General features: G+C 38.7%; 1 protein-coding gene across 1 annotated transcript; it reads right to left on the reverse strand.

The window, feature by feature from the left end:
- Positions 1-10,375: 10,375 nt before the first annotated feature.
- Positions 10,376-38,005, reverse strand: LOC110908137 (GDSL esterase/lipase At5g42170). The gene is made up of 5 exons (XM_022153043.2): positions 37,696-38,005; positions 12,375-12,505; positions 12,018-12,242; positions 11,063-11,318; positions 10,376-10,931 (listed from the first exon to the last, which is right to left on the reverse strand). Exons 1-5 carry the CDS (start codon positions 37,958-37,960, stop codon positions 10,741-10,743), a joined length of 1,068 nt encoding a protein of 355 aa, XP_022008735.1. The 5' UTR covers positions 37,961-38,005; the 3' UTR covers positions 10,376-10,740.
- Between the last annotated feature and the right edge of the window lie 34,084 nt (positions 38,006-72,089).

A 72,089-nucleotide genomic window follows, 5' to 3' on the forward strand; every position in this document is an offset into this window, starting at 1 on the left:
TAACTTACTCTTTACTAACTTAAGTAGATTCATAAATTCATGAGATGCGAGACAATGGTCGGCACCGTTATCAAATAACGTGAATGCAAGACTTTGGGTTGATAGAGAACGTACTGGCGACCATCTCTGGATCCTGGCATGCTTCACTAGCTTCGGTGTTGGATGCTCCTTCATGGTCTTGGTTAATCTCCCTTGGGCAATCCTTTCCAAGGTGCCCCATACCACCGCAGTTACAACCTTCCTTTCCTCTTTTCGTCTCCTGCCAACACGTTTCCCTGTCGTGTCCACTTTTACCACAGTTGTCACACTTCCTATTACCGCACTTCCCGTTATGATGGCGCTGGCATACTTCACACTTAGGTAGATTATCCAGGTACATCTTTCCCTTTTTGGCCCTTTTCTTTTCATTTGCCTGATCACCTCCCTGAAATTTACCAAGCTTTCTTTTGTTCTTTCCAGATGTCTCCACTGGTGTTTCCTTCTTCTCGTCCGGGATCGAAAGTTTCACCACCCTAAGTGCTTCCTTAGTGAGCTCCAGTCCTATCACATGGGCAATCACGGGGGATGGTGGCGTTGATACCATCATCAAGCTCAAGGCTTGAGGTGTCAGTTCCCAAATGGATTGCTCCATCCTCTTCAACTCGGGTTCCGCTAGGTACGGAACGACTCGCGGCAAATCGTAAAGCCTTTTCACGTGCTTCACCACATCTGGACCTTCCTTCTGTAGCTCCCAAAACTCTAGCTCCAACCCTTGGATATCCTTCTGAGAACAGTACTCCTTCCGCATTATTTCTTTCAGCTCGCTCCACGACATCGCATATGCTACAGCCTCGCCTAATTCTTGAACCTTACGGTCCCACCATAATAGAGCTCCATCTTGTAGCAATCCGGAAACGTACGGGACTTGCTGCTCTGGCGTGCAACCACTCATTCGCACAACGGCATCCACATTCTCAGCCCATTTTACAAATGCTATGGCACCTCCTGTGCCACCGAAATTCAGAGGGTTGCATTCTAGGAAATGCTGGTAGGTACAACCTGTATCCAAGAATTCACCATCACAAAAAGGTATTAGCAAGGCACGTTGGGGACTTTCCAAACATGTCGTAATGTGTCTTAGGTGACTTAAACATTACCGTTAGGTAGGTTTCTCCCTGAGGCACCTTCGCCATGTTTGTAGCGAAGAACCTCGTGCCGAGCTCTGACTCGAGAGGCGTGCGCTAACCATTCTGCCTCAGTCAGTCGGGTGATTTCTTGATGCGACATCTTCTAGGAAGAAGTTCGTGTTAGTTAGGTCTCTTCTATTCAGGGAACGTAAATAGTCGTTTGGAACACATGTATCACACATGTTTAAGTCACCATATTTCACATCACGCAATTTACCAAGCAAGTAATTGGGATCATGTTTACCGAAAGTATATCAAACAAACACGTGTTTCTTAGTCATAGCACATTCCCGTTATATTGGGATCTCATCTTATGATTAGGTTTTCATTATACAGGTAAGCACATTGCATCAAAATCATAACGTTCGTACGTAATTTGAGGGTTTCGTTTAATGAAAGTATAGCAAGTGAACATGTAGTATTAAAGTTTTTGGTACGCACATGGGCGTTACTGATCGCGTTTAGCAATGACATGGCGACTGAGCTTTCGTTGATTATTGGCCATAATGTTTTAGCACATACTTTATGACAATTGGTTTCCATCGTTTTTCGTCTACAACTTCATCGTCTTACAAAAGGTATCACATTCACAGGGTCAGCGGGTCTCCCTACCCTTGCCCAACAAGTATATCAGCATATCTAAGTTGCGTAGTCAGACGTGGTCCTCACAAATCTCCACAATCTTGGGGTCTCTACCCAATCGTAACGCAATCTGCGTTATCCAGATATCAACATTTCTGGTGACTAAGTTGGGGAAGGAAAGAAGAGTAAACTGTCGACATGCTTGAATTCCTCTGCGAGCTCGTATGTTCCTCGAAGTGGTCAACTGATTTGCTGCTTAATGGTAAAGGAACGAGTATCGAAATCCTGAGGATGGTGGAATACCAGAAGTCAAGGGCATAAAAGGGATCCTGATGCATGTGGCGGATTAAGGCATGCTGATGTAGGACGTGGTGTTTTTCTTAACGTTTTCAAACAATATGCTGTCTTGTGATGTAGACCCTTATCTCATGTTTTTAGTTATGTAATGTTTTGCATTTGAAGTTGCCCTTCGAGGTGTCAGCTCAAGCTTCAACGTTCCGCGACTCATATCCTTAAGTTGCAGTTGATGTTACAGGAGCAACTTATCCTGTGTGTGTTTTTCATAATGTGAGAAATGGTAAGGGTTCATAGTTAGCATAGGGCGTTTGTAGGCACCATCCAATTGGCTTATCGAGCGTTGTAGTGGTGAATGTAGCAAGTGGTGCGGCCTGGAGCATCTCTGCTAGGCGCGGGTACATCCTGACGGAGAGTGTTAGGCACGATGGCGCAACGGGCGTCGTTCTTCACAAGGGAAAAACGAACCTCTCCACAAATGAGGGGGGGGTTGCCTGATGCAGATAGATATAAGGGGTGCAACGTCTGGCAGACTGAAAAGAAACAGGATCGTGATCAAGTATAGGTGTAGGTTCAGCAGGCGCAATATCAAGCCGTCTCAATGGTGTAGTAGCTGGCTCAAGTACAGGCTCCGGTCATGTAGCGCTGTGGTGAGTATCAGTGGTGAGTGTGGGAAACAAAGGTGCATCCATAGGAACTGGAACAGGGGCTGAAACAGGAGTCACAAGGGAGTGTCACAGGAAACTCCAAAGGTGGGTAACTATTGTCATCGTCTATCCACCCACTTCGGGTGTGCGCGTATCGATAATCAACTTGGGCCGCAAGAAGCACATGATTGAACTGTACAGGCACAGGGTCAGGAAAAGGGGCAATAACAGGATCAGCAGGAATATCAGCAATGTGAGGGGCATCAACATGGGCATCAACAGGATGCTCATCCTCCAATAGTGGAGCAACAATAGGATGGTCATCGATAGGTACATCATCAATCAAAGGATCAACATCGGGTACATCAGCATGAATAGAGTCATGCTCGAATACGGGGTCTGGAGCATCTACTGGCTCGGGGGCTACGGCATCTAAAATAGAATGCATGGTGAATGGGGTCAACTGGGCCAACTGGGTCAACCGGGTCCTCCACAGGCTGATCCAGTGGTATAAACTCAATCTCCGAATCTGGGTCGAATCCTGGGGGAAAGACAGGATCGGAATTCTCCTCAACATCGTGATCGAGAGCAAAGCTAGGAGCAAGGGCAACAGAGGATGCTCTATCAGGATCTGATTCGTGAGAAAAGTGCTGCACACTCTGAGTGTGTGAAGGTGCGGCGACCACAGACTCGAAGGAGTCCAGGACCGGTGAGTGAGTAGATAACTCCTCTGCGGGAGCATCTGCGAGCAACAAAAGATCTCCAGTGGCTAGAAGGGCCTCGCCCTGAACATCATCCTCTAGGGGCTCGTCATCAAACGGATCGACATCGCCATCAGCGTCAGCGTCGAGAAGCATATCGTAGGCAGGATAAACGGCCAAAGGTATGGGAGCAGGGGTCTCTACAAGCGGTAGGTCCCCAATAAGAGGGCCATCAGCGAGGAGTAGAAGATCACCGGCAGCAATGAGGGCCTCGCCCTCCATGTCATCCTTGAGTGGGTCCTCGTCAACAAGTCGACGTCATCGTCAGCGCCTATGTCCAGGGGCATATCAACAATAGGGTAAGTGACAAGAGGTATAGGGGCAGGGATCACCGTGAACGGCGATTCCCTAGCGATAGGGCTATCAGCGGGCTCATCCGCGACATCGGGCAGTGCAAATGGCTGGAAGTCGTCATTGTCCGTGTTGGTAGTATCCGAAGTGTGTACCTCACTTTCTGTCATAATCTCATCGTCCGACATGATTGCTAAAGGATCCGAGGTGTCCGTCACTTCAGTATCTGAAGAGGATGCCATGCCGTCTTGTAACACAAACACACACATGCACAAATAAAAAATCACATAATCAAATAAACACATTAGTCACCAGTTAAGCAATCAAATAGTTCTCCTAGTCCCACTAGCCAAATTCCTCCCAGTCTCTAGGACTGCTCTATCATCTACCTCGACCTCTTAGATCGAGCCTCTGCCTCCAAGACCGAGCCTCAGCCTCCAAGACTGAGCCTACTCTTCCTAGTCTCACTAGCCATCTACCTCGATCTCTTAGATCGAGCCTCGGTCTCCAAGACCGAGCCCCAGCCTCCAAGACTGAGCCTACTCTTCCTAGTCTTACTAGCCATCTACCTCGATCTCTTAGATCGAGCCTCGGTCTCCAAGACCGAGCCTCAGCCTCCAAGACTTAGCCTAAAAATAATATATAAAATGTGCTCAACATTTGTTTGTAAAAACGTTTTGGATCTAGACTTAAATGGTATGCAGTAAAAATGTTTTCGTGAGAGCCCTAGTGATCATAGTCTAGACTCGAGAAGGAATCCTAGTTCGCTATGATCAGAGCTCTGATACCAAGCTGTCACACCCTGGCTTTGCGGAAGCGTGGTTAACTTGGTGTGACTTCTTAATACCATAGCTTAATCATAATAAAGCTATATGAAAATAAAATCATGCAAGATCATCCATTGATTTAAGTTTCAAAATAAAAGTACCAACACACGCAACGGGAGTTACAACCTAATAACATAATAACATTGTTCAGAACTCAAAACCACAGCCATAAAGCAGACGTGGTTTAAAAGCGGTGGCTCGTCCAGGCAAGAGCCACGACCCCTAAACTTGGATGACCTCATTTCTTTTACGCAGCGAGAAAACGTATCATACCATGCCAGATCCTTAAGAAAACCTTTGTAAGTATAAAATCCTGGTATGTAGCACATAAGGAAAAAGAGATCACCAATGGTTTGCAAGGCCATTGATATGTGTGAAGTGCAAGTAGGAAGGCTCAAACCTAGTAGACTTATGCGATGGGTACAAAGTCACCCCGAGGTCCGTTATGCTGGGCCTGGGGCTGGGCTCGCTACACCCAGATAGATCTACTGCTCCTGCCCCTCGGTCCTACCCTGAGGATTAATGACATCAAGTTTCCGCCTACCCAATTCACATGATCTAAATAATAACCCTCCTTACACTAACCATACCATATAAGAAATATTCGTAAACATAGTAACATGTATTTCACCCCCGCAGTTTAGAAAACTGAAAACAGTTAAGAGAAAAAGGGGACATGAACTCACAGTGGTGCGTCTCTACCAAGTATGTCTCCAAGTCAAGCAGCTGTGCAACGACCTACATGTACTAACTCTATTAGACGGACGGCCGTGCCTTAGCTTTATGGTTTACGTTTTAGGAAATAGTTAGACAACTATTTCGTGTTTACATTCTGTGCATACTTGGTAATTATTTTCCTTCCCAAGGATGGGGGATTTAATACATGTGCGTTCGAAATATATTATTAAGTCCCACTTAAAATATATTTTATTTCTAATTCCAAAATATAAATATTTTTCTCAAAAATATTATATTTTTATTTCACATAATTTTCCCAAAATAATACTTGACGAAAATACGCGTTCATAATTATTTCCTTAAAATGCGTAAGTTACGTTTTAACGATCAAGTGGTAATAATTATTACCGGTGTAACTTATATATTTATCGTGAAAGCGTTCGTATTATTTCGGATTCGTTAACGTTCGATAATATTATTTTCACCCTAAAAATAATATTTATACCCTTCACAAAATAATTAACAAGTAACGTTGTGAAAAATATACTTACTAAATATATTTATTACGTTTAAATTTTGTGAAAATCCCACCTCCGATAGTTTGTAAATAAAGTCGTAGCGAAACTTATATTTTTGAAAACATGTCGAAAAGTATTTCTAACACTTATAGTGAAAATAATTCTAAGTGTTAGGTTTTTGGAAAAATTTCGCCAGAGTTTCCTCTGTAACTGGAGGTGGCCACGCTTCCAAGCGTATCATTTTCTTTTATAAATCAAATCAACCATTTTCTCATTTAACCAAAACAATATTCAACACATCAAACTAGTTAGTAAACATGTAAATTGCAAAGAATCTCATGAACTTGTAGTTTTCCCAAAACTATGGTGTAAATCCCATCACTTTTAGCGGATCTTTATATAAAGCAATCCGATCTCCTAAAAACCTTGCTTTTAAAGAAATCCTGTCTTTACATCTTCTTGTAAACTTTACAAAAATAGTTATTTGTCGAAACTTTGTGCTACACAAGTGTTCACACACTTGTGTTTTCTAAAAATCATTCTTGTTAGTGTAAGATCCGTCTTTAGAACACATGATTTCTTTGACACTTGGTTCTTTGAAAATACCACTTGTAGATCCGTAGATCTACTAGTTTTAAACACTATTTCATAAGCAAAATCGTTTTTACACAAGTTCATGATTTGTGTGTGATAGAGTTTCATCCTTTAACCCTTGTTACTTCTAAAACAACCTTATGTCATGATCCATGATCATGACCAACCCGGGTTAAATGATGATTCGAGCTACTACAACATAGATCGGGTCCAAATAATCACACAAATCAAATACTACAAAATTTACACAACAAACAAGCTTTTAACCATCAATATTAGTGTTTTTAGTAGACTTTTGTGTGTCATCTTGTAATATTACGAGTTTTAACCGTTACAAGTCATGTTAACCATCTTAAAGTAGTTCGAGAAGGTGATTTAAGCAACTTACTACTAGCTCGAGGCTAGGGAAGAATCTAGGCGCGAAATGAGAGGATAAAAGCAATAGAGTGAGGTCCTTTGAGCTCCGAATGCACCAAGCCTCCTTATACGGGATCCTTGACGTTTGTATGAACTTGGAATGTGATGAAGGAAATCGAAAGATGGATGAATGATATAGGGGGTGTTCGGCCGAAGCCTTCTAGAGAGAGAGGGAGAGTGTTTTGGTGGAGAGTTGTGAATGTTATGTTGTGAATGATCAAGTGTGCCATTTCATGTTCTTATAGACAATTAGGATTATTAATATCCAAGGGTTCTTATGCCTTCTTGATACTAGGCAAGAAGATTAAAATAATACATTGAAGGACAAGGTATGTCCCCCTTTTGGGGACGGTTTGTTAAGGGGGGGGGGGGGGTAGTTTGGTTAGTTTTCAACTAATCATTAGTTAATAGTTAGGATAATCTAGTTAAGTTAGGGGTTAACCCGGTTAGTAGTGCGTTGTGTTTATGGCGGGTGTTAGGGTATTCAGGGACCCTAGCTGGCTCAGAAAAAGATAAATAATGTTATTAACAATATTTTCATGTTCCGGGTAAAGTCCGGTTGTTCGGTTGGATAGTAATTCGTTAAAGCGCTTAACAAAGCTTTAGGATGTCGTTAATACCATTTTTAGTGACACAACTTATTCCCGACACTTTGGAAAGTGTCTAGTAATATTTTTCTCATGTTTTGGCACTTTATTAGTTAGCTAAAAGCTGGATTGTTTATTAAAGTGCTGAGTTTTGTGCTTAGTGTATGTCCTAGGCACATCCTGTCATTGTATCTTATTCCTAGAGACGCAGTTCTACAACCCTTGTATCCCTACACTCACTATTGGTGTAGTACACTATCTCGGGCTCATACAGGCCTTAGAGGCAGTACCTGCCTGGTGCTAACTATGACAGCACGTTCAATAGGTTATCCGTTCATTGTGCTACTGTGCTTTTGGTGCATCAAGGTTGTCACTAAGGTGCTGTAAGCAGAACATAGAGTGACAGCAAGTAAAGTATGATATAAGTAAGTACATGTATCAGCATTCAAGTAGCAGTTTATTCATAATTTCAAGTAAGCACAGTGATTAGGCAGAAATCAAATATTAATTAAGTCGTACGGAAACCTGATTTAGCGAGGGTTGTCACACAATATGGCTGAAAGGGATTCTGGATGAACCGCAAGAAAAAACCAAATATTCAATACCTATATACTGTGATAACAAGTCTACCATCTGTTTGGCTAGAGATCCAGTATACCATTGCAAGAGCAAGCACATTCGAGTTAAATATCACTTCATCAGGGACTTAATAAAGAAGGAAGATGTAACTGTAATGTTCTGTGCAACTAAGGACCAGTTGGCTGATGTCATGACCAAAGCGCTGCAGCCAAAAGATTTTCTTCGTTTAAATATTTTACTGAATATGATGCTGCATTGATCTAGCTTACTGGAGGGTGTTAGACATATATTTATTAATTTTATAAGCTAGATATATTACTCGTTATTAGTATTATTCTTATTATTATTTAACCCTAAGTTATGGCAGTTACTGCCGATCCAAGTGTCTGTATATATACAATATGCACTGCATATCTTTCATTTATCAATTCATATACTTTATGAACAAGAAGATTCTGTCAAAACCCTAATCAAATATAGCGGATATCCAACATTTACCTCAACCTTTTTCTTCTCATCTAGGTTTTCAAACAACTTCTTATGACCCGTCATATGGTTTGAACACCCACTATCTACAAACCAAACACTTGCATGTTCATCATCTTCATTTGTTGCCATAAGTACAGTAGGTTCAATGACTTCTTGTTCTAATTTATCATCAGCAATGTGTGAGCCTCCTAGTGCCAAAAACAGTTTGCAATCATCATCATCATCATCATCATCATCATCATCACCACCATCATCACCATCATCACCATCATCACCATCATCACCATCACCACCATCATCATCATCATCACCATCATCATCATCATCATCATCATCACCATCACCATCACCATCACCATCACCATCACCATCACCATCACCACCACCACCACCACCACCACCACCACCACCACCACCACCACCACCACCATCACCATCACCATCACCATCACCATCACCATCACCATCATCATCACCACCATCATCACCATCATCACCATCATCACCATCATCACCATCAACACCATCACCACCATCATCACCATCATCACCATCATCATCACCATCATCATCATCATCACCATCACCATCACCATCACCATCACCATCACCATCACCATCACCATCACCATCACCATCACCATCACCATCACCATCACCATCACCATCACCATCACCATCACCACCACCACCACCATCACCACCACCACCACCACCACCACCACCACCACCACCATCACCATCACCATCACCATCATCATCATCATCATCATCACCAGCATCATCACCATCATCACCATCATCACCATCATCACCATCATCACCATCATCACCATCACCACCATCATCATCATCATCATCACCATCACCATCACCATCACCATCACCATCACCATCACCATCACCATCACCATCACCATCACCATCACCATCACCATCACCATCACCATCACCATCACCATCACCATCACCATCACCATCACCATCACCATCACCATCACCATCACCATCACCATCACCATCACCATCACCATCACCATAACCATCACCATCATCATCATCATCATCATCTTGCTCCACGGCTGCACTTGCTTGAGGCTCGTACCAACATTCAGATCTGAAGTGTCCCATACGGTTGCAATTGAAACATTGCACTCCACTTCTTCCTCGTCCTCCTGATCTTCCTCTACCTCTACCACGACCACCTCGTGGTCCAAAACGGCCTACCTCTTCTAGATGTATTGTCTGTCTCCCTTGCTTGAAAGACTTTATCCTCTTCACCAAGATCAACAATTCGAGAGACCCCATCAACTGATCAAATTAAAGTAAGTACTGAAAGATCCTTGGACTCTTCTATTGCTGTGACAACATGGTCCCACTTTGTGGGTTAACTTCTTAACACTTTTTCAACAACTTGCTGATCTGATACATCTTCGCCATAGGCTCGTTTTTGGTTCACTATCCGCATAACTTTCGAGAGACAATTAGCTATCGCTTCACCATCTTTCATTTGAAGAGTTTCAAACTCTCGCTGTAGCCCCTGTAACTTCACTGTTTTGACCTTTGAATCGCCTTGGTATTCTGTCTGCAATACGGTCCATGCACTCTTAGCGGTCGTTGCTGCGGCTATCCTTGGAAAAATACTATCATGGACAGCTTGCTGGATAAGAGCCAAAGCCCTCGCATCTTTCTTCTGGTTTTCTCTGAGTCTGGTTGTATCATCATCTTCTTCAGAATAGCCCTTTGACACCATATCCCATAGTTCTTGTGACCATAGCACCGTCTTCACACGAATAATCCAAAACTCATATCCTTCCCCTTTGAAAACAGGAAGAATTGGTCGTGAAGCTTAAGGATTTGCAAATGCCATATGATCTTGAAATTCTCGCACACACACTCTACTAAACAAGCTCTGATACCACTTTGTTAAAAAGTGATACCAGTATACAGCAGAATTCAGATGCTTTATTCAATGGAAAAGAGCGACTATATATAGCAGCAAGTACAATGACTCCAGACAAATTCAAAAACAAATAACAAACTACTCCTACGACTCGGTACTAGCCAACAAACTCGGAACTGACTAGACTTATTCTCACACCTAGGAACAGAAACATAAATAACCACATGACCAGACTTTGAATTATTATTTTAACAATGTTCCCCCCCTGTTGTATAGATTTTCCTTGAATCTTGTGTAAATGATAATTCAATAAAATGACTCGATGACGTTAAAATCACTAACAAAGATCGAAGGCCATTACACTTCTTTTGTTCCTTCACATAAGATGTCTGTCACGCTTCCAGATACTAGAACAAGGAATTCAACAAATCTTGAAGAATATGGTATAAAATGATGCTATTTCCTTTCTCGGTCAGGTGAAAACCATCCCAGAAGAAATATTTAGAGTCATTCGGACACGTAGGGGTTAGCTTGTTACACAAAAATAACACCTCTATCTCTCCAGTTCCACAACATCCTCTATCTGCAACATCAAAGCCTAGCAAAACAAGATAACAAAATCTTTTTAATATTTGATTATGCAAACTGTAGGCATATATTTCATAATATCATATGATTTTGGGAAAATTATAAATTAGAAGCCTTGCCAACAATATATAACTTTTATACCGTATTTATGAGGGTTTTCAATGATGCTTATCAGAGGATTGTAGTAATCAATAACCCCAACCCTGGATTGAGGATAACTTGTTGCCCATAACTGAACTTGTTGTGTTAGAAAGCTGTTGAACAACTGGGCTGCATTATTCTCCTTGTCTGCACACTTTCTGTGTGGACCTCCGTCTAATGTTCTAACAACAGGCAAACAGCCGATTGGTGGAGCGCTAAAGACAGCTATTCTTCTTACTCCCAACTTGTATATTTCCTTTAAAGAAATACATGGAACACCTATTAGTAACATGATTTTTGAAAACTCTTTATGACTTTATCTTACTTATATTTGTTCCTTTTAGTAGGGGTGCAAATTTCGGATACGACATCAACCTAACAAGGAATTTGTGAGTTTGGATTTATTCTAAACACGTTTAGTTAGCGAGATGGGTCGGTTCGTGTCAACCGGGCAGGTTCGTGGGTTCACCCATTTAACCCATTTATATTTTATGTTATTTTTACTCAAAATGTATTTATGTCAAAAATTAGATTGGTGGGGTATTTTATGGCATGATTATAACTTAGAAATTGACATACGATTTTGTAATTAAAATGTGATTGCTTCATATACATTTGTATTTATTGTTGTAAAATTTTAATTTCAAAATACTAATATGCAAAAAAAATAAAGTTTTGGTTTGGGTCGTAATATGGTCAACCCGTGAATATCTATGTCATGTTTGGGTACATATGACTAACATGATTTTTAGGTTCGCGTTAGTGTAAAATTTCTGGGTTCTGGAGTGGACCTACACTTAGTCACCTCTTTAAAAAAAATTACTGTAACTTTTAGGTAAAAATTCAGGTCGCCCCTTTGAAAGTTTGGTTAAGTCCCCTAATCGCCTCAGGATATAAATCCTGAATCCGTCACTGAATGACATGTTAGTTAATTTTTGTCACTTGTTAGTAGTACCTGGATGAAATTCAAGACTAGGTTGACAATCATGTTAGCATAAGATGGAACATCATATTGTAGTCTTCTATTGGGGAGAGAAAGAAACAGATCGTTGTTACCGGCAACTATCACAGCTACGCTGTTGTCGATTATATTATCGGCAGCCTCTTCTTTAATGTTCCTCTTAAGCTTCAGAATATGTTGTTTAAACATGTCCAATTGAACCGACATTGGTATAGCAGACTACATGGTGAATGGCATAATATGTGAAACAAATAAGCACAAATAAAATGTATATATGTGCACAAAATTGTTCACTTATAAATGTGCTGAGAGGAGTAAATTAAAATAAAGATGTACAAGCTGCAAGCATACCGTTTCTGCCGTTGTAAGTGGATCAAACCCACTGCCACCAGAAGCAAAACTTACACCCGTTTGAAGATCTTTGTCTTTTATCAAAGGGTCTAGAGATGCTGGAAGATAATCCTTCACTCCAAATGCCTCGACTTCAAATTTCATATCAGGTAAGTGCAGTTGTATGAGATAAAATAATAAAAAGACATAAATCCATTGAAATCATTTTCATTTACTCTTTGCATGCTACATTATTTACGTTAAAATGTGCCCATATACTTTAACGAAAATTGTTTTTTTATTTTTATTTTTTAAAATCATATTAGTATTGGGTTAGGCCAAATAAATTCCTAATGTTAACATAGGTAAATTATAAAGCATAAAAAGGTAGTTGATAATGGTCATCTATATTTGATTTGTATATGCTTAAAATTTTCTTTTAAAGCAACATATATATATATATATATATATATATAGAGAGATATATATATATCGAAGTTTTTTTAAATCTCCTGCCCTCGAAATCACGGTGCGGAAGTCCTCCTAGCAAACCATAAGAGCCGCCCCTGGATATATATGATTTTCAAACATCGACAATGGCATTTTAAAAAAAAGTTAGATTTTCATTTAAAAGTCGGTGAAATACTACCTGAATAAGACATACATTTGCCTTAGACGTGTGTATATATATAGGATAGCTTCGGTTCAATTAAAAACCACCATGAGTTATGAGAACCATGAGAACTCTTACTTCTAAAGCGAGTTGGGCCACAAAATTTGCCTGACGTAAGTTCTGTTTACGCGATGATGTAAATTTTGTTACTGACGATAAATTTTTTTTACACCTCATGTAAATTTGTGCATGTGTCATTTTATTATTATTATTTTATTTTTTTATTTTTTTTTTTTGCAGAAACAAGTGATTTTCAGCCAACTGGGGTAACTCAGTTGGCCACCAACACCCACCTCTTCCCAGAGGTACCGGGTTCAAGTCATGGGAGTGGCATATGTCGCCTAGGGTAAGAACTCGGCAAGGGGAATTCACCGCGGAGCTAGCTTGGTCGTAGCGTTATCTGAATCATTCAATTTGGACTATTACAATTTACACAAATAACATATTTTTCACAAGACTTTGTTTTTACAAAACAAATTGTTTTATACAACTTATTTTTACCTGGTTATTCATTTAACCATACATTATTCTTTTATATATACATATCAACTGATTTATTATCGCTTTTCAAACGTTTTATAAAAGCAAACACTCAAACTGGACTCATGACAAGTCTTCATTAAACATTTTCTTAAACCTAAGTCATGAATCCTATTTTCACAAAACCTATGTACTCGCCGACATTTTTATGCTGATGTATTTTCACATGTGTTTCAAGTACAATAGTTGATGATATTTGATGATGATGATGGTATATGCTCACATAGGAATGGACAAGGCCTTAGTGACATTAAAAGATGCAAGACTAGTTAATCATGTTATGTTTCTTTGTTGTTAAGACATTGTACTCATTTAATTCAATAAAACGAAATTTGTTTAATCCATGGTTGTGAAACAATGATTCTGTTACAACACTCCCCGACGTTTCCGCCACGTTTTGTTGTTTTACGTGGTCGGGGTGTGACAGAAAAGTTGGTATCAGAGCCAAGCCAATGGTTATAGGGAATTAGGTTATTAGTAATGCTTTGACCTAGACTATAACCTTCCTAGGACCCTAATGCGAGTTTACTTGCGTTTAGTCATAAAACAATACCGTCACTTATCCTTAAGTGACAACCACAACGAGAACATAAATTTGATCTGCCTTGAAAACTAATCATCTGTTCTAGGATGATTTATTATAAGGTTTTGAACCCTTCCAGTTTGACTCATATTTGGCTTAGTGCCTTTTGAGTTTTCAAACTCGTCAAGGTTTGGGTCTAAATAATGTGAACACGTGCAAACTGGAAGAGTGGGTGCCTGTACCCTGGGTTTTCTGTCTAAGGCTAGAGTGTTCGTACAAATCCGCAGTATCGGACCAGTCACTCTTACCTGGGAACTCTTGGAGTGAGTGTCCACTTATAGGCGAGCATGTCTTCGTGATACATCCTGAGGACCTATTTACTATGATTCAGCCTTTGTGTGTCATTTGTTTGCTTCGTGGTTCAAACAAATGACCACCACCCATGCTTTTGGTCGGTATTTGTAACATCCTATTCTTACCCAATGCCACTTCACTTGTTTCCTCTCATGTTTCCCCTTTTTTTAGAATGCCTTCGCGACGCGAGAATCAAATACCTATTGAAGATCTGGCAGTTGTCATTACGCAGCAAATGACTGCTGCAATCTCGAACATCATTGCTCAATGTAACCAAGCTCTCAACAACAACAATGCTCCCTGCAACTTCAAAACGTTCAACTCAGCTAAGCCATCAAAGTTTTCTGGGACTCAAGGAGCGACTGCACTTCTGCAATGGTTCGAGAGTCTAGAGAGCACCTTCAGACATGTTCAATGCCCAAACGAGCGAAAGGTAGATTTCGCATCTAGTATCTTTAAGAAACGGGCTTTGACGTGGTGGAACGGTGTGATGAGAGATAGGGGTGCCGAGGTGTCACTAGCTCAAACGTGGGAAGAGCTTCGAGCTCTGATGATGAAGGAATTTTGTCCTCGTCATGAGATCAGGGTCTTGGAAAGGGAATTCGATGATCTTAAGCAAGATAGCGGTGAGCATCGAGCCTACACGGATCGTTATGAAGAGTTAAGTCTGTTATGCCCAAACATGGTCACGCCTTTGGATAAGGCAATCGAAAAGTATATTGATGGTCTCCCTGACTCAGTACAAGACATTGTAATTGGTAGTAATCCCACTACAGTTAGATAGGCCATTGAGCTATCCGCTACCTTGACTGAATCTCAGATCAGGAAAGGTAAACTTTCTCGAAAAAGTGATAAGAAACCAATCGAGGAATCGAAACCCAAGGAGGAACAGACTGGATCCCCTAAGAAGTCAAAGAAGCGAAAGGCTTCTCAGAACTTCGCCGGGATCGCTCACAATGATCAAGCCGTCCCCAACCAACCAGCTCAACCCCCTGCTAGGAAGCCCTACAATGGAACTGCACCCTTGTGCAACCAATGTAGCCTCCATCATCATGCCAATATAAAGTGCCGCAAATGCCAAACTTGTGGACTCGTAGGCCATACAGCAAGAGTTTGCCCAGCTGCAGGTGCACCAAATCAAACTGGCAACAATCCTGCTCAAGGTCGTTTTCCACCAGGTTCTTGCTTCAACTGTGGCGAGATGGGCCATTTCCGGAGAAACTGCCCAAAGCTTGCTAATGCGAATCCAGCGCAAGGATGAGCATCTGACCGATTGGAAGACAACAATGTTTAGAAATAATCAAGCTTTATGTATTATTTTCTTTTGTTGTCAAAGATCTATGAAACAGTTGTTATTGTTGTTTATAAATAAATCTTTTATTTTACATCGCAACATATATATTGATGTGATTGCAAGTGTAAACAACATATCCCCTACCCTACCGACAATCAAGGAACCGTATTCCTTAAAGAACAGACTACCCCCAAAATTTTTCCACTTTATGATCTCTTGTGTTTCCCACGAAAATCCTAAGTACCCGTTTCCTCCAAGGAAAACGAAGTACGAGGCATAAGTTACAACTTTGGACGAATACCCAATCCTTGATAGGATACCTAAGGGTATTTCCGTAAGTCCATAATTGTTGTATACCTTAATTCAAATGTGATGACTCCTTGTAATCAAAAATCGATTTTTTTTGGAAGATCATCCTATCTTTCAGATAGATGCTTGGGGACATTGAAGTCCATCGATTGGGTTCCTGGTATGCCTTGAATACCCATGTTCAAACCAACGTCAAATTTATAGCAATCTATAGCAAGATAATAACAATTAATAACAAAGAAAACAATTATGTGATTATGTGCTTATGTGTTCCCTTTTATGTTTTTGGTATGATCCAAATGTTGTTATCCAAATCCTCGTAGAAATCTTCCATATCTTCGTATAAGGAAATGCATAGTAGGATACCCAAAGATACTACCTTAAATCCTTAATGGGCTTCTACGTAATAGTTAAGACCCTTGGATTATACAGTACTATTCCATAATTAGACCCCTTGAGTGGCCTAGTTAAACAGATTGATCCAAAAATCTGGTTAGGAATATCACGTGATGATATAGCTAAAAAGACTCCTTGGCAGTCTAATTAAAGAGATCACTTATCGATCTAATTAAAAGGACCCTATGGTAGTCTAGCCACACTCATCACAGGTTTGATTTCCTTCCCCTGCACATTATGAAATGAACTGTGCGGACTATGCAAGAAATTACGTAATTATGGAGGCCTACATAATTATGGAATTTAGTGCACAGAAACCACAGGAAGTTTTGTCATGTGTCTAGAGTTGACCCTTTTCATTTCCGTTTCTGAGGAAGCAACCGTTGAAGATGACTCCGTTTGTTAATTTTCGTTTCTGAAGATTGTCTGTTGAGGAAATGAATATCCGTTTGTTTACCCTTTTCATTTCCATTTCTGATGAAGCATCCGTTGAAAATGACTCCGTCTGTTCATTTTCGTTTCTGAAGATTATCCGTTGAGGAAATGAATACCCGTTTGTTTATCCTTTTCATTTCCGTTTCTGATGAAGCATCCGTTGAAAATGACTCCGTCTGTTCATTTTCGTTTCTGAAGATTGTCCGTTGAGGAAATGAATACCCGTTTGTTTATCCTTTTCATTTCCGTTTCTGATGAAGCATCCGTTGAAAATGACTTCGTCTGTTCACTTTCGTTTCTGAAGATTGTCCGTTGAGGAAATGAATCTCCCTTTGTTTATTCCTTCATTTCCGCTTCTGAAGGATACTCGTTGAGGAAAATGACCCCGTCCGTTTATTTTCATTTCTGAAGAATGTCTGTTAAGGAAATGACAGGATTATGCCTTGCATATCTCTGGTGGTTATTTGACACAAAGTCACAGACAGACTCCTTCGAATAAATTTCGGGACGAAATTTCCTAAAGTAGGGGAGACTGTGACACCTGTGTCACTTCAGCCATCAAACAAATACCAAACCATTGAATTATTGTATTTCATAGTTGGGATTTGTATAAACATGTGTATCTTTTGCACATATCAATTCTTGTTCGATTTCGGGCTCTTTCTAGAAGGTTATATGCGCACTGATGCGTAAATATAAACAGTTTAATGCAACAAACATTCCAGAATAGTGACATAGGCTTAACATACCTTAAATAACCTTTACATAACTTAGAAATAAGTTTTGGATGGTTTGGTATGCCGAAATCAAGTCTATTCGCTTACAGGGACTAAATTCGACAAACTGCGAAAGTATGTCAATTTGTACTGTAACGGACATTCCGGAACTTGACCATAAGTTAAACATACCCTAAATATCCTTTACATAGCTTAGAAATAGGCTTTGAGGTGTTCGGAGTGCTGAAATAAACTTTTTGGTCATTCAGGGACTAAAAGCGTCAAAAAGTGCATAAGTTTGCATTTTCGCGCATAACTTATGTTCTGAATACTTCCGGATATCCAAAAATTTATGTAATCATTAAAATATTATGTTTTAGTGATTGGCATGATAAAAACCCATTCGTTGCTTAATTTCGGATAAACTCTTTATGACTTTATCTTAATTTCGATTTTTTTTTTTTTTGAATTTTTTTTATTTTTTTAATTAACAAAATATAGCGATTTTTCAAAAAAAAATAGTAAAAAAATTTAAAAAAAAAATTGGGTGTTTTTTAGATTTTTTTAGGAATTACTGTTTGAGTTCACACTGGTTCTCGCGATTCTCGCAATAAAGGGTGGTTCCTAACGGATCTTTGTCCTATATATATATATATATATATATATATATATATATATATATATATATATATATATATATATATATATATATATATATAAACGGGATCAGGAGAAAACGCTCAAAAGTGTGAAAACGGTGAGAACGCATCCTGGCCTAACACGTGTCACGCGGCATAGAGAAGGACAGAAGGGCTTTTTTGTCCTTTTATCTTCTGCTTTTCCAGTTCCGCTTTCTCCAATATTGTTTTATTTTTCGGGTTTAAAATTTTTGGCATTAACCAAATTCAATAATTAATGGCGTTTAATGGTTTCATTGTATTAACATTTTGGCGTTTATGGCGTTTTTCAAATCGTATGCCATTAGAACCCAGGGGGTCAGGAAATCTATCTGAATGACGTTTTTTCAACGCGTTTAAAACAAGATGACCCATTGTTCTGTTATTCTTTATATAGATTTTGGCGTTTGTGGTATCTTGGTGTTTTACAGTTATAAATTTATATTACAACCACAGGGAAAAAAATAAAAACGAAGAATATAAATTAAAAATCTTAATCGGATCTCTCTTCACAATTTTCACTGTTATCAATCTCTCGCTTCTTTAATAGTACAAGAACTGTCACCAAATATATGACGTTTTATGTAAAACTTAACAAACCTATCGGTTTGATTATTTTGCCTGCTCGTATGTTGAAGTGGCTTTTTGTGGATGTTTGGCTACATAGATCTATGACTTGTGGGTTGGTATTTCGCTTTTTCTTCATCTTGATCTTCATGCAGCAAAATGTTATTGAGTTTAGACCCTTCAGCCAACAATCTTGAATTTTTCCATTGAACGATGTTTGATTTTTTTTACTTTTTGGCGTTTTACAGATAAAAAGAACGCCACCAAATAAAAGCACCTTAAACCTCAAAAATTGATCATGCTAAAATCAATAATGTTTTGCTGTATGAGATGGACAACATTGTTAATACTCGGTTAAGAAAGATAACTGACAATGTTGTCCACCCCATACAGCTAAACTTTATTGACAACAAACCTCAATAATGTTTTTGTATGTTTCGGCGTTATAAATTGGATGGAAGTTGACGATAAGTCAATAAGATTTAATCAATGAAATGGACAATATCCTCACTTAAGGATTTTGTCCATTTTATTGTGCAAAATCTTACAGACAACCAAACTGAATTTCAAAAAAACGTTTTGGGTTAGAAGATATTTGATGTTTGGGTTTTTTGGCGTTTCTAAAGCGAATGGGATATATTAAATATGGCTTTTGGGTTTTTGTGTGTATTTTTAATTGAAGATCTGACATGTTGTATATATAGGATTTTTTGGCGGTTTTTGTGTGTCGTTTGTTTATGTTAATTATATTCCAAGCGGTTGTTCTCATTACGCATTTAGCTTTCTTGTATGTGCAAATGCGACATCCAAACCAGCTAAAGGCGAAGAGAACGTACTATATGACTAGCTTCGGAATGAAGACACGTCATGGATGCCATCAAAGGATCATTATAATCGAGTTGCAGCTTACCACTCATCAACACCGCAAGGATCTAAAATTTGAAGATCAACGTTTCACGAGCAACGTTCAAGGGGGAGCTTGCTGATACACTCCCTGTCCGTGACAAGTGAAGACATCTCAAGATCCGGCAACTATTTGAATAATGAACCTCACGAGCAGCATCCAAGGGGGAGTTTGTTGATGCACTTTGTGGATACGGCTTGTTCGGTTCTCTCGCACTACGAAGTGAAGACCGAAGCAAGGTATCCTCCGTCATGACTCGGAACGCATTCAACTTCGTACTTATCGTAAAATACTTGCGATGTGCAAACTGTTTGTTTCCTATCTGCATGTTGCTGATCTGTCTGCTTGCGGCTGGTTGTTTCAATCTGCATGTTTCTGCATGACTCTTGCAAGCCCACGAAGAACCAGCATGTCTAAATATCATGAAGAATAGCTGTTTGGCCGAAGAACAACTCACGAAGGACTAGTTGTTACGAAGAATATCATTCGTCCTTTTGTTTGTTGGCTGGTATTGGGTGTACATGAAGAACACATGTTCTTCGTGGGATTCACTTCTTCGTGGGCCTTATTTTGGGCCCAGTAGGTTATTCGCTGTTAATGGATAAGGTTTGTGTATAAAAGCAACTCAAGCAGAATAGATAAAGACACAAAGAACACAGTGTGAGCATTTGAGAGTTTGTGTGGTTTTTCTAGTTTCATCATCTTGTAACAAACTCTTTTTGGAATCAATACATTGAGCTTTAACTTTGAATCTTGTGTGTATTGTGTGTTCTTGTCTCGGTTGCATACTCATTTGGATTCCGCAACCGGGTGTGTTCGGTAATAAGGATAAGGTGTTCTAGATCCTCCTCTAGTGGACCTACAATTACAATATTTTTCTTTTACTTTATAACTCATATTTATTTATAATATATTGATTTAGGTTGGGTTGGGTTGGGTTGGGTTGTGGATGTGAGTGAAAAGTTAGATTGGGTTGGGTTGTGGAGATGGAAGAAAGAGAAATTAGTTTTTTAATAAAAATTGGGTTAGATTGGGTTTTTTTTTTTTTTTTTTGAAAAGTAAACTTGATTAACGAAACAGCCAATCCAAGCCGGGCTGACAAAAGCGACAAAACACAATTACATATTTACAAAAGAACACCACTCCCCCAATCTATCCCCTTGTGCTTCGATCTATTGGAGAACCAAAGGAAACTCAAGGCCTTAACCTCACTAGTAATGCTTTTTATCTTAAACGGAATATTTGAAAATTTAGCATTATTCCTAGCGGCCCACAAACTCCAGGAAACTATCATGATGATACCTTGAACCGCATCTCTCTTTTTCTCCGAGACTCTTAGCTCTTTAAAAATACCTAAAAGGTCTTTAAGCGAGAAAGCAAAGATGTTGGGGATCTTACACCAAACAGTAATTCCATTCCAAACTGTCAAAGCGACTTGACAAGCGATAAAAACGTGATCCGAAGTTTCTTCAGCCGAATTACAAAAGGGACACAAAGAATCTTCTATCTGAACATTCCTTTTCTTTAAAGCCTCGGCGATTGGGATTTTGTCCATTTCCATCCTCCATGCGAGAATGTTGCATTTTACGGGGACCCATTTGCACCATTCCATGATAAAATCACTATCCTGCACTCTATCCGCATTGAGCAAACGCTTAACAGCTTTGCCCGAACAAACTCCACCGAATCAGAAATCCACCTCCACTGATCTATTTTAGCCGAGGGCTGGACTTCAGCTAACGAAGAACAGAGCTGACCGAAGCTGGACTGCATCTCTGAACTAGACAGCACCGATTTCCGGTTCTAGTTGAATACCAACTCATTACCTTGTATCTTGAATATATCCGCCACCGTACATTTTTTATCCTCCTCCATTCTAAAAAGCTCGGGGAATTTTTGTTTGAGGGGCTCGTTTGTTAACCACGGGTCTAACCAAAACACAATATCTTCGCCTACCCATAACCCCTTTTATAAAATTCCTTAGAGGAAGCCCTTCAACCTTGGTGTTAATGAAAATTCTCGCAATATTATTCCAAACTCCATTAAGAGATTTCTTGAATGGAATACACTCCCAACCCATCATACTTGAATGAAATAGTTGCAATAATGGATAGTCTTATAAGTTGTAATTATTGATATGATTAATAGTTGAAGTAGGTGCTTAAATTTTAAACTTATTAAGTTTTGTAAGTACAACAGGTCACGTGCCATCTTTGGTGTTCTTCAAAGAAAACCTATTGGCATTAATGCAAACCCATGGTTTTCTTGCCTATTATTTGAAAAGGAGCCATACCAACCTAGTAAGTCTTTCTAATCTCTACAACCACCATCAATAATGCCACCACTACAAAACACCACCACCACCACAAAACACCATAACCACAAAAGACTACAATCACAAAACACCACCCTCAGCATCTTCATCTTTCCGTAAATCACATCGCACGAGGATGATAGTGGTTGGAGTTTTGAACAAAATCAGTTGTTGGTGAGCGGTGGCGCCGCCGCTGGACACAATCACGCATGGCTGGCTAGGATACAGAGGGCATATGGTGTCGGAGGTTTCAGGTGGCGTTTACACCACTAGAAAAGAGGGGTCCTGGTTAGTTAGGTTTCCAGTGACGAAGGTCAAAGACGGAGGGATGGTACTGAAGTCATACCTGTTGTAAATTTGTGAAAATACCATTTTTCACAAATATAGGAAAATGATTTTTTCCTATTTTGCACTAGAAATAAATAGAATAAAATGAGTGTGTTTTATATATTTATTTGTGGGTTTGTGTTCTATGTTCGAAGAGCTTCGGAACAAAATTAACCACGTCCAAAACGGAGCTAATTTAAATGAGATATCGATGCTCAAAGTTTCGTGTTTGAAACTTGAATGTTGAAAATGTGGGAAAGTGGCACCTTGTCCCACATCGGATGAGAGATGAAACTCAAATATTTAAGTGGGAACTCTCCATCCTTATTGTTTCATGGAAGCACTCACTAGTGCACTCATGAAGGGTGCGGAGCACCCTAACTCGCACTCGCACTCGCACACGCGCGCGCGTGGCGTGGGTGTTGAGGCGCAATGTGGCGCTTCGATGGCGCACTTTGCACTTCGCACGTTCGCATCGTCGCGAGCCGCTTGAGAGCCGCCTTTGTATTTTTGACCGCCTGCGCGTGGTGGAGCACAAGGGTTGCAAGGACCAAGCGGTTGGTGACGTGGCATGCACGTGCATGACCCTGGTGGGTCCGCGCGCAGTGGCGCATGACGTGGCAGTCATGCGCATAGGCGCGCAAGTACACATGGCATGGAGGCGCACGGTTGCGCATGGTGCATGGGGCCTGATGTGACGCGCGCGGCGCACCATAGTGAGCCAATACGGTGCGACTGTGTGGCGTGCTCGTATAGGTTCACAGGTGACGTGGCACACGCGTGCAGGCGCGCATGGACCTGAATCAGTGTGGCGCACACGCGCATGGCAGAGAGCCAAAAGGACGCACCGCGCATGAGCGTGCAGACCTGCGCTTGCGCAGAAGCTTCCAGCAGCAGTTAATGCCAGTGCAGTTACGTTTCAGCATTTGAAACTGACGAAGTTAATGCGTTTGACTGAGAATTTAATGACGAATTAAAGTGTATTGAAGACGTTTAATGTAGTTTAATTCTCCCTTTAAATTCGTTTTTCAGTTTCTTCAAGACCTGCAGTATAAATAGGAGGTTCCTGCTGCAGATTCGACACACCAAAATACACCAGCTCTAACAATCTACTCTCACTGAGTTTTCTTCTTCTTCTTCAGGAGTTCAAGGTACACCTTCGGGTTGGAGTCAAGACCGGCAATGCAACTGCTTGCGGCGGTTGTATCCTGGAAACAAACGAGTTCTCCTGGGAGACTCGAAATTTGTTTTAAGGGACCCGTGTCTAACACGATCCTCAGCCAAGAACAGTTTTTCTATTCGGAATTTTTCTGTTCTTGTTGTTTTGTTTCAGTTGTAATTCTGTTCTGTATTTGTAATTCAAGTTAATAAAATTTTTATTTAAATTTTACATGAACGGATTCCTACAATCTTAAAACAAATTTTTAAAACAACGTTCGTGTAAGACACAAACAATTCTACTGTGATTCTATTTTTTTTCTCACAGCAGGTTGTCTTTTAAAAACTTTTTTCTCTGTTTTGATTCAAAGTAGCGACTTTGTCAAAACAGAACTCTGCTTCTACTCCTTCTTCGTCTTTGGGTTCTAAGATCTTCTCTTGTTGTCTTCAAAGTTGGACTTAGAAGCTACGAGACTGATTTTGTTACTCATCGATTTTGTTAGTAAAATAATAAATCAGCACATTTATTATTCTAATAGATTTATTAACTGGGTTTTGTGGAATTTTTCAGAATGTCGACTGAAAATACCAATGTCAACGTTTTGTCGGTACCCTTGCCAACACTGTGGGAGAGTCCACAGTGGCGAATCATGCTGAACAACCTGAGAAGTTCTCGGGTCTCCACTTCAAAAGGTGGCAACAGAAGATGTTCTTCTACTTGACCACCATGAACCTTGAGAGGTTCTTGACTGAAACTGCTCCCCAACCTGCGGAAGGGGAGACCGACGCCCAGGCTCTGAGCGCGGTAGAGGCTTGGAAGCACTCGGATTTCATTTGTCGAGGCTATGTACTCAACGGTCTCTCAGATGCTTTGTATAATGTGTACTACAATAGACTTCCAAAGAATTATGGGAGTCTTTGGATAAAAAGTACAAAATGGAGGATGCGGGAACAAAGAAATTTGTTGTCGCCTTTCTTGGACTTCAAAATGGTTGATAACAAGACTGTTATGAACCAAGTCCAAGAGTTGCAAATTATACTACATGACATTCACGCTGAGGGAATGGTACTTAGCGAGACATTTCAAGTGGCAGCCATGATCGAGAAATTACCTCCTGCTTGGTTGGATTTTAAGAATTATCTTAAATACAAGCGAAAGGAAATGACTATTGAGGAACTTGTCGTCCGTCTTCGTATAGAAGAGGACAACAGGGTAGCCCAAAAAGGCACCATTTTGCAAGCTTCGGCTAAGGCAAACATGGTGGAAGTTGGGGAGTCCTCAAAGGGCAAGAAAGGCAAGGGTAAAAAGGACAACAAAGGGAAAGCAAAGGTTAACAACCTTGGACTGAAAAAGGGGGCTGTGAAAAAGAAGCTTGCGCCTTTCCAAGGTACTTGTTACAATTGTAACGAGACGGGGCACCGTGCTAACCAATGCAAGAAACCTAAGCATGAGCATGCGCACATGGTTGATGAGGATGGTATGCCTCTGATTGCAATGATAACCGAGGAAGCAGCTATGATTGAAGAAGTCAACGCGATGGGTGAAAACCCAAAAGGATGGTTCGTTGACACGGATGCAACCCGCCATGTTTGTGGAAACAAGGCTCTTTTCTCTACATTCAAGGAAGCGTCGGGTGAAGAAAAGCTTTATATGGGGAATAAAGCTACCACAAGCATCAAGGGGGAAGGCACGATCGTCTTGAAGATGACTTCGGGCAAGGAGCTGACCTTGACAAATGTGCTTTATGTCCCAGAGATACGGAAGAATCTCGTGTCGGGATGGATGCTCAACAAGTTTGGATTTCGTCTAGTGTTTGAATCGGACAATTTTGTTCTTTCTAGATGTGGAATGTTTGTAGGAAAGGGCTATGCCCTTAATGGAATGTTTAAAATGAATGTAATGGTTGTGAACCAAAACAAGAAAATGAATGAAATTTCTACTTCTACTTACATGATTGAGTCTTCTAATGTTTGGCATGGTAGACTAGGACATGTAAATTTTAATTCATTACGACGTTTAATTAAATTAAACTTAACACCAACATTCTATATCGATTCCGATCACAAATCCGAGACATGTGTCGAATCCAAACTTACGAGATCATCGTTTAAATCGGTTGAACGAATAACCGAACCCCTTGATTTAATTCATACCGATGTGTGTGATTTAAAAGCGGTACCCACGCATGGAGGAAATAAGCACTTCATCACGTTTATTAATGATTGTACTAAATATTGCTATGTGTATTTACTAAAGAGTAAAGACGAAGCAATAGAAAAGTTTATCTTGTACAAAAATGAAGTTGAGAATCAACTTAAAAAGAAGATAAAAGCTATGAGAAGCGACCGAGGAGGTGAATATGTTGCACCTTTTGCGGATTTATGTGAAAAAGTGGCATTATACACGAGTGTACACCTCCTTATTCTCCACAATCAAATGGCGTGGCGTAACGAAAGAACCGCACATTGAAAAAGATGATGAACGCCATGTGGATCAGTTCGGGAGTGAACCGAGAAATGTGGGGGGACGCCATTCTCTCAGTAAACTATCTTTTGAACAAGATACCCTTGAAAAATAGGGACGAAACTCCATATGAGTTATGGAGAAAAAGGAAGCCTTCATATACTTGAAAGTGTGGGGGTGCCTAGCAAAGGTGATTGTACCACCTCCTAAAGCTCTTAGGATAGGACCCAAAACTGTTGAATGCATATTCATTGGGTATGCGCATCAAAGTAGTGCACATCGTTTTCTTGTACATGAGTCCAAGAATCCCGATGTACACAAACACACTATCATGGAGGCAAATCCTAACATCGTCTCGTATTTTGAAAATGTGTTTCCTATGTTAGGACAAACAAATGCGACTTCATCAACAGCGGCTGATGAAGCAGTTCCAAGTTCATCTACATGGTTAGATGAACCAGGTCCAAGTTCATCCACATGGGTAGATGAAGCATGTCCGAGTTCGTCTACGAGGTTAGATGAAACTCATGAACGACCTGAGGTCGAGGAGGGTGAGCTTAGACGAAGTAAACGACAAAGGGTTGAAAAATCCTTTGGTCCAGACTTCATGAGCTATATGGTTGATGGTGAGCCCAATACCTACCGCGAGGCGGTTACCTACGCAGAAGGACCTCAATGGCCAGAAGCAATTAAGAATGAAATTGATTCTATATTGCAAAATCATAATTGGGAGTTAGTAGATCTTCCACCTGGTTGTAAACCACTTGGATATCGTTGGATATTCTTAAGGATAATGAAAGCCGACAGAAGTATTGATAAATACAAGGCAAGGTTAGTGATCAAAGGATTTAGACAAAAGGAGGGTCTAGACTACTTTGATACTTACTCGCCTGTAACGCGAATAACCTCTATACGATTGGTTCTTGCCATTGCGGCTCTAAGAAATTTGGAAGTTCACCAAATGGATGTAAAGACCGCATTTCTAAATGGCAATTTAGAAGAAGAAATTTACATGGAACAACCTGAGGGTTTTTTCCGCCCTAGGAAACGAGGGCAAAGTATGTAAATTGGTCAAGTCTTTGTATGGCTTGAAGCAAGCTCCAAAACAATGGCACCAAAAGTTTGATCATGTCATGATTGACAATGGTTTCAAAATAAATGAGTGCGACAAGTGTGTTTATTTTAAAGACACACCAAGAGGTTATTTAATTTTATGTCTTTATGTAGATGATATGCTTATCATTGGGAGTGATGATAACATGATCAACTCAACAAAAGACATGTTGAAAGCGAGGTTTGACATGAAAGACATGGGTCTCGCGGATGTGATTCTTGGGGAAAAAATCACTTGAACCCAAAATGGTCTTGTGTTGAGTCAATCTCACTACATGGACAAGATCCTTGGGAAATTCAATTCGGACGATACGAGTATAGCTCGAACTCCAATTGATAATACCCAATGCCTAAGGAAGAATAGAGGCGAGAGTGTTGCTCAGTTAGAGTACTCAAGGATCTTTGGTAGTCTAATGTATCTAATGACATGTACAAGACCCGACTTAGCATATGCTGTGAGCAGGCTGAGTAGATACACCAGTAATCCGTGCGCAGAACATTGGAAAGTTATCACGATGGGGCTTAGATACATAAGATACATAAGAGACTATGGATTGCATTATACCCGTGATCCAGCAGTGATCGAAGAATACACTGACGCGAACTGGATATCGGATATAAAAGATCATAGATCGACAAGTGGATGTGTGTTTACACTTGCGGGAGCAGCTATAGCTTGGAAGGCTTCCAAGCAAACTGTTATAGCTAGATCTACGATGGAATCCGAATTCGTCGCTTTAGATAAAAGCGGGGAAGAGGCAGAGTGGCTACGTCAATTTGTGGAAGATATTCCAAGATGGCCAAAGCGCGATGTACAATGGTAGATCAAGGCACATTCGACGTAGACACAACACGGTACGACAACTTATCTCAACGGGTGTTATCTCAGTTGACTATGTTAGGTTAAAAGAGAACATTGCGGACCCGTTAACAAAAGGCTTAAGCAAAGATAAGGTGTATAAGTCATTAAGAGGAATGGGACTAAAGCCCATAGAAGAAGGGAATATGAGGGAAACCTAACCTAGTTGATTGGAGATCCCAAGATCTAGGTTCAATAGGCAAACTTAATCATAAACCCAAAAGGGAGTCACTGTGGGGGGTGCCCCAAAATCAATAAAGATAGTTGTATACTTCCTAGTCCATTCCAATCAGTGACATAAAGGAAAGGTTAAGCATGTTGAGGTTAAGGATTTTGAGGAAATCCAAAATTAACCATGATGCTTTTAATAATTCAGAGGAATCACCTATGTTAGAGAGAAGTGGGGTCGCTTCGAATGGATTTGTGGGGAGGCGCAAATCCTAGAGCTCTCGCAGAACCAGGAACGTGTTCCATGACCATAAACGGACACAACCATGTGGACTTGACTCGACTAGGGAAAGTATTGTGTGAATGTATATTGTCGCCTACATAAATGGGGGATTGTTCAAAGACCCCGCGTCTACAAGACCCTAGGAGGAAAAGTATGCTTCACAAAAGAAGGTTCAAAGGTTACACCTACCTATCTTGCAATACTCAACTATTGAACGTGTATCGTTGAAACTTGATAGGTCAATTTCTATTCATGTGGGGGATTGTTGGAAATTTGTGAAAATAGCATTTTTCACAAATATAGGAAAATATTTTTTTCCTATTTTGGACTAGAAATAAATATAATAAAATGAGCGGGTTTTACATATTTATTTGTGGGTTTGTGTTCTATGTTGGAAGAGCTTTGCAACGAACTAAACCACGTCCAAAACGGTGCTAAGATGAATGAGATATCGATGCTCAAAATTTGGTGTTTGAAACTTGAATGCTGAAAATTGTTAGGCCCTAAAGTGTGAGACTGACGCATCAAATTAATACAACGGACTATGGTTACGAACTGGGCTTTACCGGGTTAGTTTATATTAGGTTTTGGACCTTTATAGGTCACTTGGGCCAAGCTTTAGGCCATGTGGGCCAAGCAGGCCCAAGGGTAGCCCATGTAGGGAATTGGGCTTGTCTATGTATATAAACAAGTTTTAGACTTGTTTTAGGGTTGGAACTTCATAGTTACAGATTTCCTAGAGAGAGAGCTAGAGGTTTCGAGTTGGTGGTGATCATTTGTACCAGACGGTTTTGCTTATTCAAGTAATAGAATCGTGTGCAAGTGGTTAAAAGTGATTCGGTTTGTTCTTCGTTTCATATTTTCGGTTCGTTCTTCATATTTCTCGATTTGTTCTTGAATCACATCAAGTTTGGATTCCGCACAAACTTGGTGTTGTTTGATATCATTGAAAGATCCGGTTAAACGGGACTTACAAGTGGTATCAGAGCCTTTAGAACCTGTTCTAGGCTCGGTGTGATATCAAAGATTCAGGATTTTCGTTAATTTTGGTCCGGTGTTCTTCGCGTTCTTCGTAGTATTCATCGAAACTTGATAAAAATCACTATTTTTGGATGTTTTGATTTTGAAAAGGAATGTTAAAAGGATTAAACGTAATTTTTAAAATTTTGAAAATATCTTGTTTTTAAAATCTTTGCAGATTTTCGGTGATTTGTTTATTTTACAAAATCTTTTGAAAATTTGTTTTCTTTAGAATTCAAATTTCAAACACGTTTCATCCTCACATCTTCAAAACATCCAAGTCGCAACCATCTGATCATCCGGTCACGGTTACGAGCCGCATCAACAGCTCCTCATTTGGAAAAACTCACAACCACCGACTCATTTATTTCACGAGTCGCATCAACCGCAACCACCGACTCGCAACCGTGAGAGTTCAACCACCGACTCATTTGGAAAAACTCACAACCACCGACTCGCAACCAGATTTCGGTTCATCACGTTTCACTCGCAACCTACATTTGACTCGCAACCGTCATTCTGCAGCCACACTTTCAGTGATTATCACTCGCAACCATCCTTCAAAAGGCTGATCGTCTTCTCAAAGTCGCAACACGGTTTCGGCTCTTCACGTTTTCGTTCCGACTCGTAATCTCCGACTCGCAACCACGGTTCCGAGTCGCAACCGGGTTTCGAGTTCACAGCAAATCTTCAACAGTCGATCATCATCATCCTCCGGTCATCATCAACATCGATCATCATCATAAGGAGAGTCTGTCAACCGGCCTGCAACTATACATCATCATCTTCTCCGTTTCAAGTTCGACATCAAATTCGGGTTTTCGACACCGTAACACTCATCTTCGTCATCTCCGACACACCATCAACTTCCTCCGACCACCGTTAATCACCATCCTCTGTCGCTAATTTTTCTCCGGTCACCTGTTCACCCTACGTCAACCACCACATCAGATCCACCACATCAGAACTAGTCGCAACCTGCCACCACATTTTCCGGTCATCGTCTTCATCTCATCATCATCGTCATTCAACCTCCGATCACACCGACGATCACCACCTTCGTACGGACCTCCATAACCACCACCTCCGATCTCCTTTGTCCTCGTCTTCATCTCCTGTCACCGTCTCTCGAACCTCCTGTCATCAACATCATCGTTCACCACCCTTTCTCCACTCCGATCATCACTCACACACCACCGCCGTCCTCTGTTATTCTCCGTTCAATATTGTCTTATCATCTTCATCACTTAGTCATTTTGTGGTAGTGGCGGCAGTTTTTAAAATTAGGGTTTGGTGTTGTTTCTACGTAGAAGAAGACAGAAACGACAATCATTTGAATTCGTTGTTTACTGTTTTTATTTATTTAATTATAATAATAAATAATCATAATCATTAAGTCATAATTGCTTAATCATTGGTTTTATAATAATAATAATAATAATAATAATAATAATAATAATTAGGTTTTTCTAATTAATAAAAAAAAAAGGGTGGAGTTTTGTTTGGTGGTAAACTTGGTTTGACAGGTTTTGAGGTACGGTTCAGAAAGCGGGTTCGATTGCGTGCAAAGTGTTTGATTTAGCGAGTACACGGGTTCTCGTTGGTTTGTGTTTTGAGGAGAAGATCAAAAGTGTCAACTACCCTCTGAAATTATGACATTCATCACTAAAGAAGACATACTTTCTGTCTTTTGCACTCCTGAGTGCCGAGGAAGGGTTGAGGCTTATAGGATACAAAACGCTGAGTTAATCGAAGACTACAATGAAATTAAAAGGAAAAATTTCACTTTAACGAAAAACGAAAAACTTTTCAAAGAGAAAATCGAAGCTCAGCGTAAGGACATTGTTCAACTCAAGGACGATGTCAGTGTAGCTACAGCCCAACTCATGATAGTCAAAGAAAAATTGTGTGAGGTGACTAAAGAACTGGAGAATGTAAGAGATAAATACCAAATAAATCAATTAAACATTAAGAAATTCGATTCCTCCAGTAAATTAGTCAAAAATCTGTGTGATCAGCAATTGGCATATTCTAAAAGGAAAGGGTCAGGATTGGGTTATAATCAAACTCCTCCTCCGTACAATGATAATTACACGTATTTACCAATGACTGAGGAGGAGATGTTGAACGAGAGTAAAATGACTTATGGTTCGAAAAATAACAAATCGTCTGTTCATGACAGACATGTTGAGCCACAAAAGTCTACTCCATTGAATTTTGTTCCCAAAGGCACAATTGATCCTAATGTTTCATCGTCATGTGCAGATGATAGCTCTGAAGTAAAGTGTGGTGATGTTCATGGGAGTGAACCGGTCATTAGTTCAAATGTTTCTGAACCATATTTTGAACATTATTCTGAACCAACTGAGTCTGACATTGCTTTTACTAGTTCTTTGTTTGCGTCGTTTTCTGCTTATGTTTCATCTTGTGTATCTGATGTTTCTAACCCTTTGGTTGATGAAAGTGTCACAGGTGAGGTCCCTCAGGATACATTCAGTGAAACCACTGAAACCTCTTCCCAAGAAAATCAAGAATGTCCTGACTCTTCTTCTGAATCGGCCTCAGTGGATGTCCCTAATGTTGAATCTAGTGGGACCACATTGGAAACCGTGACTGAAAGTAAACCACAAGTAGATTCACATGAAACACGTGTTGATGAAACACGTGTTGATGAAACTTCTACATCTTCTGAAATTAAAACTGAACCAGATTTTGAAAAGGAAGAAGTGGTCACATTAAATGAAAAGTCACAAGAAAATGTTTCTGGAAAGAGAATTAAAACAGAAACTAAATCGTCTTCTCAAAATGATTCTGAGAAAATTATAAAAGACGAAAAACATCATATGTCTGAATCTCATGCTTCTACTAGTTCTGATCAACAGGTACAGAAAGAATCAGAAAAGGCATATGGAACACAAGCAAAGCAACCTAAGCAAGCTCAGTCACCTAGACCTATCAGATCAGCAACTGTTGCTAGCACTCCGAATCTCCATACATTGAAGCGACAGACTTGTTTCAACTGTGGAATTCCTGGACACATTGCTAGAAATTGTGTTCATTGTCCAAAAGTGCAACGAAATACCAACACTCACTCGTGTGCTGATGTTTGTGAGCCGGTTTACAACAAGCGGAATGAGTCAAAGCAAGCAGATCAAAGTCAGGGGTATGCGAAGTCTGCTTATCAAGGACAATCACGATCTCATAAGGCTCGTGACAAAGTGATTGAAAGCTCCAATATGGGAGAAAAGACGAAAAATGGTGCTCAGAGCAACAAGACTTCTGCAAACAACAAATACAAGCACCCCAATTCGTCTTCATCTAAGAGAAATGTGCAGTCACATCCAACGCAAAAAGGACCGGTTTGTCCTTCAGGACCTGCTAGAGCGAATCAAGCGGCTCAAAACGTCTTTCCGGTGAAAAGACAAACTTGCTACAATTGTGGCATTGCGGGTCACATTGCTAGAAACTGCACAAGGCGTCCCTACGTACCCTACTATATGCAAAATCAGAGGGTTACACCAAAGGACAACTACCATTCTAAGCCAATGAAGGTATCTTCACCTAAGGCAATGAAGAATGTGAATCCCACGGTTAAACCTTCTGATGGGGATTGGAATGCTGCTAAAGCAAAAAGAAAACAAGCTTTGAAACCTACAAAAATTTTGAAAAATAATAAGGTTGATAAGCCAAATGTTTTGCCAAAGGCATCTAAGAAACTAGAAAAGCCTAAACAAATTTGGAGAGCAAAACAAAAAGCAGCTACGTCTCCAATCCTTGAAATTAAAGGGGACTTGTGTTTAAAAGAAGTGTCTTATTTTGATGCTTCAGGAAATCCCAGGACCACGATGGCCTGGGTACCCATGTCTTACTAATCTCCTTACCTTTCAGGAACAACTAAGGAGGAGCTGTTGACAATCTCTGGAATGTTGATAGCAGTTGTTCCAGAGATAAAAACGGGTAACATTTCACTGTTGCAAAAAGTTCAAAATTTTTTTTTACAGATGATATGTTTCCTTTGGAGGAGATAAAAGAAGTAAGAAATGATCAGCAAAAGGTACCGTTTAAATTCAGTATTTTGATTTGAATTTGATTAGTCTTCAATCTGATGACAGAACGGTTAAACAAAAATATTTTCTCTTTTTCTTAGTTTATAACTTTGTATATAAAGTGTCCTTCCTCTAGTAAATGGTAAATTTGCGCAAAAATCCAAGATTTCTGCACAAATTTAGGGGGAGAGAGAGACATATATAGTGTTTAGGGGAAGAAAATGAGAAAAACACAAAAACATTAGAAAAATGAAAAAGCCAAAAAGAAAGATTGCATGATATGGGAAGTGAAATAAATGTTCGTGTTAAAGGGTTTGACTAACACATGTAAGGTGCTATAGCTGAAAAGACTAGGATCTACTGTGATATGTCGATAGGCTTGACGCTCAACATGATAAAAGATACTAAGTGATATAAACATAACGAACTATGTATCATGTGGGTAACATACCAACGGCGTATGATTTTATGGTCTTAAATCTTGCGTTGATAGATAGCCAACATCTGAGGTTTCGGGTCTTTATATTGTTGAATCATCCGAGGATATTTTGGTTGTTCTTCTGCTTAGAACTAAAAGTGTACATGACCCCAGGAAAGAAAGTCACTTGGAATTAGCTCATATCTATTTGAATGTCTGTATGTTTCCCGATACACACAATTTTGGTCTGATTCTGAAATCTTTTCTGAAAAAGTCGTGTACCTCCTCTGCTGCATCCAGATACATGCTGACCTGGAGGTGCTAGGCAACGTCAGCTTCTGCTGCATCCAGATACATGCTGACCTAGCTGTACGTTGTCGCGCTATAGATCTAATACACCCGAAAGAGGCCCTCTAGTGCCCAAAAGAAACCCCAATAAACCTATATCAAATTGAGAAAAACTCATTTGATCTGTATATTATACCATCTCTGCAAAAGATCTATTCTGTTCTTTTCTCAACCTACTCCCAGTTAAGATTTCAGAAATTTGGATTGGACTTGTGAAATATGTGGTAGGGAAGATACATGCATGATAGAGTGTGCTGTATATATTTCCGGGATTTGATTAGTATTTATTTGGGTGTTCATTGTTAAGAAATCAAAACATGATAAAACATATTATATGCAGACCTAGACATAGTCAGGATATCTTAAAGGATGACATCAGTATACTCACCTGTTACGATGAATTGTTGTGCTTACCTTGATCGCGGGGGTATGCCTTGGAATGGGACACACAATATTACCTTAAGAATATCACGAAGTTGAAAAATTGAAAGTTGAGCGTTAAAGTTTAAGTGGACAAACATATTGGCAATCGCATAGACCAGTCTGATTAGGCTCGTACTGAAAAGTGTTCCTTAGTCTGCCTGAGAACGAATTTTGATCCCATTGCAATTGTAATTGTATATTTTGGTAGTTGTTTATACTTTGAGTTTTTATTTGTTTTAGTTCTTAAAAATTAAAAAATTAAAAAAAAAATAGAAAAAGTCAAAATCCAAAAATAGTGTCTTGTTTTTCTAAAATTAAAAAAATATATAACCGTTCTTGAAGGTTTGACTGATCATCAAAAATTGAAAGAATTTAAATTGTGAAATTTGATGTACCTAGTGTTCATGTGGTACTCTCCCTGTTGCATAAGAAATGTTTGCTTATGAGTTTGTGAGCATGTGCAGAACTTGATTTCAATCAAGAACAGGGGTTGATGAAGACTGAGATGCTGTTAGTTGCTGAAGAAGCCCAAAGCATCACAACAACAAGATGTACCTGAGTCAGAAGAACCGGATACAAGACGTCGTCTGACAATGAAAGTACATTTGAAGAAGTACCGTGAACCTGCTTGAAAGACAAAGACTGAAGAAGAAAAGAGTTGTTGAGAATCCTCCTCTCACATTCTTTTTGACAAAGATTTTCAAGCAAAGCTGATCGAGATCCTGATATGAAACTAACCACAAAAGCTTAATAAAGAGACCCAGTGCTGAGAGTTCAGAAGTCAAGAACTTCCACAACATCTGCAGCATAGCGACAACCATAGATTTCGTTGAAGACGTTGCTGAATTCAAGTTATGAAGACAATTTGATGGCATCAGTCTAGGGGGAGATTGTTAGGCCCTAAAGTGTGAGACTGACGCATCAAATTAATACAACGGACTATGGTTACGAACTGGGCTTTACCGGGTTAGTTTATATTAGGTTTTGGACCTTTATAGGTCACTTGGGCCAAGCTTTAGGCCATGTGGGCCAAGCAGGCCCAAGGGTAGCCCATGTAGGGAATTGGGCTTGTCTATGTATATAAACAAGTTTTAGACTTGTTTTAGGGTTGGAACTTCATAGTTACAGATTTCCTAGAGAGAGAGCTAGAGGTTTCGAGTTGGTGGTGATCATTTGTACCAGACGGTTTTGCTTATTCAAGTAATAGAATCGTGTGCAAGTGGTTAAAAGTGATTCGGTTTGTTCTTCGTTTCATATTTTCGGTTCGTTCTTCATATTTCTCGATTTGTTCTTGAATCACATCAAGTTTGGATTCCGCACAAACTTGGTGTTGTTTGATATCATTGAAAGATCCGGTTAAACGGGACTTACAAAAATGTGGGAAAGTGGCACCTTGTCTCACATCGGATGAGAGATGAAACTTAAATATTTAAGTGGGGACTCTCCATCCTTATTGTTTCATGGAAGCACTCACTAGTGTACTCGCGAAGGGTGTGGAGCACCCTACCCGCACTCGCACTCGCACTCGCACACGCATTCGCACACGCGCGCGCGTGTGGCATGGGCGATGAGGCGCAATGTGGCGCTTCGATGGCGCACTTTGCACTTCACACGCTCGCATCGCCGCGAGCAACTTGAGATCCGCCTTTGTATTTTTGACCGCGTGCGCGTGGTGGAGCACAAGAGTTGCAAGGACCAAGTGGCTGGTGACATGGCATGCAGGTGCATCATCCTGGTGGGTCCGCGCGCAGTGGTGCATGACGTGGCAGTCATGGCATACGCGCGCGAGTACACATGGCATGGAGGCGCGCGGTTGCGCATGGTGCATGGGGCCTGATGTGATGTGCGCGGCGCACCAGAGTGAGCCAATACGGCGCGACTGTGTGGCATGCTCGTATAGGTTCACAGGTGACGTGGCACACGCGCGCAGGCGCGCATGGACCTGAATCAGTGTGGCGCACGCGCGCATGGCAGTGAGCCAAAAGGACGCACCGCGCATGAGCGTGCAGAAGCTTCCAGCAGCGGTTAATGCCAGTGCAGTTACGTTTCAGCATTCGAAACTGACGAAGTTAATGCGTTTGACTGAGAATTTAATGACGAATTAAAGTGCATTGAAGATGTTTAATGCAGTTTAATTCTCCCTTTAAATTTGTTTTTCAGTTTCTTCAAGACCTGCAGTATAAATAGGAGGTTCCTGCTGCAGATTGGACACACCAAAATACACCAGCTCTAACAATCTTCCCTCACTGAATTTTCTTCTTCTTCTTCAAGAGTTCAAGGTACACCTTCGGGTTGGAGTCAAGGTCGGCAGTGCAACTGCTTGCGGCTGTTGTATCCTGGAAAAAAACGAGTTCTCCTGGGAGACTCGAAATTTGTTTTAAGGGACCCGTGTCTAACACGATCCTCAGCCAAGAACAGTTTTTCTGTTCAGAATTTTTATGTTCTTGTTGTTTTATTTCAGTTGTAATTCTGTTCTGTATTTGTAATTCATGTTAATAAAATTTTTATTTAAATTTTACATGAACGGATTCCTACAATACCTCGGATCAACCATTCACCACCCCCGTAGCGGTGCTTCTCCAATGTCTCCCCTTCTCTCTCTAAATTCTTACAAGTTACAAATGAAGCCAAAAAGCCAGTAAATGGAAATGTGTCTAAAAGCTAACTTTAAAATTAGTTGAGGACCAAACATGTAAAGGTTGAGAAAGAGTTGTGGCAATCTCCAACACATTGATGTTTTACTGTTTCACCGACATTTGTAAATTAATATATATAAAAATATTTAAAAATAATAATAATATTAATAATAATAATAATAAAAATAATAATAATAATAATAATAATAATAATAATAATAATAATAATAATAATAATAATAATAATAATAATAATAATAATAATAATAATAATAATAATAATAATAATAATAATAATAATAATAATAATAATAATAATAATAATAATAATAATAATAATAATAATAATAATAATAATAATAATAAAAGAAATGTACCTAAAAGGTCAGGTAGTGTTTTGCCATTGGAGAACCTTCCCGTTGGTTTTCCACCCTGAAAATCCTTCCCGTAAGGGAGGAAATTTCCTTTGCCCAAAGTATTTATATAATTATTATTCCCTTGATCAACAAAGGAGTCTCCAAATACAAAAACAGCTGATACGGACACATTTTTCTGCAGAATAAATGTTCTTCCCTTGCTGCTACTGCTGCTGCATAAATAAAAAGAAGAACATACAAAAAGCAAAAAAACCTTAAGAAGCATTTTGAAAACTATAACTTTTTTCCTACGTAGTAGCAAAACCAAGACCAAGATTTATACAACAAAATATTTATTGCACTTTAAGAGATGATGGGTGTAGTAGTTAGTTTATTAAATATTGCCATGTTCACATTAATTTTGGTTCCTCTCAATCAACGGTTTTTTATAATAAGGGTGTGCGGAGTGGGCTCGGCAAAGGGTTCGGCAAACCCCATTGCCGCGCGCAAACACCGCCGCCAACCCTTTGCCGAAGCGGTTTGTTTGGTCACGCGGGGAGGGCTCGCCGATTCGGGGAAGAGTGTATGTGAGAGAGAGGGTAGTGTGGTGTGGGGTCATTCCAATATCATCCAATCACATATTTTTCCTTTTTTTAAATAGTTTACCACTTCACCAAGTGTCTAAACCATTGCCAAAACTTTTGTGCATAGTTTACCACTTTGACATGACACACTCTTGTTGGTTGATTTTTTAGTTTGCTACTCTGAGGTGTTTAACCACTCCTTACACCCTAAGTGGTCGTTGCTAGTTACTAGACGGAATTGCACCTTTATCATACTTTTTAGTTGCCAAATTGTAATGTCACGTCAAAGCTTATGACTTCTAAGCATAGAGAAATTAGATGTGAGCAATTCGGGTCAGGTTATCGGGTTGGTGGCTTCAACTTTATGATGTCCCAAAGCATAAAGAATTTAGAGGTGGCCTCCAAAATCGTGTTGGGTTATAGGGGGTTTTGGGTTGGTGGGTTAAAATCTTTTAACCCAAACTCAATTCATATATTTATTTGTGTGGTGTGCAACCCATTTAAAATCGTGTTCGATTGTTCCATTCAATGTTAATTTGTGAATAAGTAACAACTATTGAATTGGTAACAGTTACACACTTAAGTATTTTGCTGTAAAAGACTTTTTTTTTATGTGGTTTTATTGTTTTCATCAAAAGATTTTTATTCAGACTACATCGTATGAGCATGGAAGTCTAGTGTGAAAGTTGGTCCATGTCAAGCTAACCACTCCGTGTCCGACATAGAGCACGACGTTGTGTGAAGGGCAAGAAGAATTCCACGGCGTTGAGGGCATGCTTGTAGACGACGTGGCCGTGTGTGGATGGTTGGTTCAAATTAACTGTTTAACAGCTAGTTTGACTGATTATTTAAAAAAACCCTATAGATATTCACCTATTTCAACCACTTTATTATTATATATATTAAACAACATGACGAAAACTAGGGGACACTTTTTTACTTCTATAATTTTACCACAAATGTTTTTGTCACTTTTAGTATTAACTCTTAGGCCTTAAGTGCTTTGTTGTTATCACCTATATTACTGTATAAAGCATTTACCATGTATAAAATGGTAAATTTCAATCATATTTCTATAAAAATGGCTAACTTTTTGCTATTTTCTTTCATGATACCCATTTTCCCATGATTAATGGTATTTATATTTAATAAATTTATACTATATATTGGATTATTTATAAATAATAAAAAATAAGTTTATAAATCATAAACTCATCACATTTATCAAGAACATATATTCAAAAATACATTATGTTTTATTTGTGTATTTATACGGATGTAGCTCATCCGCACGGATGAGCAGGTTCGTGCGAATGTAAACCACGTCCGTACAAAGGTAGAATTCTTGGTACATACGAATGTAAATGTGTATATATAGTTGAGCGGACTGAGTGTTAGAGTACGGGTGACGTGTGTGTATGTCGGACTGTGAGGTGAAGCACTGTCAAAATTGTACAACGACTGTGAAGTAAATAGAAAACAGAGAAAATTGTGAAATCTTGTGTTTCTACCTATTTCTGATGGATTCCGCACATCTGACTTAGGATTAGATATCTCCATAGACGTTAATGACGATCCGCCAAAACCAGACAACCATCCTACAAGACACTTTATTCTTTCTTTTTTATATGTTTTGACTTCAAACGTTTTTGGTTGTTACACTTTGACCCCTTTAAATTTTATTAAGTTTTTTAAACAAATTTACATTCTTACCCCCTGAATTTTAATGAATTTATCAAACATCCATGAACATTAATAAAGTATTTTTTAATCTTTAAAAACTGTATCACACTACAACCCCCCAAATTTAAAAAAAGTTTCCGCTTTAAATTTTTAACGAATTTTCGTTGTAACGTTATGATTTTTTTACATGTTTCAGCTTTTTATATAGGAATAATGGATTTTAATAATCCTAACTATTAATCGTTCGCCGTCAATGGTCCCAACTTAAAAAATAACCAGTGGTGGTCCCACCTTTTCATATACTGTAAACCAGTGAACCTTTACTAAAACGAAAAGGATAAGGGGATAAAAAGAAATTAAGGTTCTCTTAGTAAAGCCCTATTAGTTTACAATATGTGAAAAAAATGGGACCACCACTGGCTATTTTTGAAGTTGGGACCGTTGTCGGCCAACGGTTAACAGTTTGGATTATTAAAATCCATTATTCCTTTTATATATACTTACATGAGCGAAATAATTATGAGCAAACACCACTGGTGTCAGTGTATTTATCAGTACCATAACTAATATTTGTTTCTATGGTTTTCAGCCAATATAATATGTGTTGATATCATTTTGAAACAACTTTATTTTTTTCTCTTACAATTGTTATACCATGTGCCTCATATTGTTACCGACCGAATTCCTACCACAAAGCGCGGTGGAACTCCAGTAGTTTTTTTTAACACCCAAAAAATCCATTCGTTTCTCTCTACTCAATTACATATTCACTACATTTTTAATTTTTAACATAATTTAAAAAAATGGAAGGATAAGTTCGTCATCTTTATCTTCTTCGCGGTCGTCTGAGCTTGAGAAGTATCTTTTAATCTCGTCAGATGACGAGGGACCGGCTCTAATAATTTTGTAGTTCAGAAAGTGGTTGAAACTATACATGAAGACGAAGAGGAGGAAATACATAGTACGCGACCGAATCACCGCACATAATTTATTGGTAAGTGATTATTTTTTACCCGACCCGATGTATGATGATAGGACTATTAGGCGTCAAATGACGAGGGACCGGCTTGAGAAGTATTTTTTTAATCTCGTCATATAACGAGGGACCGGCACTAATAATTTTTGTAGTTCAAAAAGTGGTTTAAACCATATATGAAGATGAAGCGTGCTCCCTAGAACCCAAGAGGAGGAAATACATAGTACGCAACCAAATCACCGCACATGAATTATTGGTAAGTGATTATTGTTTACCCAACCCGACGTATGATGATAGGACTTTTAGGCGTCTTTTTCGTATTAGCCGTCATTTATTTATTAGAATATCACATGATTTATAAAGTAAATATGAATTTTTTCGACAAAGAAAGATGCACGTGATTGTCTAGGATTAAGCACATTGCAAAAAGTCACGGCCGCGCTTTGACAATTGGCTTATGGGACGGCTTCCGACATTATTGGTCATATCACTCATTGGCTAACTTTCGTAGAATAGTGAAGTTTATCAAGTAATATATATATATTATATCTTACTATTATTCAAAGGTATTTGTCACTAAAAGATTCCCGTGACGGTGGTCATATCACTATTGATCATTCTTTCAACTAGTGATTGTGGTTGTAACACTGTTGATCATTCTTTCAACTAGTTACTAGTTACTGTGGTCGTGTCACTGTGGATCATTCTTTGAACTAGTGACTGTGGTCATAACACTGTTGATCATTCTTTCAACTAGTCACTGTGATCGTATCACTATTGATCATTCTTTCAACTAGTGACTGTGGTCATATCACTATTGATCATTCTTTCAACTAGTGACTGGGGTCATATCACTGTTAACCATTCTTTCAACTAGTGACGCTTATCAAATAATGTATACCAAACCCCACATATCGGGTTTTTAAATAAGGTATTCCCGATGTATATCATAGTATATTAAAAGTTAAATATATAATTGATATATATCGTTTAAGATATACATTAAGGTTTATATATTATATATATTAAGGTTTATAATATACTATTTTAAATATTAAATAACTCACGAAGTATATCATATATATATTTATTAAATATACTATAATGTCATTTAATTTTATTATGAAGATAGTATATAAATATACAATTGTATTAGTGACAATTACCTATAATGTATATCAAATAATGAATCGCAAATAGGGTTTTGAAAACATTCCCACATACTGACAGTAATTTCGGAATATACAGACTTAATTACTGTAACTATAACTGAAAACATTTAGGGTTTTACAAAGCATTTTAAATAAAATGGCTCACAATAATGTGAGAAAAAGAAGAATGACTCACTTTGTAACTTTAGGGTTTAACTACAGGCCTCCTGGAACCCCAACGTAGTTTACATAGCATAGCCTTAATCAGGCAGCGCCTTGATATCCGTTGCTGGGTTCAAGATCGATCGGACAGGGTATCGAATCAGTGATCAGGGGTTAAAACACTTAAAATGGGGCAGAGCTTTATAGGATTTAGGGGTGAATTACTAAAGAAAAAATGGATTATTGAAAGAGACAGAGAGGGAGGGCGAGAGAGAAAGGGAAATGAGCAGTTTGAAAGCTCAGAAGTTCCTTCTATGTATAGTTGAATTTTCAACTTGATGGGGTGAATTACTAAAGAAAAAATGGATTACTGAAAGAGACAGAGAGGGAGGGGGAGAGAGAAAGGGAAATGAGCAGTTTGAAAGCTCAGAAGTTCCTTCTATGTATAGTTGAATTTTCAACTTGAAGGGCACACATATTGTTCCACGTACACACTTTCAATTTAATGTTTAGTTTTGATTTTATTATTATTTTATTATTATAATTAATTCAGCTGCTTCACTCATTTATCGCTTATAACTTCTGAAATATGACCTTTTATAAAACGTGAATATGTCATTAGAACGAGAATATTTTTATCTACATTTTGACCTAAGTTTCAATAAAAACGGAGTACGGTTAACTATAATGTATTTTCATTATTATAATTATTAAACGGTTCTTATGTTCGTCTAAATACCTCATATTTCTAACAGTCAACTTACTCTTAATCTACCATTTTAAGAATATAAGTTTATATACTTTACTTTAATAAAAAAATGGAAATCTTACATCATCCCCACCTTGTTTTAAATCTCGTCCTCGAGATTTGGGCTACGATGTCTCCTTTAAGGTTATGTCACGTTTTAGTCAATACGAATAATATTAAGGAAATTGACATAGAATCAAGACAATTTTAAATGAATAGGAGGATATTATACAACAATCGGAAATCAATGGTTCAACTGAATTAGTTCCAGAATCGATGTCAAATGAACGAGATGAAATGATATAATTTCCAAGGTGACTAGGTTTACGTGGGTCAAATTAAAAGAGAGATTTATGATCAATAGACATTTAAATCGAATGTTTACAATTTGTGAATGACTTTTAGAAACAATAGGATTTATTGTCAAAGGAAAACTTACTTTAGTCAACAATCAAGAAAAACTTAGAATTAATAAGCTCAAATGAAATAGAAGCTCGAAAATGATTTGTCAATTATCGAATCATGACAGGAGGAAAAATCAATGTGTTGACATTATTGAATTGCAAGGATACACCGAAATACAACAGAGTTTAGTGTATCATTGTCTTAATACATGATTGTGTTAAGACTACTTTTAAATGATGAGTCCAACGAAAGACATACGTAGTTTTGCATGAATTGTGTGATTATGATTAGCCCAAGCTACAAGTTTATACCGACGCTGCAAGGTGTCGTAATGATTGAAATTGTTCAATAATTACAGTTTCACCATATTTGTAATCAATTGAAAGTTTTAACGAAGTAAATTTGGATATTTATTTCAAATAAATAGTCATAGGATTATCAATTGATGATGAAAGACTAAATGAATATCATAGAATTTTCGATCAATGATGAAAGAATCTTTAGAGGTACACCGGAATATAATACGAATTTTTGTACTCTTATCTTAACACATAATTGTATTAAGACTGTTTAAGATAATGAACCAACAAAAATTAAATAAATAAATCCGTACATCAGGTGTGAAAATGAGATTAGCTCAAGCTTCAAGTTAATGAAAATGCCACCACAAGGTGTCGTAACCAAATAAATGATTCAATGAAAGTGAAAACCAAACAAGTCTATTATGATTCTGAATAGATGAAGTACTTGACAGGATGCATTTATTTATAAATTTTGATTTGTACTAGGGTCAAATAATACCTTAACTTAGATATTACATATCAGCGATTACGTCTGGAATCATTTCTGCTTCCTACGTAGTAAGTACGAATGCTCGTGCGTTCTTTTTAGCTTCGTCAGTTGTTTTTGCCTTGTTGTCGGGTGCTTTAGTCCGTTTCGGGAAATATGGTATGATGTGTCCTGTTTCTCCGCAATTGAAACATATATTAGTGTTCCTTCTACATTCTTCCTCTATATGCCTGGTCGTCTTGCAGAAGTTACAGTAGGGTGTTCTCCTAAAATGGCATTTTCCTGAATGCTTTTTATTACAGTTTCTGCAGGTAGGTTGCTCCAATGACTGTTCAGTTCCTTTCTTCTTATAGGAATCATTAGGGCAAAATTCATGGGAAATTTTCTGGGCTGACTCTTTCTTCTTGTTTTCTTCTTTTGTGCGGATTAGTCCATCTGATGTTAGCTAGTTCAACTGCTTCTTCGATAGTTTGTGGTCTAGCGGACTTGACCATGTCTCGGATTTCACTACCTAATCCCCAAATATAATGAGAAATTAGTACGGGTTCTTGTGAAGCCAGAGTTGGTACCATTCTTGTGTATTCGAAGAACTTTGTCGTATATTCACGACAATTCACATTTATCATTTTATGATTTAGGAACTTATTAGCCATTTGTTCCTTTTCATAAGTGGGACCAAATTTCCTTTCTGCCACTTACTTGAATTTTCCCAGTTCATGGCATAAGACATGTCACTTCCTTTTGCCTGAAGAATTGTAATCCACCCATTCTAAGGCTTCTTCCTTAAAGAGGTTGGAAGCATACATTACCTTATCATCTTTGGCACATTTGCTAATTTTTAGAACAGCTTCCGTCTTTACCAACCATCGCGGAGCAGCCGTGGCTCCTTCACTGCCTGCGAACTCAGTTGGTTTACAAGCTAGAAAGTCTTTGTAGGTACACCCGAGAGTCATCGCCTTCATTTTCTTGGGAAATGGGGTTTTGATAGTATCGTCATTGCCTCCATTGACACTTTGGCTAAAACTGTCATCACAAGTATGCTTGCTACTCACAGCTTTGGTGTGTTCTACGGGGTTTTTAACAGCTTTAATTATTAAAGGTATAGCATTAGCTATTCCTTGGGCTATTATATTTTCTATAGCATTTTTATCCAAAGGATTTTCATTATTAGCATGAACTTCTGGATTATGTGATACTTCATTCGGAATCTGAATTGCAAACATTGTCAATTATTAATATCACAGAACAATTAAAACAAAACAATACTTTCAAGAATCATATGTGCATATGTATACAAATATATATATATATATCTACAAAAATAATACATATGTTACTTTGTATTAGTTTACAAACTTTATTGTTTAAGTTTAGCTATTAAAAGAACACCTAAATAGCTTAAACCTGTGGCTTTGATACCACTTTCTGTCACAGCCCCCGACCCCACCCTAGGAGTGGGAGCCATGAACCAGTCAGGTGATACCGGTGTTTATTAAACACGTAGCGGAAAAAATTTTCAACAGGATTGTAGTTAGGAAATAATTTCAGAGTTTATAACAACACTAACTTTTAATATTAAGTAAATGGGCTAATACCTATATTTAATTCAAATTTTTTTTTATAGGGATAAACCCAAATAAATAAAACATCAATTTCTTCTTTTATTCAGGTATTTATAATCACTTTATTTAAGCCATCAGTGCTCTATAGCTGGCTTCTATTATCTTTACATCAAATTACCTGAAACGCGTTTCGAAAACATTTTATCAGCATGAAATACTGGCGAGTTCTATCCATTTTTAAAAAAGTATATTGTTATACTTTACAGCATCAAGGGTTTTTACATTTGTTTAGGTTTACCCAAAAACTCAATCAGCTTTTGTCACATGGTGACAGTTCCGATGTGACGGTGGTCACATCACTCATTGGCTAACTTTCGTCCAATAGTGAAGTTTATCAGGTAATATATATATATATATATATATATATATATATATATATATTACCTCACTAATATTCAAAGGTATTTGTCACTAGGCGATTCCCGTGACGGTGGTCATTTCACTATCATATCACTGTTGATCATTCTTTCAACTTGTGACTGTGGTCGTAACGTTGTTGATTGTTCTTTCAACTAGTTAATATGGTCATATCACTGTTGATCGTTCTTTCAACTAGTGACTGTGGTCATGACGCTGTTGATCATTCTTTCAACTAGTTACTGTGGTCGTATCACTGTTGATCATTTTTTCAACTAGTGACGTTTATCAAATAATGTATACTAAACCCCACATATCGGGTTTTTAAATAATGTATTCCCGATGTATATATTAGTACATTAAAAGTTAAATATATAATTGATATATATCATTTATGATATACATTAAGGCTTATATATTATATATATTAAGGTTTTTAATATACTATTAGGAAATAATTTCAGAGTATATAACAACACTAACTTTTAATATTAAGTAAATGAGCTAAAACCTATATTCAATTCAATTTTTTTTATAGGGATAAACCAAGTAAATAAAACATAAATTTCTTCTTTTATTCAGATATTTATAATCACTTTATTTAAGCCTTCAGTGCTCTATAGCTGGCTTCTATTATCTTTACAACAAATTACCTGAAACGCGTTTCGAAAACATTTTATCAGCATGAAATACTGGCGAGTTCATTCCATTTTTAAAAAAATATATTGTTATACTTTACAGCATCAAGGGTTTTTACATTTGTTTAGGTTTGCCCAAAAACTCAATCAGCATTTGTCACATGGTAGCAGTTCCGATGTGACGGTGGTCAGATCACTCATTGGCTAACTTTCGTCCAATAGTGAAGTTTATCAGGTAATATATATATATATAAATATATATATATATATATATATATATATATATATATATATATATATATATATATATATATATATATATATATATATATATTATCCTACTATTATTCAAAGGCATTTGTTAGTAGGCGATTCCCGTGACGGTGGTTATATCACTGTTGATCATTCTTTCAACTCATGACTGTGGTCGTAATGCTGTTGATCGTTCATTCAACTAGTGACTGTGGTCATGACACTGTTGATCATTCTTTTAACTAGTTACTGTGGTCGTATCACTGTTGATCATTTTTTCAACTAGTGACGTTTATCAAATAATGTATACTAAACCCCACATATCGGGTTTTTAAATAATGTATTCCCGATGTATATATTAGTATATTAAAAGTTAAATATATAATTGATATATATCATTTATGATATACATTAAGGTTTATATATTATATATATTAAGGTTTATAATATACTATTTTAAATATTAAATAACTCACGATGTATATCATAGTATATATTTATTAAATATACTATAATGTCATTTAATTTTATTATGAAAATAGTATATAAATATACAATTGTATTATTGACAATTACCTATAATGTATATCAAACAATGTATAACGTATATCAAATAATGTATAGCAAATAGGGCTTTAACTGACAGTAATTTCGGAATATAAAGACTTAATTACTGTGATTATAACTGAAAACATTTAGGGTTTGGCAAAGCATTTTAAACAAAATGGTTCACAATAATGTGAGAAAAAGAAGAATGACGCACTTTGTAGCTTTAGGATTTAACTACAGGCCTCCTGGTAAAATCTTGGGCATAAATGTTGAGCTTTTTGTGACAACTCGAGTTTTCAAGGTTTTTACTCACCACGCTACTTGTTTTCTCAATTTCGTTTGCATCACTTAGTTGTCTTGTAATTGTTCATGTTTGTTATATGCTTGAGATGTTGTTTGAGATTTTATGTTTTTAATATACAATTTATGTGTTTAAGGTGTTTAGGATATAAACTGTTGAACTTATGAACCATGTAAAGCTCACAAACCTAACCCGTACACTTTCACTTGACGAAACTCGAACCCGACGAAACCTTCGTGTTTCGTCATCACCCATACCCGACGAAACTTAGAGCTTCGTTGTCCACTGAAGTTTCGCCGAGGTGGGCTTTCGGCCCAGGTAAGGCCCACCCACGACTGAGTCGATTCGCTGTTATAATCAAACCCTAGTGCTTTACCTTCTATCTCTCTCTAAACCTGCGACCATTTTGTGAAGACCCATCTCTCGTTAGTTTTAGCATACTTTCGTGGATACGCGACTATTCGGTTAGTTTCTCACCCTTATTTTGCAACGCATATGATCTATCTATGATTCATGATTTCGTGGCAAACTAGGTTTGGTTATAAACAAGTACTGGGTATGGATTGATATGCTTAGTGATGGTTACATTGTTATGAATGTTATATATGTCGAGAATTATCGTGTGGTTAGAATGATGCTTGCAACTGGTGGATATGATAAATTGTTATAGGATAGTCAAACAATGGATTGGTTAATAGATCTGATGTTGTGTTGGTATTTGGTTATGTCCGCTGTACATGTTCTGTTTGATGTTGTTACTGGTATTATCACTGCTTATGAATGTTAAAATGAATACGTGATACATTAATGCGCATGCCAATGATCTGGTAACAGTTTGTGGCTAGGGTTGATGATTGTAATAGAACTGTTAGTAATGATTGGAGATCTAAAAATTGATAAAGCTGTTAGGGTTTCCGTGTTTCGTTTAAACTGTTGAAGAGCGACTAAACCTGATATGTTTCGCCACACCATAACTCGACGAAACATGAAGAGTTTCGTCGTATGCTAACTTGACGAAACATAGGTACTTTCGCCATAAGTCCACTTGACGAAATCCAAGAAATTTCGTCACAGGGAGTTTCGCCAGGGTGGAGGGTTTCGTAGGAATAGTAGGTTAAGGTGTTATGTCAACTGCATGAAGGATAGTACCTGGTTATGTTAATAAGATCGTGATATCTACTGTTCACATAACATGACTTGGTTTCTTGAATGGCACACTTAACTTTTTAGCATTGATATGAGTCGTGCATGAGAATTATGAGTTCTGAATGAGTTTGTATAACTTCTATGTACTATCGGATGATTTCTGATTGATTACACTCTATGACTTTTAGTGATACGGAGACATTGTGAATGAAACTGATTTTTGTATACATGAATCACAATAGGCTTTGACTGATTAATTGGAAACAAGTAGTTAAACAAACCGAGCAAACCAAGGTGAGTTCACACTTTCCACAAGGCATGGGATTCCCAAGGGTTGGGAATGGGTAAAGGATTGAAACTGAAACTGCTTGATCTCCTGGTTTGGAACACGTACACACCCTCTTTATTGAAGGGTGACAACATGTGATAAGTATTTAATCGGAACCTGTGTAATCTCCTGGTTTGGAGATTACGTACATACCCTCTTTACTGAAGGGTGACAACGCGGATACTAGACCAAAACTTTCTATCATGAAGTCCCTCCTTTTATATCGACTTAATCGTCGGGCCAACGGCGAGTAGGTCATTAGTTAGATAGCGCTATTTAGGTTTGACAAGTCTCACACCGTGCCGCAGAGGACGGGCGTGAACTAATGGATTTGGGCACTAGTCAATGATGATAGACATTGACGTCAGGGCACCAACTTACTTTAGTCAGTGGTCGATATGGTAAACGGGTCTAGTGGTTAACATGGGGAAGCCCCACTGATTATGGATATGTTTGGGAAACAGGGTAAACTGGTTAACTTACGACTTACAAATGAACTCATAGTTTTTGAAACAACTTAACAATGAACACCAACTGTGAACTCGCTCAACTTTGTTGTTGACTCGTTGTTACATGCCTTGCAGGTCGTTAGGTACTTCTGGAGCTTGCACGAGGAGGCGTGGTCGTTGTGGAACATGGATAGTCTTATGCCATGTTAAACATTTGATATATTTGAGCTTATACTTTGGTTTTAAACATTATGCTTCCGCTTACAACTTAAACTACGTTTTGTTTGGACATCAATTATATTGCGTTGGGTTTTATATTTATTTACATGCTATGTTCAATATGATTGGTGGTTTGATCCTGGTCAGTCACGCCTCCATGCGGTGATACTCCGCTAGTGGATTTTGGGGGTGTGACAGATTGGTATCAGAGCCATTGGTCATAGTGAACTTGGTTTTAAAAAGGGAAAAAGCTTTTTGATAAAACTAGACTATAACCTGTACAGTTCTCAAAGATCCACAACGACGCTTCGCTCCACGTGCAAGGCTCAACATTCTATGTGATATGGTTTATGTTATATTACCCACTTGTTAGTTACATAGTACATTGTTCACGGTATGCTTAGCCAACACAATATCTGTTGTTTGAAACATTGTGTGCTTACTATCTTCTGCCACTCCACACTTATGCATTGTCACGACACTTTACTCACCCGTGCTCTTTTTATTGTGAAGATCATGAGTGGACGAATCAACCTAACTCAAGCCCAGCTGACGGCTTTAATCAATGAACAAGTTGCTGCAGCACTCGCAGCCGCTCAGGCAGGAGGTCAACCTGCTCAGCCTCCTGTGTGTACTTTCAAAGCATTTATGGACTGCCGACCTACTACTTTCAACGGCACTGAAGGAGTTGTAGGCCTCCTCCACTGGTTCGAGAAGCTCGAATCTGTCTTCGAGATGTGTGAATGCCCTGAGGCTCGCTGGGTGAAATATGCTACTGGGACTCTTGAAGGTGTAGCGCTCACGTGGTGGAACGCTTAGGTGCGAATCCTGGGGATAGTTGCTGCTAATGCCACCCCATGGAACGACTTCAAAGATTTGATCAAGGAAGAGTACTGCAATCGCGATGACATCCACAAATTGGAAGTGGAGTTCTTCAACTTGAAGATGACGGGGTCGGAAATCGAAGCATATACGAAAAGATCAAACGAGCTGGCTATCTTGTGTCCTACTATGGTAGATCCTCCTATCAAGCGCATGGAGCTGTACCTTAAGGGTTTGGTGCCAGAGATCCAGAGTCATGTAACTGCAGCAAACCTCGCCACTATTCAGCAAGTTATTCGCTTGGCACATCGTCTCACTGATCAGGCAGTCAAGCAGAACAGGTTGCCCAAGCGTATTGGTGCTACTACTACTACCATTTCTGATGCCCCCAGCGACAACAAGCGCAAATGGGATAGAGTCTCAAGCAAGGGTTTAACATCAGCTCAGTCTCAGTCTCAGCAGTGAAAGACAGAAGACTACAAGAGCCCCGATCAACAATCTTCTGGTAGTCAAGGGCAGAGTGGGTACAAGGGGAACCACCCCAAATGCAATCAATGCGGTTTCCATCATAGCGGACCGTGTACTAAGGGCACTTGTCAGAGGTGCAACAAACCTGGCCATGCGGCCAAGGATTGCAGGAGCCTCTACCCTGTAAATTAGCGACGACAGAATCAGCGTCAGCAGCAACAGCAATAGCAGGGTAACAATAAAGGATGCTTTCAGTGTGGTGCTGAAGGCCGTTTCAAAAGAGACTGCCCCCAGCTGAATCAGTGACAGAACAACAACAACAATCAGGGAAACGAAAACAATAATGAGGGAAACAATGGTGGCAATGGTGCCAGGGGTCGAGCTTTTGTGATTGGTCAGGGTGACGCGAGGAACGATCCCAACGTCATGATGGGTAAGTTTCTTCTGGATGACTTTTATGTTACTGTTTTATTTGATTCGGGTGCCGATACTAGTTATGTGTCTCTAAAAGTTAGTCAGATGCTTAAGCGCACTCCAACACTTTTGAACACCAAGCATGTTGTAGAGTTAGCAAACGGTAAAATTCTTGAAGCCACACACATAGTTAAGGGTTGTAGTCTCATCTTAGCTGGTCAGACCATCTCTATCGATCTTATCCCCATCGTTCTTGGTAGTTTCGACATCGTTATTGGTATGGATTGGTTGGCTCAACATCAAGCAGAGATCCTTTGCAAGGAGAAGATCGTTCTCATTCCTTGTTCAAATGGAGAACCTTTAGTGATTCATGGCGACAAGAGTGGTGCTGTTGTGAGCATCATTTCTTTCCTTAAGGCCCAAAAGTGTCTGCGAAAGGGCCACACTGCTATTCTAGCCCTCGTTACAGACGTCTCAAAGAAAGAGAAGAAGATAGAAGATATTCCGATCGTACGTGACTTTCCTGAGGAATTACCTGGTCTTCCGCCTCATCATCAAGTTGAATTTCAAATCGAGCTAGCTCCTGGAGCAGCACCAATAGCTCATGCACCTTACCGTTCAGCTCCATCAGAGCATGAAGAACTGTCCGCGCAACTACAAGAACTCTTGGACAAGGGTTTCATTCGTCCTAGCTTTTCGCCTTGGGGAGCTCCAGTGTTATTTGTGAAAGAGAAAGACGGTACCTTCAGAATATGTATTGACTATCGCGAACTCAACAAGGTGACCATGAAGAATCGTTATCCTCTTCCACGAATCGACGACTTATTCGACCAGTTGCAAGGGTCGAGCTACTACTCGAAGATTGATCTGAGGTCAGGCTACCATCAACTGAGAGTCTGAGACGAGGATATCTTTAAGACAGCATTCAGGACTTGGTATGGGCATTACGAGTTTCTGGTTATGCCTTTTGGATTGACGAACGCACCTACGGTCTTCATGGATCTTATGAACAGAGTGTGCAAGCCTTACCTGGATAAATTTGTTATCGTTTTCATCGACGATATCCTGATCTATTCTAAGAGTCTGGAGGAACACGAGCACCATCTACGACTTATTTTGGAACTCCTTCGAACAAAGCAGTTGTATGCCAAGTTTTTGAAAGGTGACTTCTGGCTTCGCGAAGTCCATTTCCTAGGCCACGTGGTAAACAAGGATGTGATTCATGTTGATCCATCCAAGGTTGATTCGATCAAAGACTGGCCTGCACCCCGTATACCAACAGAAATCCGCCAATTCTTGGGTTTGGCGGGCTACTACAGAAGGTTCATCAAGGATTTCTCCAAGATTGCGCAACCTCTCACTTCACTAACTCAGAAAGGCGTGACCTATCGTTGGGGTGATGCACAGGAAACAGCGTTTCTGCACTTAAAAGATAGACTATGTAGCGCACCCATTCTCTCATTGCCAGAGGGCACATACGAGTTCGTGGTTTATTGTGACGCGTCAATTCAGGGTCTTGGTTGTGTGTTGATGCAACGGGATAAAGTCATTGCTTATGCATTGCGCCAACTCAAAGTTCACGAAAGGAACTACACTACACATGATCTGGAACTGGGAGCTGTTGTTTTCGCACTTAAGATATGGAGACATTACCTGTACGGTACCAAGTGCACCATTTACACCGATCACAGGAGTCTCGAGCATATCTTCAAGCAAAAGGAATTAAACATGCGACAATGTCGATGGGTCGAGCTCTTGAATGACTACGAATGCGCGATCAAGTACCATCCGGGCAAAGCCAATGTGCTGGCCGACGCCCTCAGTCGAAAGGAGACTACACCTAAGCGGGTTCGCGCATTACAACTTACCATTCAATCTAGTCTTCCTACGCAAATACGAGATGCTCAGGTTGAAGCATTGAAAGCAGAGAACGTCAGGGCGGAGTCCCTACGTGGATCAAGGAAACGACTAGAACAAAAGGAAGACGGCGCCTACTACGTTACAGGGCGCACCTGGGTCCCACTTTATGGAAACTTACGCGAGCTTGTGATGGATGAAGCACAGAAGTCTCGTTACTCAGTACATCCTGGTTTGGATAAGATGTACCACGACTTAAAGACTACATACTGGTGGCCTAGCATGAAAGCCCACATAGCAACTTACGTCAGCAAATGTTTGACTTGTGCGAGAGTCAAGACTGAATATCAGAAACCTTCGGGCTTACTCCAACAACCAGAGATACCAAAATGGAAATGGGAGCAAATTTCCATGGATTTCGTTACTGGCCTGCCTAGATCTCAACGCGGAAATGACACTATTTGGGTGGTAGTGGATCGATTGACTAAGTCTGCATACTTTTTGGCCATGAAAGAAACAGACAAGTTCTCTACTTTAGCAGACGTATACTTAAAGGAAGTGGTTTCGAGGCATGGGGTGCCAACCTCCATTATTTCCGATCGTGATGCACGTTTTACCTCTGAATTGTGCCAAGCAATGCACAAGTCCTTTGGCTCACGTCTAGACATGAGCACAACATATCATCCGCAAACAGATGGGCAGTCTGAACGCACCATCCAAACCCTTGAAGACATGCTTAGGGCATGTGTAATCGATTTTGGCAATGGTTGGGAAAAGCATCTTCCTTTAGTGGAATTTTCGTATAACAACAGTTACCACACTAGGATCCAGGCTGCTCCGTTTGAGGCATTGTACGGACGTAAATGCCGATCACCTCTTTGTTGGGCAAAAGTTGGCGACAGCTAAATCACTGGCCCAGAACTGGTAGTAGATACAACTAAGAAGATGCTCAGATACGACAACGAATGGCGGCAGCTCGTGACCGTCAGAAAAGCTACGCCAATAAGCGCAGGAAACCACTCGAGTTCCAGGTTGGGGATCGAGTGCTACTCAAAGTCTCATATTGGAAAGGTGTAGTTCATTTTGGCAAGCGAGGTAAACTCAATCCGTGTTATGTCGGACCATTCGAAATCATTGAGAAAATAGGCAGAGTGGCCTACAAACTAAACCTACCCGCAGAACTCAGTGGAGTTCACAACGTATTTCACGTGTCAAATCTGAAGAAGTGTCTGTCAGATGAGACCCTTATAGTTCCTTTGAAGGAGCTCACTATCAACGATCAGTTGCGATTCGTCAAGGAACCTATAGAAATCACAGACCAAGATGTTAAGGTTCTCAGGTGCACCAGAATACCTCTTGTTCGAGTTCGTTGGAACTCCTGTCGTGGCCCAGAGTTTACCTGGGAACGAGAAGACCAAATGAAAGACAAGTATCCCCAATTGTTCGAGAAAAGTACAACCACTACTGAGGCTGAAGCTACTGCGGAATTTCGGGACGAAATTCCAAACCAACGGGGGGATGTTGTGACACCCCAGGAAAACCAGGAAACAACGCAACACAACTAGCTTCCTCAGTGACTACATGCTAAATTTTGGGACGAAATTTCTTTCAAGTTAGGGATAATGTGACAACTCGAGTTTTCAAGGTTTTTCCTCGACACGCTACTTGTTTTCTCAATTTCGTTTGCATCACTTAGTTGTCTTGTAATTGTGCATGTTTGTTATATGCTTGAGATGTTGTTTAAGATTTTATGTTGTTAATATACAATTTATGTGTTTAAGGTGTTTAGGATATAAACTGTTGAACTTATGAACCATGTAAAGCTTACAAACCTAACCCGTACACTTTCATGTGACGAAACTTGAACCCGACGAAACCTTCGTGTTTGGTCATCACCCATACCCGACGAAACTTAGAGCTTTTTCGTCCACTGAAGTTTCGCCGAGGTGGGCTTTCGGCCCAGGTAAGGCCCACCCACGACTGAGTCGATTCACTGTTATAATCAAACCCTAATGCTTTACCCTCTATCTCTCTCTAAACCTACGGCCATTTTGTGAAGACCCATCTATCGTTCGTTTTAGCATACTTCCGTGGATACATGACTATTCGGTTAGTTTGTTCACCCTTATTTTGCAACGGATATGATCTATCTGTGATTCATGATTTCGGTGCAAACTGGGTTTGGTTATACACAAGTACTGGGTATGGATTGATATGCTTAGTGATGGTTAGATTGTTATGAATGTTATATATGTCGAGAATTATCGTGTGGTTAGAATGATGCTTGCAACTGGTGGATATGATAAATTGTTTTAGGATAGTCAAACAATGGATTGGTTAATAGATCTGATGTTGTGTTGGTATTTGGTTATGTCCGCTCTACATTTTCTGTTTGATGTTGTTAATGGTATTATCACTGCTTATGAATGTTAAAATGAATACGTGATATATTAGTATGCATGCCAATGATCTGGTAACAGTTTTTGGCTAGGGTTGATGATAGTAATAGAATTGTTAGTAATGATTGGAGATCCAGAAATTGATAAAGCTGTTAGGGTTTCTGTGTTTCGTTTAAACTGTTGAAGAGCGACGAAACCTGATATGTTTCGCCACACCATAACTCGACGAAACATGAAGCGTTTCGTCGTATGCTAACTCGACAAAACATAGGCACTTTCGCCATAAGTCCACTTGATGAAACCCAAGAAATTTCGTCACAGGGAGTTTCGCCAGGGTGGAGGGTTTCGTAGGAACAGTAGGTTAAGGTGTTATGTCAACTGCATGGAGGATAGTACATGGTTATGTTAATAAGATCGTGATATCTATTGTTCACATAACATGACTTGGTTTCTTGAATGGCACACTTAACTGTTTAGCATTGATATGAGTCATGCATGAGATTTATGAGTTCTGAATGAGTTTGTATAACTTCTATGTACTATGTGTTGATTTCTGATTGATTACACTCTATGACTTTTAATGATACCGAGACATTGTGAATGAAACTGATTTTTGTATACATGAATCACAATAGGCTTTGACTGATTAATTGGAAACAAGTAGTTAAACAAACCGAGCAAACCAAGGTGAGTTCACACTTTCCACAAGGCATGGGATTCCCAAGGGTTAGGAATGGGTAAAGGACTGAAACTGAAATTGCGTGATCTCCTGGTTTGGAACACGTACACACCCTCTTTATTGAAGGGTGACAACATGTGATAAGTATTTAATCGGAACCTGCGTAATCTCCTGGTTTGGAGATTACGTACACACCCTCTTTATTGAAGGGTGACAACGCGGATACTAGACCAAAACTTTCTATCATGAAGTCCCTCCTTTTATATCGACTTAATCGCCGGGCCAATGGCGAGCGGGACATTAGTTAGATAGCGCTATTTAGGTTTGACAAGCCTCACACCGTGCAGCAGAGGACGGGCGTGAACTATTGGATCTGGGCACTAGTCAATGATGATAGACATTGACGTTAGGGCACCAACTTACTTTAGTCAGTGGTCGATATGGTAAACGGGTCTAGTGGTTAACATGGGGAAGGCCCCACTAATTATGGATATGTTTGGGAAACAGGGTAAACTGGTTAACTTACAACTTACAAATGAACTCATGGTTTTTGAAACAACTTAACAATGAACACCAACTGTGAACTCGCTCAACTTTGTTGTTGACTCGTTGTTACATGCCTTGCAGGTCGTTAGGTACTTCTGGAGCTTGCACGAGAAGGCGTGGTCGTTGTGGGACATGGATAGTCTTATGCCATGTTAAAGATTTGCTATATTTGGGCTTATACTTTGGTTTTTAACATTATGGTTCCGCTTACAACTTAAACTACATTTTGTTTGGACATCAATTATATTGCGTTGGGTTTTATATTTATTTACATGCGATATTCAATATGATTGGTGGTTTGATCCTGATGAGTCACGCCTCCATGCGGTGATACTCTGCTAGTGGATTTTGGGGGTGTGACACTTTTAATATAATATGTAATGCACTCGTGATAAGTATAATAACCCAATTCAACTTTATCAATACATCACGAGATCAGAACCCCAACGTAGTTTACAAATCATAGCCTTAATCAGGCAGCGTCTTGACATCCGTTGTTGGGTTTAAGATCGATCGGACAGGGTATCGAATCAGTGATCAGGTTAAAACACTTAAAAGGTGACAGAGCTTTGTAGGATTTAGGGGTGAATTAATAAAAAAAATGGATTATTGAAAGAGACAGAGAGGGAGGGCGAGAGAGAAAGGGAAATGAGCAGTTTGAAAGCTCAGAAGTTCCTTCTATTTATAGTTGAATTTTCAACTTGAAGGGCACGCATATTGTTCCACGTACACACTTTCAATTTAATGTTTAGTTTTGATTTCATTATTATTTTATTATTATAATTAATTCAGCTGCTTTACTCATTTATCGCTTATAACTTAAAAAATATGACGTTTTATAAAACGATGAGTATGTCATTAGAACTAGAATATTTTTATCTACATTTTGACCTAAGTTTCATTAAAAACGGAGCAAGGTTAATTATAATGTATTTTTATTATTATAATTATTAAACGGTTCCTATGTTCGTCTATATACTTCATATTTCTAACAGTCAACTTACCTGTAATCTACCCTTTTAATAATATAAGTTTTATATACGTTATTTTAATAAAAATATGAAATGTTAGAACAGTGGGCCGCACACTCTTACTGGGCTGCATAACTTCTTGGGCCGCACATTCGTAAAATCTGACTGTTTAATAGTTGTGTCGCACACACATAAACGGACCGCACACTGTTCCTCATTGGGCTGATATTTAACTAGGCCGCACACTCATCATCTCGACCGTATGACTTATTGGACCGCTGACGGGTGGTCCGTAGGACAACCCTTAAAAGGTCTAAATATATGCACATTCCATGATTTATTCGGTTAATTGCTTGAACTTGGTAACCACGCTATGTCTAATGATGCAGGTGCTAAAGTGCTCAAAATGCGGGTTTTGAGAAGGCATGATGTGACACCTGTGTCACTTCAGCCATCAAACAAATACCAAACCAATGAAATATTGTATTTCATAGTTGGGATTTGTATAAACATGTGTATCTTTTGCACATATCAATTCTTGTTCGATTCCGGGCTCTAAATCGCTTTCTGGAAGGTTATATGCGCACTGATGCGTAAATATAACCAGTTTAATGCAACAAACATTCCGGAATAGTGACATAGGCTTAACATACCTTAAATAACCTTTACATAACTTAGAAATAAGTTTTGGATGGTTTGGTATGCCGAAATCAAGTCTATTCGCTTACAGGGACTAAATTCGACAAACTGCGAAAGTATATCAATTTGTACTGTAACGGACATTCCGGAACATGACCATAAGTTAAACATACCCTAAATATCCTTTACATAGCTTAGAAATAGGCTTTGAGGTGTTCGGAGTGCTGAAATAAACATTTTGGTCATTCAGGGACAAAAAGCGTCAAAAAGTGCATAAGTTTGCATTTTCGCGCATAACTTATGTTCTGAATACTTCCGGACATCCAAAAATTTATGTAATCATTAAAATATTATGTTTTAGTGATTGGCATGATAAAAACCCATTCGTCGCTTAATTTGGATCGTTTTTGCGTTCGTTACGACTCTCGTCGTAATTAACCGAACAACGCAATCGTACGACCAAACGAACCGACATCCGAGATATTTTTGAGCATATTTCATGTCCCCTATACTTTAACATCATTTTAGAGCCTTGAAATGAGGTTAACAGGGCTTAAACGTGCCAAAAATGCATCAAAACACATGTTTCTGAAGTTCAAGGACCGAAACTGCAATTCTGTAATAGTTGGCCAGGCGGCCCGCGTAAGACTACCTTAAACTCTTACACGGGCCACGTGAGAGTCCCAGATCAGCAAAAAATCTGTTCCAGCTGTTCCACACCCTTGAACCTGGTTTTTAAGCATTCTAGGGGCCAAATTTGATGGTTTTTAAGAGCCCATGGTATCCAAATACCATGTGCCCACTTGGACGGCTTAGATCGAAGTACGTTTCTCGACGAACGATCCTAACGGTTGTGCCATGCCTATATAAACCCAACCCAATTTCATTCATTTCCCACATTTGATCTGAGTTTTTCTCTAAGTGGTTGTGTTTGTACACTTCCTACCTGAGATTACTTGGAATCAAATCTTGCGGGGACCCGTTGTATGTATTCTTTCGTGTTTTTCGTTCGTTTTAGCGTTAGAGTCAAACTGTGTTTGACTTTCTGCATTGACCAATTTATGGTCAATGCAAAGTTCGTTTGAACTTCATAACGTGAGCGTAATCACGATGGTTATAGTCCCTAGTGACTATAACTACAGATTTCCACGTTATCTAGGCTCAGTGACGAGTCGTAGTTTCGGCCAAAATGCGTTTTCTAGCGTATTTTGTAACCAAACTACTCTAGGGTATTAAAACCGTTTGTTTTAATACCAAACCTGTTTTCTAACTTTACTAAACATGTTATAGCATGTTTAGCTCGTCGCTTTTAGATTTGTGCTTGTTTAGGGTTGTAAAGGTAAGCGATCTAATCAATCGCTTATACTTTCGAACCCGACCCATTTGGTCGATCATTAGGATCCGACCAAACACATTAGGTGACCTTAGTTATATAGGGAATAACCTTCCGAGGTTATACCTTATGGTCATGTCGTTTAAGTAGTTGTATGATAGGTAGTTTATATGCCTTAGGAAAATTACCAAAATACCCTTTTTACTCATAAATTCATTTTAAACATATGTAACCTAAATTTTGACATCTAAACTGATTAGGCAACTATATTAGACATGATTAAGGCATATTCTACTTGTCATAGGACTAGTTAGGCGGTCCGAACGCGTTTTACGCGACGCGTTAAAGTAGCATAAGCTACCTAAACGGGTCGTAATGCGTCGTAAGCACTTAGGTTAGGTTTCATTTTAGTATGTGGGCTTTGATAAACCATATCATATGAGTTCCAATACTCATTTGGTTTACGAAACCTCATACTATCCAATCCCCCGATTTAGGTCCGGTTATTTACATAGTTACCTATATTAGGTGCCGTTTGATTTCCGTGATCCCTCTAGCTTTGCTTGGTTGTTGATCAAGACTTCTAAGCACCCTCAAGTGAGTACATAGTACCCCTCTTTTACTGTTTTTCAAATATTTTGGGGTGAAACACATGTGCCTACTTGTTACTTTCATGCTTTTCATGTTTTCACATCATATACTTGCTATGTTCGTTAGTACACTATTAGTACTTGTTTTCATTATGTTTTGCTATGTATGTTTACTTAACATGCAAGCACATTGATTTACATTACATTACTTTGCTATGTATGTTTAATTAACATGCTAGTACATTGTTTTACATGACTTTTCTGCTTTGTATGTTAACTTAGCATACTTAGTACATTGTTTTACATTACATTTTGCTCCACATGCTCATCCAGCATATGGATACATTGAATTACATTTTGAACCGTTGTACTATTTGACTATGTGAACCGTTTGTAACCATTGAAATTATGTGAACCTTTTGTATCTGTTGAACCATGTGAACCGTTTGTATCTGTTGATTTCATGAACCACTTGTAACTATTTGAGCCGTTGGGTTAGGGAAGTGATTAGGTAACAAGGCATGTGTAATATGATACAAGCATGGTGGATACGCCGCTGGTACTTCCTATATATAAGTGCTTGTATTATATTACGTGTCGTAGCGTTATCTGAATCATTCAATTTGGACTATTACAATTTACACAAATAACATATTTTTCACAAGACTTTGTTTTTACAAAACAAATTGTTTTATACAACTTATTTTTACCTGGTTATTCATTTAACCATACATTATTCTTTTATATATACATATCAACTGATTTATTATCGCTTTTCAAACGTTTTATAAAAGCAAACACTCAAACTGGACTCATGACAAGTCTTCATTAAACATTTTCTTAAACCTAAGTCATGAATCCTATTTTCACAAAACCTATGTACTCGCCGACATTTTTATGCTGATGTATTTTCACATGTGTTTCAGGTACAATAGTTGATGATATTTGATGATGATGATGGTATATGCTCACATAGGAATGGACAAGGCCTTAGTGACATTAAAAGATGCAAGACTAGTTAATCATGTTATGTTTCTTTGTTGTTAAGACATTGTACTCATTTAATTCAATAAAACGAAATTTGTTTAATCCATGGTTGTGAAACAATGATTCTGTTACAACACTCCCCGACGTTTCCGCCACGTTTTGTTGTTTTACGTGGTCGGGGTGTGACAGAAAAGTTGGTATCAGAGCCAATGGTTATAGGGAATTAGGTTATTAGTAATGCTTTGACCTAGACTATAACCTTCCTAGGACCCTAATGCGAGTTTACTTGCGTTTAGTCATAAAACAATACCGTCACTTATCCTTAAGTGACAACCACAACGAGAACATAAATTTGATCTGCCTTGAAAACTAATCATCTGTTCTAGGATGATTTATTATAAGGTTTTGAACCCTTCCAGTTTGACTCATATTTGGCTTAGTGCCTTTTGAGTTTTCAAACTCGTCAAGGTTTGGGTCTAAATAATGTGAACACGTGCAAACTGGAAGAGTGGGTGCCTGTACCCGAGTGTTCGTACAAATCCGCAGTATCGGACCAGTCACTCTTACCTGGGAACTCTTGGAGTGAGTGTCCACTTATAGGCGAGCATGTCTTCGTGATACATCCTGAGGACCTATTTACTTTGATTCAGCCTTTGTGTGTCATTTGTTTGCTTCGTGGTTCAAACAAATGACCACCACCCATGCTTTTGGTCGGTATTTGTAACATCCTATTCTTACCCAATGCCACTTCACTTGTTTCCTCTCTTGTTTCCCCTTTTTTTAGAATGCCTTCGCGACGCAAGAATCAAATACCTATTGAAGATCTGGCAGTTGTCATTACGCAGCAAATGACTGCTACAATCTCGAACATCATTGCTCAATGTAACCAAGCTCTCAACAACAACAATGCTCCCTGCAACTTCAAAACGTTCAACTCAGCTAAGCCATCAAAGTTTTCTGGGACTCAAGGAGCGACTGCACTTCTGCAATGGTTCGAGAGTCTAGAGAGCACCTTCAGACATGTTCAATGCCCAAACGAGCGAAAGGTAGATTTCGCATCTAGTATCTTTAAGAAACGGGCTTTGACGTGGTGGAACGGTGTGATGAGAGATAGGGGTGCCGAGGTGGCACTAGCTCAAACGTGGGAAGAGCTTCGAGCTCTGATGATGAAGGAATTTTGTCCTCGTCATGAGATCAGGGTCTTGGAAAGGGAATTCGATGATCTTAAGCAAGATAGCGGTGAGCATCGAGCCTACACGGATCGTTATGAAGAGTTAAGTCTGTTATGCCCAAACATGGTCACGCCTTTGGATAAGGCAATCGAAAAGTATATTGATGGTCTCCCTGACTCAGTACAAGACATTGTAATTGGTAGTAATCCCACTACAGTTAGATAGGCCATTGAGCTATCCGCTACCTTGACTGAATCTCAGATCAGGAAAGGTAAACTTTCTCGAAAAAGTGATAAGAAACCAATCGAGGAATCGAAACCCAAGGAGGAACAGACTGGATCCCCTAAGAAGTCAAAGAAGCGAAAGGCTTCTCAGAACTTCACCGGGATTGCTCACAATGATCAAGCCGTCCCCAACCAACCAGCTCAACCCCCTGCTAGGAAGCCCTACAATGGAACTGCACCCTTGTGCAACCAATGTAGCCTCCATCATCATGCCAATATAAAGTGCCGCAAATGCCAAACTTGTGGACTCATAGGCCATACAGCAAGAGTTTGCCCAGCTGCAGGTGCACCAAATCAAACTGGCAACAATCCTGCTCAAGGTCGTTTTCCACCAGGTTCTTGCTTCAACTGTGGCGAGATGGGCCATTTCTGGAGAAATTGCCCAAAGCTTGCTAATGCGAATCCAGCGCAAGGATGAGCATCTGACCGATTGGAAGACAACAATGTTTAGAAATAATCAAGCTTTATGTATTATTTTCTTTTGTTGTCAAAGATCTATGAAACAGTTGTTATTGTTGTTTATAAATAAATCTTTTATTTTACATCGCAACATATATATTGATGTGATTGCAAGTGTAAACAACATATCCCCTACCCTATCGACAATCAAGGAACCGTATTCCTTAAAGAACAGACTACCCCCAAAATTTTTCCACTTTATGATCTCTTGTGTTTCCCATGAAAATCCTAAGTACCCGTTTCCTCCAAGGAAAACGAAGTACGAGGCATAAGTTACAACTTTGGACGAATACCCAATCCTTGATAGGATACCTAAGGGTATTTCCGTAAGTCCATAATTGTTGTATACCTTAATTCAAATGTGATGACTCCTTGTAATCAAAAATCGATTTTTTTTGGAAGATCATCCTATCTTTCAGATAGATGCTTGGGGACATTGAAGTCCATCGATTGGGTTCCTGGTATGCCTTGAATACCCATGTTCAAACCAACGTCAAATTTATAGCAATCTATAGCAAGATAATAACAATTAATAACAAAGAAAACAATTATGTGATTATGTGCTTATGTGTTCCCTTTTATGTTTTTGGTATGATCCAAATGTTGTTATCCAAATCCTCGTATAAATCTTCCATATCTTCGTATAAGGAAATGCATAGTAGGATACCCAAAGATACTACCTTAAATCCTTAATGGGCTTCTACGTAATAGTTAAGACCCTTGGATTATACAGTACTATTCCATAATTAGACCCCTTGAGTGGCCTAGTTAAACAGATTGATCCAAAAATCTGGTTAGGAATATCACGTGATGATATAGCTAAAAAGACTCCTTGGCAGTCTAATTAAAGAGATCACTTATCGATCTAATTAAAAGGACCCTATGGTAGTCTAGCCACACTCATCACAGGTTTGATTTCCTTCCCCTGCACATTATGAAATGAACTGTGCGGACTATGCAAGAAATTACGTAATTATGGAGGCCTACATAATTATGGAATTTAGTGCACAGAAACCACAGGAAGTTTTGTCATGTGTCTAGAGTTGACCCTTTTCATTTCCGTTTCTGAGGAAGCAACCGTTGAAGATGACTCCGTTTGTTAATTTTCGTTTCTGAAGATTGTCTGTTGAGGAAATGAATATCCGTTTGTTTACCCTTTTCATTTCCATTTCTGATGAAGCATCCGTTGAAAATGACTCCGTCTGTTCATTTTCGTTTCTGAAGATTGTCCGTTGAGGAAATGAATACCCATTTGTTTATCCTTTTCATTTCCGTTTCTGATGAAGCATCCGTTGAAAATGACTCCGTCTGTTCATTTTCGTTTCTGAAGATTGTCCGTTGAGGAAATGAATACCCGTTTGTTTATCCTTTTCATTTCCGTTTCTGATGAAGCATCCGTTGAAAATGACTTCGTCTGTTCATTTTCGTTTCTGAAGATTGTCCGTTGAGGAAATGAATCTCCCTTTGTTTATTCCTTCATTTCCGCTTCTGAAGGATACTCGTTGAGGAAAATGACCTCGTCCGTTTATTTTCATTTCTGAAGAATGTCTGTTAAGGAAATGACAGGATTATGCCTTGCATATCTCTGGTGGTTATTTGACACAAAGTCACAGACAGACTCCTACGAATAAATTTCGGGACGAAATTTCCTAAAGTAGGGGAGACTGTGACACCTGTGTCACTTCAGCCATCAAACAAATACCAAACCAATGAATTATTGTATTTCATAGTTGGGATTTGTATAAACATGTGTATCTTTTGCACATATCAATTCTTGTTCGATTTCGGGCTCTTTCTAGAAGGTTATATGCGCACTGATGCGTAAATATAACCAGTTTAATGCAACAAACATTCCAGAATAGTGACATAGGCTTAACATACCTTAAATAACCTTTACATAACTTAGAAATAAGTTTTGGATGGTTTGGTATGCCGAAATCAAGTCTATTCGCTTACAGGGACTAAATTCGACAAACTGCGAAAGTATGTCAATTTGTACTGTAACGGACATTCCGGAACTTGACCATAAGTTAAACATACCCTAAATATCCTTTACATAGCTTAGAAATAGGCTTTGAGGTGTTCGGAGTGCTGAAATAAACTTTTTGGTCATTCAGGGACTAAAAGCGTCAAAAAGTGCATAAGTTTGCATTTTCGCGCATAACTTATGTTTTGAATACTTCCGGATATCCAAAAATTTATGTAATCATTAAAATATTATGTTTTAGTGATTGGCATGATAAAAACCCATTCGTCGCTTAATTTCGGATAAACTCTTTATGACTTTATCTTAATTTCGAATTTTTTTTTTGAATTTTTTTTTATTTTTTTAATTAACAAAATATAGCGATTTTTCAAAAAAAAAATAGTAAAAAAATTTAAAAAAAAAATTGGGTGTTTTTTAGATTTTTTTAGGAATTACTGTTTGTGTTCACACTGGTTCTCGCGATTCTCGCAATAAAGGGTGGTTCCTAACGGATCTTTGTCCTATATATATATATATATATACATATATATATATATATATATATATATATATATATATATACATATATATATATATATATATATATAAACGGGATCAGGAGAAAACGCTCAAAAGTGTGAGAACGGTGAGAACGCATCCTGGCCTAACACGTGTCACGCGGCATAGAGAAGGACAAAAGGGCTTTTTTGTCCTTTTATCTTCTGCTTTTCCAGTTCCGCTTTCTCCAATATTGTTTTATTTTTCGGGTTTAAAATTTTTGGCATTAACCAAATTCAATAATTAATGGCGTTTAATGGTTTCATTGTATTAACATTTTGGCGTTTATGGCGTTTTTCAAATCGTATGCCATTAGAACCCCAGGGGGTCAGGAAATCTATCTGAATGACGTTTTTTCAACGCGTTTAAAACAAGATGACCCATTGTTCTATTATTCTTTATATAGATTTTGGCGTTTGTGGTATCTTGGTGTTTTACAGTTATAAATTTATATTACAACCACAGGGAAAAAAAATAAAAACGAAGAATATAAATTAAAAATCTTAATCGGATCTCTCTTCACAATTTTCACTGTTATCAATCTCTCGCTTCTTTAATAGTACAAGAACTGTCACCAAATATATGACGTTTTATGTAAAACTTAACAAACCTATCGGTTTGATAATTTTGCCTGCTCGTATGTTGAAGTGGCTTTTTGTGGATGTTTGGCTACATAGATCTATGACTTGTGGGTTGGTATTTCGCTTTTTCTTCATCTTGATCTTCATGCAGCAAAATGTTATTGAGTTTAGACCCTTCAGCCAACAATCTTGAATTTTTCCATTGAACGATGTTTGATTTTTTTTACTTTTTGGCGTTTTACAGATAAAAAGAACGCCACCAAATAAAAGCACCTTAAACCTCAAAAATTGATCATGCTAAAATCAATAATGTTTTGCTGTATGAGATGGACAACATTGTTAATACTCAGTTAAGAAAGATAACTGACAATGTTGTCCACCCCATACAGCTAAACTTTATTGACAACAAACCTCAATAATGTTTTTGTATGTTTCGGCGTTATAAATTGGATGGAAGTTGACGATAAGTCAATGAGATTTAATCAATGAAATGGACAATATCCTCACTTAAGGATTTTGTCCATTTTATTGTGCAAAATCTTACAGACAACCAAACTAAATTTCAAAAAAACGTTTTGGGTTAGAAGATATTTGATGTTTGGGTTTTTTGGCGTTTCTAAAGCGAATGGGATATATTAAATATGGCTTTTGGGTTTTTGTGTGTATTTTTAATTGAAGATCTGACATGTATATATAGGATTTTTTGGCGGTTTTTTTAGGCGGGATTTTACTATAATTAAGTTTGGCGTTTTATATCTAATGGCGTTTTTACTTAGAATGGTGTGTGATTTTTGTTTTTGGCGTTTTATTTCATGAGATGGTGTTTTGTGTGGAGAAGTCAAAAGACCCTTTTACCCTTAATGAAGCGCGTCCACGTAATAAAATTGATGTTATTTACGAAAACGCCAACGTGCCAATTTAGTCCATAGATTGTTTTGATCAGACGATCTATAAGCGTTCTCACCGTTCTCACACTTTCTACTGTTTTCTCTAAATCACCACCCTATATATATATATATATATATATATATATATATATATATATATATATATATATATATATATATATATATATATATAGGTTGCATAAGATCTTGGCATGTTCAGGTTCTATTAAATAAGTATTAAATAAAATAAAATAACTAAAAACACAATTGGACACACAATCAAACATGTTATCGTACGTTCATGAATATAAATGTACGAACGTGGCCCCTGTTCATGTTTGTTCATTTAAGTAAATGAACAAAATTTCTTGTTCATGTTCATTTGTTTAATAAATGAACAAACACAAACGAATTTTCCACCAAATAGTTCATAAAGTGTTCGCTAGTATTGGTTGTATACGAAGAACACATGTTGCTGCGAAGAATATCATTCGTCCTTTTGTTTGTTTGTTGGCTGGTATTGGGTGTATACGAAGAACACAAGTTCTTCGTGGGATTCACTTCTTCGTGGGCCTTATGTTGGGCCCAGTAGGTTATTCGCTGTTAATGGATAAGGTTTGTGTATAAAAGCAACTCAAACAGAATAGATAAAGACACAGAGAACATAGTGTGAGCATTTGAGAGTTTGTGTGGTTTTTCTAGTTTCATCATCTTGTAACAAACTCTTTTTGGAATCAATACATTGAGCTTTAACTTTGAATCTTGTGTGTATTGTGTGTTCTTGTCTCGGTTGCATACCCGTTTGGATTCCGCAAACTGGGTGTGTTCAGTAACAAGGATAAGGTGTTCTAGATTCTCCTCTAGTGGACCTATAAGTGGTATCAGAGTCAAGGCGCTCTCATCCTTGTTAAAACCGAACCGTGTGGCGAGTTTTCGAACATTTTTCTTGAAGATTTTTCCAGAGAGTTTGTTTGTTTTAAAAGAAAAATGCTTATAACTTTGAAAAACTTGTTGTTTTGCTTGAAATTTTTACTAAAACCTTGTTCGAATACATGGAGACATGTTATTATAGGGTTTTTCTTGAAATTTTCGTGCAAAATCTTGTTCGAACTTTCCGGTAAGTTGTTTAACCGGAATATTATGTTTTTGAAGGGGATTCTTTACTAACCTTTCTTTCTGTTGAAGATAAGGTTTACCTTATCTGGAAACAGTTCACCAACTTACACAGACTTCCACACCCACGAAAAACCCTTTTCAAATATTAAGTCAACGAAAAACACTTTGTCTCGTTCTCACGAAGAACCAGAGTTTCAAAAACATATTTATTTTCAATGAGATATTATATATTTTTCGTCCATATACTTAGTTCCAAAAGACATTCTCACGAAAAATCTCTTTAAGTATCTAGTGGGCTCTTATTTTTTGGGCTTTACATTTTTCGTTGAAATTAGGAGTGGGCTCAAATCAATCTTTCGTTAAAATTGGGCCCAGTTTCACATCTATTCTTCGTAGGTTTGTAGTCAACAAAAAAAATAAAAATAAAATAAATATGTATTCTCTCAAATATTAATTCTCCACTAAAAACCTTGTATTTTTTTGTCTGAATATATCTTTCATGAACTATCATTTGGGCCTACTTTTCTACGAAAGACTTAGGGTTTCTGGGCTTTGGTTCTTGCACTTCTTCGTGGGTATTGACATATAATATCCATCTTTCACGAAACAGTTAGTTTTGGGCTGGGAATCATTTGGACTTATATTCTTCGTGAGTTCGGGCTGGTTTTTCGTTCATCAAGTTCTTTGTGGACTTGTAGTCTTTCACAGTGGGTTCTCAAAGGGTTCACCATTGTCTGTTTAATTGTTTATTTTCATTTCACCATGAGTTCAGATTGGTGGGGTTGGAAACTTGATCCTAATGCGGATATGTATACGAGTAAAGGTTTAGTGCCTTCATGGGCTCAGTCTCCCACAACCTCGTCCTCATCATAAACGAGTTCTATTATGGCAAGCAAGTGGGCATTTGTTACTAACCAAAATCAAAGTATACAAAATCTTCTTTTGAGCGAAAATGAGACCGACCACCAAAGCTCATGCATATGAACGAGTATCCAGGATGGCAAGAGAGACTTCATACGTATATTGTTGGGCAAAACACGGAGTTGTGGTTGTCTTTTACCACGAAATTCGATCAAGCACTTGAGGAAGCCTGTTCAAATGCCGCAACATTTGAAGATCTTTCTGTCGATGATAAAAAGGCATATGACTTAGAAAAGAAAGCATTTTCAATTCTAATTCAAGCCTTAAACAAAGATATTTATCATCAGTTTGTGAGATTCAAAACGACAAAAAGTTTGTGGGATGCACTAAAGGCAAGAGGTGAAGGAAATGCGTTGTCACGCAAACTGAGACATGATCTACTCAAAAAGGAGTTCGACGACTTCATGTGTATGGAAAGGGAGTCGCTGGGAGATATGACAAGTCGATTTTATCATCTGCTGAGTGAGATGGGTAATTTTAGGGTCGCGGTAACTCCGGAAGAGGTTGTCACAGAGTCTGCCGATGCATTGCCAGCTTTATGGAATGGTTTCTTGGAGATTCTGAAATATAATTGCACGCTAGCTACAACCAACATCCATGATTTCATTCAACTCTTGGAGAACAAAAATCAAGAGGAAATCAGGAAGGCAAAAAGAATACCGGTACCACAAAATCCTGAGATGTACTACGGAAATTGTGGAGGTACCAGCACGGTTGTATGACCTGCATAACATGCTCAGCTACAAACATCTTTTGACTCGAGCACCGATATGTATGGAACACCACAACCAGCAGCCTCAGAGCAAAGCTATCAGTCTGCTGGAGTACCAACATTTCTTGATCCAAACTACAAAGGTTAACAACAAGCCTGTTATGGAAACACTTCATCAACAGTCAATGCTGGTCAACCAACTAATCCAAACACAGTTCGGCTAAACACTTCAAGTTTCTCAAAAGTGACTGTTGAGGTGGCAAAGGAACATAAGGAGCTTCTAAACACTTTGGTGAGCGCATACTATGGGTTAGTAGCAGCGCAAATTAGAAACATCAATTTGACTCAGGAAGATTATCAGCAAATTGATAAGGATGAAATGGAATTGATAGATATCAAGTGGGCATTTGCTAGTGCAGTAAGTCGAGCAAAAGACTTCATGGAAAGAACTGGTAGAACCAACTTGGAAAGCAAGAAGGTCACCAAGTATGGGTTCAATAAACAATCGGTCAAGTGTTTCAACTGTGGTGAACGAGGCCATTTCAAACGTGAATGTACTAAGCTAGCTCAGCATGGGAACCATAATCCGTTCAGAAATCAAGACAATCAACAGAATCAGAATCAGACCAGGAATAATGAACGTGCCTTGATGCCTCCAAACAATTCTCATCAAGCAGGCCCATCAAACAACAACCGAGCTCTTGTGGTGCAAGTTGATGAAGGTTGTGACTGGTCGATTCAACTGGGTAGCTGTGATTAGGGTGGAACAACTTGTTTCGCTGAAGTTGTCAAGGATCTAAAACAAGCGTGTAGTGGAGAATCTTCAGATGAAGATAGTTCTGGTTATAGTGGAAGCTCAGATGAGGAAACCTCAAGTTCAGGTTAAGACGGCACGGATGAAGTGTCACATGAGTCCATTGATGCAGATGTTGAGAAGCTTTTGAATGAAGCTAAAACAGGGAATGACAGAAGATCAATTCTGGTGGATCAAGCTGCTTATTCTTCTTCTTCTAATCATTCAGCCTTTATGGCTAATGTTGGCGGTTCGTCAAGTCAGGTATGTGTCGATGAACCTAAATCTGATAAATGTGATAATTGTGTTGATTTAGGTGCTAAATTGTCTGACTTGCAAAATAAATATGATGATTTGCAAATCAAGTATGACGTGACATTTATCCACAATCAAAGTTTGATCGTGGATCTTTAGAAATGCACAGAGGCCAACTTGTTCCATAAAAATCATGAAAAGGAATTTAAGAAGGTAATTGGCACATTAAAAGAAGATAAGTCTGAGCTAATAAAAATAGTTTCAAGAAAACAAACTGCTATAAAGAATTACATCACTAGGCTCGAGGAAGCACAAAAAGATTTGGCCTGTGTGAAGTGTGAAAATGAGGCGATCCAGCTTAGGTTAGATAGTTACTCAAACTCTAGGTATGTGTTGGATCACATCATTGACATACAGAAGTAGAAGTAGAATGATGTCACGTGCATTGGATATAAGAAGTGTCCTCCACTTGTTAGACATAATTATACCGCAATGCCTGATGAGGAGGATAAACCTAAATTTGAGCCATCTATTCCTTTAGATATTGAGGAATTCGCAACTGGACTTGGTTACAAAAAGGAAGTATCATCAGATTCAGACGTGTCAGCGGATACGAAAGTATCAACTGCTGAACAAAATCAGGATCC

Source organism: Helianthus annuus, chromosome 14 (genome assembly GCF_002127325.2).
Source record: "Helianthus annuus cultivar XRQ/B chromosome 14, HanXRQr2.0-SUNRISE, whole genome shotgun sequence".
In the NCBI taxonomy this organism is placed as follows: domain Eukaryota; kingdom Viridiplantae; phylum Streptophyta; class Magnoliopsida; order Asterales; family Asteraceae; genus Helianthus; species Helianthus annuus.

What these genes read in the sequence shown, in the direction of transcription:
- LOC110908137 (XM_022153043.2), bottom strand. Translation starts at nt 37,960, where the DNA reads ATGCTTCTTAAGGTTTTTTTGCTTTTTGTATGTTCTTCTTTTTATTTA. An exon ending in TAGTCTTGAATTTCATCCAG is followed by an intron (nt 11,319 to 12,017) that starts GTACTACTAACA and finishes ATTTCTTTAAAG; the next exon opens with GAAATATACAAGTTGGGAGT. An exon ending in TGAAAACCCTCATAAATACG is followed by an intron (nt 10,932 to 11,062) that starts GTATAAAAGTTA and finishes TTGTTTTGCTAG; the next exon opens with GCTTTGATGTTGCAGATAGA.